The sequence below is a fragment of the Rattus norvegicus genome, chromosome 1, assembly GCF_036323735.1.
Source record: "Rattus norvegicus strain BN/NHsdMcwi chromosome 1, GRCr8, whole genome shotgun sequence".
NCBI lineage: Eukaryota > Metazoa > Chordata > Mammalia > Rodentia > Muridae > Rattus > Rattus norvegicus.
In genome coordinates, this window is record NC_086019.1 from 166,949,415 (window position 1) to 167,021,503 (window position 72,089).

General features: G+C 37.0%; 4 protein-coding genes across 5 annotated transcripts; 2 read left to right on the plus strand and 2 right to left on the minus strand.

The window, feature by feature from the left end:
- Positions 1-23,552: 23,552 nt before the first annotated feature.
- Positions 23,553-24,506, minus strand: Or52e2 (olfactory receptor family 52 subfamily E member 2). Its single transcript, NM_001001270.1, has one exon. The coding sequence runs from the start codon at positions 24,504-24,506 to the stop codon at positions 23,553-23,555; it is 954 nt and encodes a 317-aa protein (NP_001001270.1).
- Positions 24,507-34,487: 9,981 nt separating this feature from the next.
- On the plus strand, positions 34,488-35,426 carry Or52j3b (olfactory receptor family 52 subfamily J member 3B). The gene has a single exon (NM_001001271.1). The coding sequence runs from the start codon at positions 34,488-34,490 to the stop codon at positions 35,424-35,426; it is 939 nt and encodes a 312-aa protein (NP_001001271.1).
- Positions 35,427-49,873: 14,447 nt separating this feature from the next.
- Positions 49,874-51,653, minus strand: Or52s1b (olfactory receptor family 52 subfamily S member 1B). 2 transcript variants are annotated; one of them, XM_006229914.1, is made up of 2 exons: positions 51,626-51,653; positions 49,874-50,823 (listed from the first exon to the last, which is right to left on the minus strand). In XM_006229914.1, exons 1-2 carry the CDS (start codon positions 51,651-51,653, stop codon positions 49,874-49,876), a joined length of 978 nt encoding a protein of 325 aa, XP_006229976.1. The 2 variants fall into 2 exon arrangements, with proteins under 2 accessions (XP_006229976.1, NP_001001282.1); NM_001001282.1 differs by lacking the exon at positions 51,626-51,653 and having other exon boundaries at positions 49,874-50,818.
- A 16,011-nt stretch (positions 51,654-67,664) lies between these two features.
- On the plus strand, positions 67,665-68,603 carry Or52j3 (olfactory receptor family 52 subfamily J member 3). Its single transcript, NM_001000136.1, has one exon. The coding sequence runs from the start codon at positions 67,665-67,667 to the stop codon at positions 68,601-68,603; it is 939 nt and encodes a 312-aa protein (NP_001000136.1).
- The last annotated feature ends 3,486 nt before the right edge of the window (positions 68,604-72,089 follow it).

Consider the following 72,089-nt stretch of genomic DNA (forward strand, 5'->3'; position numbering starts at 1 on the left):
TTTCGATCTGAAAGAAGTGCAGGTATGGAAATGGAGAAGTACCTGAGGAAAAGAAGGTCCAGCAACAGGCCCAAATTGGGATCCAGCTCAAGAGGAGGCCCTAAGACCTGACACCATTACTGAGGCTATGGGGTGATCACAAAAAGGGCCCTATTGATTATAATTTTATTGTATGATATTTTTGTCATTTTTTCACATATTGACTTAACTTCTATTTCTATTGACATTATCCAAATGCTGTGGATACATCCTTAAAACATGTTCTCACCTAAGACTCTGGAAATCTTGTTGAATAGGGGTCATAAAGATTGTAAGGGACAGAAAATCACGGCATATGCTATGATGCTATGTGTTCTAGTACTATCAGAAATTATGCTCATAAATTCTCGCCAAAGTGAGAAGTGTTAGGTATGGGTTCCATCTTGCAGAGTCAAATCAGACATTGACAAAGACTGCCTCCCACTTCCATCCCTCCCTCTTTCCCTCCCTTCTTTCCTTTCTTCCATCCCTCCTTTCTTCTTGCCTTTCTCCCTACTTCCATTCCTCTCACCCTATTTTGCTTTCTTCCTTCCTGCCTTTTGTAATTCTTTAGGTTCATTTTATGCATAACTTTGATTGGTCATGTTATTTGCATTCATTTTTGTCTCCTTTTGTATATTTTGAATCATTCTAACTGTTGAGGATAAATCATGAAAACAATCTCATCCAAGTATTTAGTTCTATGAGCTCAGTATTCTGTCCAAATCTACAATTTTAAATTGAGTTATCTCACAAATATGTAAGAGTCGGTGCAATCACAAGTGGAAACACTCACTGTCAAGGAAGGCCATTTTGTGCTTAAAAGCTTTTACTTGTCACTGATTGACAATGCATTTAGTCCCACTGTATGATCATAAGTGAGGTTTTGTAGTGTAATACAAACAGCCCTTATAACTAGTATATTCTAGTCATTGTCTGTTAATTTTTCCACCCTTTTTTCAATTGATATTCAATAAAAACATTCTATACAAAAACCAAGAACGTTCATTTGGACCTAAAATATAAGGTCAGTTCTTCTATGATTTGTCATATAGAAACGTAAGCTATGATTGTTACTTTTTGAAGCATTTGATAATATATTCTCACACATCAAACAATGCTCTTCTATAACATGATATTTGCATTTTATAATTTTAAATAGATTTAATTATTTGATTTCTCACACTATTTTATAAAAGAATTATAGCTGTAACAAATAATTTTGTTCTAAAATGAACACTCATTAATTTCTGTACTCATTTCAGATCATATGCTCTAAAAATTATATACCACATAGAAGTTAGAATCAAATTGAAAGAAGTATCAAAGTCTCACAATATGTCCCTAAAAATCCACTAACCATGTAGCCACAGTAGTAGTCATTTTCTGCATCCACACATAGACCTTCATGGAGGTGCGACTGACTGGCACATTCATCAAAGTTGAATTAACAGGGATCTCCAAGGAATCCAGGTGCATAGTTAGAGAAGTAAGCCCCAAGAGCATCCTGATTTGTGGCACCCTGTAGACATAGCTGGGATCCACATTCATCAACTTCCAACTCACAGTTCACACCAGAAGTCACAATGCCTGCCTTGGTATCCAGGCACACAGAACAGAAGTAGCCATTAATTTTATCCTGGCACAAAGATCCATGTTGGCAAGGGCTGGAAGCACACTCATGATCTGTCTCATAGAATTTTTTATCATATCCAACAGGGCAGATATAGGTAGGGTGCTCAGGGACTTTATGGCAGGTGCCTACATGTGGTCAGGTATTCCTTCCACAGGAATTGTGGCAGTTTCACTGGTCAGCACACTGTATCCAGGAGAACACTGGCCCTTTTCTCCTAGGGTATTCACCCAAGTGGCAATTTCTAAGTAGGGACTGGAGAATCCAGAGAGTTTTAGATCTTCACGGTCTTTGTCCAAATTATTGGCTGTTTGAATAATAATTGTCTTATGGAAAACCCTTGTGCATAGAATTGTTTTGGCCAGAAACACTGTTGACAGCTATATTTGTCACTGCTGGCCTAGATTCACAGGTATCCTGAGTGAGATGGGCATAAATGAATGCAGTAACAATTCCTGCCAATATGGAGGAACAATGTGCTGTGTTGTCCTTGGGGGTAAATACAGACACATTTTAGGCCTGCCTTCCTCCTTCAACTACCTTGGAGACTCAGGCTATGTTTTAATCTGCCAGTCTGGATTGATAGACAGGAGCCTAACATAACTGTCTTCTGAGAGGCTCTGCATAGCAGCTGACCAAAACAGATGCAGAGACACCAGCCAAGCATTAGACCAAGCTCTGGAGGTTTTGTGGAAGTTCGAGGAAGGATTGAGGAATCAGGAGAGGATAAGGACTCCACAAGAAGTCCAACAGTGTCAAATAACCTGGACCCTTGGGGGTTCCCAGACACTGAACTACCTACCAAAGAGCATTCGAGGGCTGAACCTAGGGTTCCTACACATATGTAACAGTTGTGCAGTTTGGTTTTTATGGGGGTCCCCCAACAACTGGAGCAGGGGTTTACCCAGACTCTGTGGCCTGCCTGTGGATCCTGCTCCCCTGCTTGGGCTACCTTGTCTAGCTTCAGTGGGAGAGGATGTGCCTAGTGGCTTGAGGTACCAGGGAGGGTTGGTACCCTGAGGAAAGCTGTTCCCCCTTTTCAGAGGGAAAAGGGAAGGGTGGTAGAGGAGGGACTGAGAGGAGAAGTAGGCTGCAATCAGAATGTAAAGAAAATAAATAAATAAAAGAATGTAAAAAAATAAAATTAAAATCTATCCAACACAGAATCTGCCTTATTTTTCTAGAAGCAAATGGTGACGTTGTTTCTATGAGATACTGTATTGTTCATTTACATATATTAGAATATTTATGAACTGTTTATAATATTAATTTTATTGATTTATTATTCTATTTTTTTATTATTTTTTAACATCCCAATTACAGTTTTCCATCCCTTCTTTCTTCCCAGTCCCTCCACCCCACCTTCTTTTTATACTTGCCCCCACCCCACTCTTCCTCAATTTCTATTCAGAAAAGGGCAGGCCTCCCATGTATATCAAACAAACTTGGCATATCAAATTGCAGTAATACTAGGTACCTCCCCTCATCTTAAGGCTAGACAAGGCAACCCAGTAAGAGGCAAAGGGTCCCAAAGGAGTCAGAGACAGCGCCTGTGCACACTGTTAGCAGTTCCACTAGAACAAACTACAAAATTGTAATTACATGCGAAGGGCCTACATCAGTCCCATGCAGGCTCTGTGGACATCAGTTCAGTCTTTGTGAGCCCTTATGAGCCACAGTTACTTGAATCTGTGGGTTATCATGTGGTTTCCTTGACTTCTTGGCTCCTACAATCCCTTCTACCCCTGTCCACAGGATTCTCAGAACTTCTCCTACAGTTTGTCTGTGGGTCTCTGCATCTGTTTCCTCCGGTTGCTGAATAAAGCCTCTCTGATGTTTAGGTTAGGCACCAATCTATAAATGTAGCAGAATATCATTAGACATCATTTCATTGACTTTCATTTTAAGGTCATATTCATTTGGTTCAATTCTAGGTTTCTGGTCTATCTAGGCTCTAGATCATGGCCTTTTATGAAGGGTCAGGGCTGGGCTCCCTCTTGTAGTTTCAGGTTGGAACAGTCATTGGTGGGCCACTACCACAATTTTTGGAACAACTTTATCCCAACCCATCTTGAAAGCATGGCAAAATTGTATGTTATGTGACTGTGTTCATGTCACAATTCCTCTACTGGGATTCTTGCCTGACTAAAGGAGATGGCCAGTTCAGGCTCTCCCCATTGCTAGGAATCTTAGCTATGGTCACACTCGTAGATTTCTGGAAATTTCCATTGCACTAAGTTTCTAGCTCAAGTCTGAGATGCCACCCCCAAATTCCAGTTGTCTCTCCTCCATGCTTTCCCAACCTGATAAACCTGATACCTCCTGTTCCTACTGGACTTCCACCCACAATGTATATTTTATTTGTTCTTCCCTGGATGATTGGTATGTTCCTTCTTAAACCTTCTGTGATATTTAGCTTCTCTGGATCTGTGAATTGTAACATTGTTATCCTTTCCTTTATGGCTATATACACTCACAAGTAAGTACATATCATGTTTGGATGTTTTGGGGTCTGGGTTACCTCACTTGAGATGAATTTTTTCTAATTCCACCCATTTGCCTGTAAATTTCATGATGTTGTTTTAAACAGCTGAGTAATATTCCACTGCATAAATGTATGCCATTTTCTTTGTCCATTCTTCAATTGAGGAACCTCTAGGTTGTTCCTATTTTTGGCTATTACACATAAAGCTGCTGTGAACATAAATGAGCAGGTGTCCTTGTAGTAAGATGTTGTGTCTTTTGGTTACATGTCCAGGAATGGTATAATCTTGAGGTAGATCAATGAAAATCAACATATTGATTTCCAGAGTGACAGTACAAGTTTGTACTCCCATCAGCAATGTAGGATTGTTTCCCTTAGTCTACATCCTTGCCAGCATGAGCTGTCACTTGTTTTTTGATCTTAGTCATTTTGACAGGTATAAGAGGGAGTCATTTTAATTTGCATTCCCCTAATGGCTAAGGATGTTGAACATTTCTTTGCATCTCAGTCATTTGAGATTCCTCTGTTGAGAATTCTGCTTAGATCGGTACCACATTTTTAATTAGATTATTAGGGGTATTTTTTTGTATGTCCATTTTCTTGAGTTCTTTATGTAGTTTGGAAATTAGCTCTCTGCCAGATGTGGCATTGGGGAAGATGAAGGCTGATGATTTGCCCTAATGGCAGTGTCATTTTTCTTACAGAAGCTTTTTAGTTTCATAAGGTCTCATTTATTAATTGTCAATCTTAGTGTCTATGCTATTGAGGTTCTGATCAGGAAGTTGTCTTCTGTGCCAATGTGTTCAAGAGTATTCCCCACTTCTGCTTCTGTCAGGTTCAGTGCATCAGGACTTATGTTGAGGTCTTTGATATACTTGGACTTGAGCTTAGTGCATGGTGATAGATATGAATTTATTTGCATTCTTCTACATGTAGACATCCAATTATACCATTGCCAGTCCTTGAAGTTGCCTTTTTTCCCATTGTATAATTTTTACTCCTTTGTCAAAAAAACAGGTGTCCATAGGTGTGTGGATTTATGCTTGGGTCTTCAGTTCAATTTCATTTATCCAATTATCTATTTTTCTGCCAATATCATGTGTATTTTTATTAGTACAGTTCTATAGTAGAGCCTGAAATCAGGGATAGCAATCCTCTGGAAGTTCTTTTATTATACAGGATTTTAAAACTTCCTCAGGTTTTTGGTTTTCCATATGAAGTTGAGTGTTGTCTGTTCAAGGTCTGTAAAGAAATGGACTGGAATTTAGATGGGGATTGGGGAGAACCTGTAGATTTCTTTTGGTAAAGTGGCCATTTTTTAGGTTAATCCTACTGGTCCATGAGCACAGGAGATAAGCTGTGGATTTGCTTTGGTGTTTATATTATGGGTTCTCAAATTGTATGAGAATCCTGTATGTGAGATGCTGAGGGTCACTGCCACCAGGCTGTTCAAATTGGTAAATTAAAGTTGGTGGTGGCCAATCACTGGGCAGGAAGACAGAGGCAGGACATTAAAATTTGTAGGCTCCAGTGGAAAAAAAGACAGCATTTTCATTATGGCAGGTAGTGAGGAACTCTTGCTAACACCACTGGGAGGATTAGAACAGATTAATCAAATTCAGCAACAGAGATCGTTCCATATTCAGGTATCTTCTTCAATTTCTTTCCTCATAATCTTGAAGTCCTTGTCAGATAGATCTTTCACTTGCTTGGTTACAGTTACATCAAGGTATCTTATGTTATTTGTGGCCATTAGGGAGGGTGTTGTTTCCCTGATTTCTTTCTCAGCCTGTTTGTATATAGAAGGCATAATAACCTTTTTTCTTTCTTTCTTCTTTAGTTAATTTTGCACCAGCCACTTCACTGAAGGTGTTTGTCAGCTGCAGGAGTTTCCTGGTAGAATTTTTGACCCCCTTATGTATAATACCATGTCATTTGCAAATAGGGATACTTTGGCCTCTCCCTTTCCTATTTGTAACCACCTGATCTCCCTCAATGGTATTACTGCTTCAGCTAGAACTTCAAGTACGATATTGAATAGATATGGAGAGGGTGAACAACCTTGTCTTGTCCCTGATTTTAGTGAGGTTGCTTAAAGTTTCTCTCTACATAATTTGATGTTGGCATTGGCTGACTGTATGTTCCCTTTATTATTATTCAGGTATAGGCCTTGTATCTTTGACATCTCCAAGTCTCATCATTAAGGAGTGTTGCATATTTTCAGCACCTAATGAGATGATAATGTATTTTCCCTTCAGTTTGTTTTTTATATGGTGGATTGCATTAACAGATATTCATATGTTGAACCATCCTTATATATGATGAATGAATGATGATATGATGATAGAATGAAGCCTACTTGATCATGTTGTATAATCTATTTGCTATGTCCTTGAATTCTGGTTGTGAATATCTTATTGAGTCTTTTGTACCAATGTTCGTAAGGATATTTATCTGTAATTTTCTAATTTTTTGAAGGAATTGAGTGCTATAACTTTCCTTTTAGCACTGCTTTCATGTTGTAGCTTTTTTTTACATTGAATTCTAGAAAGTATTTTATTTCTTTCTTATTTCTGCCTTGACACAGTGGTCATTCAGTAGAATTGTTTAGTTCCCATGAGTATGTAGGCTTTCTGTCATCTCTAATGTTTTTGAAATCTAGTTTAATCTGTAATGGTGATAAGATACAGAAAGTTATTTTGATTTTCTAGATTCTCTTGAGATTTTTTCTTTTTTCTTCTTTTATTACTTTTCTTTAATCTTTTTTTACAGTCCAGCCACTACCCTCCTCCTGGTACACCCCCCCAACTGCTCCTCATCCTATACCTCCTAGGCTGTCTCTAAGAGGATGTCCCCACACCACTAAACCCACCCCACCAGACCTGCCCATTCCCTGGGGCTTCAAATCTCTTGAGGGTCAGGTGATTCTTCTCTCACTGAGGCCAGAGTACGCAGTTCTCTGCTGTATATGTGTCAGGGGACTCATATCAGCTGGTGAATGCTTCATGGTTGGTGACTCAGTGTCTGAGAGATATCAGGGACCCAGGTTAATTGAACTACTGGTCTTCCTGTAGGGTGGCCCTCCTCCTCAGTTCCCTCCAGATTTTCCCTAATTCAACTTCAGGGGTCCCTGGCTTCTGTCCATTGGTTCGGTGTAAGTATCTGAGATTTTCTTTGTGTCCAAGCATGTGCTCAATTTTGGAAAAGGTTCCTTGAGGTGCTGAGAAGAATGTATATTCTTTTGTGTTTGGCTGAAATGTTCTGTAGATATTTGCTATGTCCATTTGAGTTATAACATTGATTAGTTTCATTATCTCTCTGTTTAGTTTCCATCTGGATATCCTGTCATTTGATGAGATTGGGGTGTTGCAGTCTCCCAGTACTACTGTGTGCGATTCAATATGTAATTTAAACTTTAGTAATGTTTCCTTTACAAATATGCGTGCCCTTGTGTTTGAGGCATAGATGTTCAGAATTAAGAGGACTTCTTGGCGGATTTTTCCTTTAAATATGAAGTGTCTTTTCCCATCTCTTTTGATTAATTTTAGTTGGAAGTCTATTTTGTGAGATATTAGAATTGTTACACCAGCTTTCTTCTTAGGTCCATTTCCTTGGAAAGTCTTTTTTCTGACCCTTTACTCTAAAGTAATGTTTATTTTGATGTTGAAGTGTTCTTCTTATATGCAGCAGAAGGATGGATCCTGTTTTTGAATCCATACTGTTGGCCTGTGTTATTTGTTTTAATTGTGGAACTGAGTCCATTGACATTGATATATTAATGGGCAGTGATTGTTACTTCCTATTATGTTGGTGGTGGTTGTGATAGTGGTGGTAGTGTGTTTCCTGTGTGTCCCTTCTTTTGATTTTATGTTGTAAGATTATTATTTTCTGTTTTCATAGATTTAGTTAACCTCCTTAAGTTGTACTTTCCCCACTAGCACTTTCTGTAGAACTGGATTTGAAGATAGATACTGTTTACATTTGACTCTGTAATGGGATATCTTGTTTTCTCCATCTATTGTAATTGAAAGTTTGGCTGTGTACAATAGTATAGGCTGGCATATGAGGTATCTTATAGTTCAGGCCTGTCTGGCTTGTATGGTCTCAGCTGAGAATTCTGTTGAGAATTCAGGTCTGTCTGTGTATGTTACTTAGCCCATTTCCTTTGCAGCTTTAAGTATTTTTTTTCTGTACTGCATGTTTAGTATTTTGATTAGTATTGGAAAGGGGACTTACTTTTTCTGGTTCAATCTATTGGTATTCTGTAAGCTTCTTGTACCTTTATAGGCATCTCCTTTAGGTTAGGAAAATTTTCTTCTATAAATTTGTTGAAAATATTTTCTGGACCTTTAACTGAAAAACTTACTTTTCTTCTATTCATTTGTATTGTTCTTAGATTTGTTCTTTTTATGGTGTCCCTAATTTCCTGGGTATTTTCTGTCAGAAACTTTTTAATGTTAAAATTTTCTTTAACCACTGTATCAATTTCTTCTTTTTTTATCTTCTTTATGGTTGAGATTCTTCCATCTCTTGTATTCTATGGTTGATGCTTAACTAGATTTTGCTTCTCCAGGATTTCCTCAGGGTTTGTTTGGTTTGGTTTTTGGGTGTTTTGTTTTTGCTGTTTTTTTTTTTTCTTGTATTTCCATTTTCGGATCGTGAACAATTTTATTCAGTTCCTCCACTTGTTTTTTGTTTTCCTGGATTTTTAAAAGGAATTTGTTCATTTCTTTTAAAGGGCCTCTAACATCTTCATAAGATTGGATTTATGGTAATTTCCTTGTGCCTCAGCTGTGTTGGAATACCCAGGGCTTACTGTAGAAGGATATGCCATCTAAATTGTCCTGGTTATTATTGATTATGTTCTTACTTTTGATTCTAGTCACTGGATTTATGATTATTTTAACTTTAGTTGCCATTTTCTGCATTTGTCTTTGTTGGATAAATGCTTTTTAGATGTTATTTCCCTTGCTTTCTGTTTTCCTCTCTTGTTTTCTTGTTTGAGTTGCATCATGTTCTGGTGTCCAGCTAGTATTTATGTCCATAATGTGTCCTTACTCAGGTTTTGGTGGACTGAATGACCTCTAAGATTTTGGGAGCTTCTGTTGCCTATGTATTTCTGGGAACTGGTATGGCCCCTGGGATTTTGGATATTGGTGTGGACTTTGAGGTTCCTCAGGTTTCTAATACTGGCATGGCATTTGATAGAGTGACAATTTTCTGCATAGTTGTGGCTTGGATATGGGAAATGGAGTAGAGGAGAGGGGTGCTTTGGGGGACTGTTGTGTGGGGTTTAAGGGATATTAATGGGCAATGGGTCATGTCTTACCTGGTGTTTCTAGTACAAGGGTAGCCTACAATACAGCAGGAACCACCACCTTTTAGGGTTGTAGGCTTTCTCTTGTTGTTGATGTCCAGCTTTAATCCATGGTGATATGACAAGATGTACGGAATTATTTTAATCTTGTATCTATCTGTTAAGGCTTCCTTTGTGATTGGTTATATGGTCAGTTTTGGAGAAGGTTCTGTGAAATGTGAAAGGTTCTACAGATATATGTTAGGTCCATTTGAATCATAACCTCTGTTATTTTCACTATTTCTCTGTTTAATTTCTGTCTCACTTACCTGTCCATTGGTGAGAGGGGCATGCTCAAAGCTTCTACTATTAATGTGTGGTGTTTAATGAATGATTTAAACTTTAGTATTGTTTCCTTTACAAATGTAGGTTCCCTTGCATTTGGAACATATGAATTTAGAGTTGAGAAACCTTCTTGGTGGATTTCTCCTATGATGAGTATGAAGTGTCCTTCCCATCTCTTTGATTACCTTTGGTTGAAAATCTATTTTATTAGACATTGGAATAGCTACTCTGGCTTGATTCTTAAGTCCATTTGCTTGGGAAAACTTTTCCTAGCCCTTTACTCTCTGATAATGTCTCTTTGTCACTGAGATATATTTCTTGTATACGGCAGGAGATGGATTCTATTTACACATCCATTCTAATAGCTTGCATCATATTGGGGAATTGAGTCCATTAAAGTTGAGAGCTATAAATGATCAATGATTGTTAATTCTTGCTATTTTGATGTTGGTAGTTTGGAGGTGGTGGTGGTGGTGTTTTGTGTTTGTGTGTGTGTGTGTGTGTGTGTGTGTGTGTGCATGTGTGTGTGTGTGTTCTTTTGGTTTTAATAGTATGAAAAGTATGAAACTATTTCTTGTGGGTTTTTTTTTAGTGTATTTAGCCTCATTAGGTTGGAGTTTTCCTCCTAGTTTCCTCTGTAGGCCTGGGTTATTGTAAAGATGTTGATTACATTTGGTTTTGTTATGTAATATCTTGGTTTCTCCGTCTATGGTGATTGAAAAATGTTGCTTTGTATAAATAGTCTGGTTTCCTAGGGTCTGCAACATTTGCTCAGGTCCTTCTAGCTTTTAAGTTCTCTGTTGAGAAGTCAGGTGTAATTCGGATATGTCTGCTTTTATATGTTACTTGAACTTGTTCCATTGCAGTTTTTTTCTCCATATTTATTAACTTGGGTATTTCTTATTTACATTTCAATTGTTAATCTCTTTCCCGGTTTCAGGGCCAACATCCCCTTACCCCCTACCCCTCCCCTTATATATGGGTGTTCACATGCCAATCCTACCACCATCAACACCCTCCCCCCAACAATCACGTTCACTGGGGGTTCAGTCTTGGCAGGACCAAGGGCTTTCCCTTCCACTGGTGATCTTACTAGGCTATTCATTGCTACCTATGAGGTTGGAGCCCAGGGTCAGTCCATGTATAGTCTTTGGGTAGTGGCTTAGTCTCTGGAAACTCTGGTTGGTTGGCATTGTTGTTCATATGGGGTCTTGAGCCCCTTCAAGCTCTTTCAGTCCTTTCTCTGATTCCTTCAGCAGGGGTCCCGTTCTCAGTTCAGTGGTTTGCTGCTGGCATTTGCCTATGTATTTGCCATATTCTGGCTGTGTCTCTCAGGAGAGATCTACATCTGGTTCCTGTCAGCCTACACTTCTTTGCTTCATCTATCTTATCGAGTTTGGTGGCTGTATATATATGGGCCACATGTGGGGCAGGCTCTGAATGGGTGTTCCTTCAGATTCTGTTCTAAACTTTGCCTCACTATTCCCTCCCAAGGGTATTCTTGTTTCCCTTTTAAAGAAGGAGTTAAGCATTCACATTTTGGTCATTCTTCTTGAGTTTCATGTGTTCTGTGCATCTAGAGTTATTCAAGCATCCACCTACCAATTAGTGCATACCATGTGTGTTTTTCTGTGATTGGGTTACCTCACTCAGGATGATATTTTTGAATTCCATTCATTTGCCTATGATTTCATAAAGTCAATGTTTTCGATAGCTGAGTAGTATTCCATTTTGTAGATATACCACATTTTCTGTATTCATTCCTCTGTTGAAGGGCATCTGGGTTCTTTCCAGCTTCTGGCTATTATAAATAAGACTGCTATGAACATAGTGGAGCACGCGTCTTTGCTATATGTTGGAGCATCTTTTGGGTATATGCCCAAGAGAGGTATAGATAGCTGGGTCCTCAGATAGTTCAATGTCCAATTTTCTGAGGAACCTCCAGACTGATTTCCAGAATGGTTGTACCAGTCTGCAATCCCACCAACAATGGGAAGAGTGTTGCTGTTTCTTCACATCCAGCATCTGCTGTCACCTGAGTTTTTGATCTTAGCCATTCTGACTGGTGTGAGGTAGAATCTCAGGGTTGTTTTGATTTACATTTCCTTTATGACTAAAGATGTTGAACATTTCTTTAGGTGTTTCTCAGCCATTCGGCATTCCTCAGCTATGAATTCTCTGTTTAGCTCTGAACCCCATTTTTTAATAGGATTATTTGTCTCCCTACAGTCTAACTTCATGAGTTCTTTGTATATTTTTGATATAACCCCTCTATCAGTTGTAGGATTTGTAAAGATCTTTTCCCAATCTGTTGGTTGCCGTTTTGTCCTAACCACAGTGTCCTTTGCCTTACAGAAGCTTTGCAGTTTTCTGAGATCCCATTTTCGATTCTTGATCTTAGAGCACAAGCCATTGGTGTTTTGTTCAGGAAATTTTCTCCAGTGGCAATGTGTTTGAGATTCTTCCCCACTCTTTCTTCTATTAGTTTGAGTGTATCTGGTTTGATGTGGAGGTCCTTGATCCACTTGGACTTAAGCTTTGTACAGGGTGATAAGCATGGATCAATCTGCATTCTTCTACATGCTGACCTCCAGTTGAACCAGCACCATTTGCTGAAAATGCTATCTTTTTTCCATTGGATGGTGTTGGCTCCTTTGTCAAAAATCAAGTGACCATAGGTGTGTGGGTTCATTTCTGGGTCTTCAGTTCTATTCCACTGGTCTATCTGTCTGTCTCTGTACCAATACCATACAGGTTTTATCACTATTGCTCTGTAATACTGCTTGAGTTCAGGGATAATGATTCCCCCTGAAGTCTTTTTATTGTTGAGGACAGTTTTAGCTCTCCTGGGTTTTTTGTTATTCCAGATGAATTTGCACATTGTTCTGTCAAACTCTTTGAAGAATTGGGTTGGAATTTTGATGGGAGATTGCATTGAATCTGTAGATCACTTTTCGTAAAATGGCCATTTTTACTATATTAATCCTGCCAATCCATGAGCATGGGAGATCTTTCCATCTTCTGACATCTTCAATTTCTTTCTTCAAGTTCTTTCTTGAAGTTCTTATCGTACAGATCTTTCACTTGCTTGGTTAAAGTTCCCTTGTAGTTTTTAATTTTCTTTCTTTCTTTCTTTCTTTCTTTCTTTCTTCCTTCCTTCCTTCCTTCCTTCCTTCCTTCCTTCCTTTCTTTCTTTCTTTCTTTCTTCCTTCCTTCCTTCCTTCCTTCCTTTCTATCTTTCTTTCTTTCTTTCTTTCTTTCTTTCTTTCTTTCTTTCTTTCTTTCTTTCTTTCTTTCTTTCTCTCTTTCTTTCTGATGCCAGCAGGGCTCCTCAGAAAGGCAAAAGGAGCCCTGACCTCCGCAATGGAGGTCATGGGACCTGACTTCTGCTACCAAGGGGATTGGTAGCAGCAGTGCTCCAAGGTGGGTGGTTGTTCTTTGAGGGCCCTTTAGGCTTCCATGGGGAAGTATGATTCTCTTGGTTTTCCCATAAGGCTCTGCAGGACATTAGGGCAAGCCTACAGCTGAACAGTGGAAGTCAAGGAACCATAAACAACTCCAAAAGTTGTCTGTTTTAAAGTATGCCATGAGAAATCCTTTAGAGTATCACCCTGTTTCAAAAGTGTATTCCTTGTTATATGTATATAAAACTCTTGGCATGATCATGTCATTCGTGTGTGTGTGCGTGTGTGTGTGTGTGTGTGTGTGTGTGTGTGTGTGTGTATGTGTGTTATTATGTAGTCCACACTGGTACTGATCTTACATTGTAGGGGCAGTGATGATCCTCAGCTTTCAAATTTTCCTGCCTCTCCTTAATTTTGGAATTTTAAGCATATGCCAACAGGGTTAGTTTTATACAGTGGTTAGGACTATATCAAGACTTTTAATATCCTCAACAAGCATTGTACCAACTGAAGTACATTCCAAATACTGTGAGATAAAATATTTTGTTTAGATTTGATGGCTGAATTCCTGATATTTATTTTATAATATTGTGAATATGATTAACAAGAATGTACTACAAACTTGAAAATGACCAAACTTGTGCTTATATGTTTTTACAATGAAAATAATAAAAATAGAAAAAATATGTTTTTAGCTTTAGTTAACCTTTTCACAATTTATTCTTTTATCAACATTACATTATATAATATATATATACACATTTATATATACAAATAGTCAATTATATTTTAATAATGAGAAGAATTAAGTCACATTATTGTAGGAAAGCAAGTGAAACTGGAAGAAATCCTATTAAGCACAAACATACAAAATTCACAAGTTTCGTTTCTAGTATAACATAACAAGTAAAATACTCCATAATGAAAATTCCATGCTTCAAAGACAAAATATAGTTGCAACAAAGGAAAGCAGAATGTCAAATTAAAATAGAAATGCTAAGACATACAAGTTGTTATCCTAATTGATATGTAGAGGAAGAATAGAATAAAGTAATTTTCCAAAGATTTGAAAGAAAATCTATATTTGGAATTTTAAATCAGCATAATAATGCTTGAATGAACAGAATTTTAATGATTTTAAGTAAATACAAAAGTACCACATATGATATTATATCAAAGAAAGCATTATCTTGGGGTATAGAGAACAAGAAATATTAAAATATTACATATTTTGAAACAACTAAGTGAATATTGAACATATATGACATAAGCTAATGAATATAGAATTGAATATAGAGTGATAAAGCTCTACAATAAATATAGAGTTGTATAAACAATTATAAAAAGGAATGTCCATAAATCAGCAAGTAAGTAGGTTGAAACCCAGTCCTGAGGAGCAACTTCAGGCCTGAGACCAGAGGTAAGACCACATTTTCTGCTGCAAGTGTCCTGCATGGTGGACTCAGGACAAATGCCCACAGGAACAGCTGAAAGCCAGAAGATAGGAATGACTACACAGCTGAAAGCAGAACACTCTGTACCCATAACTGGCTGAAAGAAACAGGAAAACAGGTCTACAACACTCCTGACACACAAGCCTATAGGACGGTCAAGCCACCTTCAGAAATAGCAGAACAAGGTAACACCAGGGACAACCTGATGGCAAGAGGCAAGCACAGGCACCCAAGCAACAGAAACCAAGAATACATGGCATCATCAGAGCCCAATTCTCCCACCAAAGCAAACACCGAATATTCAAACACACCATAAAAGCAAGATCTAGATTTAAAATCACATTTGATCATGATAGAGGACTTCAAGAAAGACATAAAGAACTCCCATAGACAAATACAGGAAAACACAAGTAAACAAGTAGAAATCCTTAGAGAGGAAACACAAAAACCCCTGAAAGAATTCCAGGAAAACATAATCAAACAGATGAAGGAATTGAAAATGGAAATAGAAACAATAAAGAAAGCACAAAGGGAGACAACCCTGGATATAGAAAACCAAAGGAAGAGATAAGGAGCTGTAGATACAAGCATCACCAACAGAATACAAGAGATAGAAGAGAGAATATCAGGAGCAGAAGATTCCATAGAAATCATCGACACAACTGTCAAAGATAATATAAAATGGAAAAAAGCTACTGGCCCAAAACATACAGGAAATCAGGACACAATAAGAAGATCAAACGTAAGGATAATAGGTATAGAAGAGAGTAAAGACTCCCAACTCAAAGGGCCAGTAAATATTTTAAACAAAATCATAGAAGAAAACATCCCTAATCTAAAGAAAGAGATGCCCATAAACATACAAGAAGCCTACAGAACTCCAAATAGATTGGACCAGAAAAGAAACTCCTCCCATCACATAATAGTCAAAAAACCAAATGCACAAAACAAAGAAAGAATATTAAAAGATGTAAGGGAAAAAGGTCAAGTAACATATAAAGGTAGACCTATCAGAATTACATCAGACCCGAAACAGATAAGGCTGTTATTTTATACTTTCTCTTTGCATAAATACCACCAGGACAATGGCTATTGTTATGGTCCTGCATTCTGCTGCCTACAGGAAACACACCTCAGAGACAAGGACAGACATTACCTCAGAGTGAAAGGCTGGAAAACAATTTTCCAAGCAAATGGTCAGAAGAAGCAAGCTGGAGTAGCCATTCTAATATCAAATAAAATCAATTTTCAACTAAAAGTCATCAAAAAAGATAAGGAAGGACACTTCATATTCATCAAAGGAAAAATCCACCCAGATGAACTCCCAATCCTAAATATCTATGCCCCAAATACAAGGGCACCTACATATGTAAAAGAAACCTTACTAAAGCTCAAAACACACATTGCACCTCACACAATAATAGTGGGAGATTTCAACACCCCACTCTCATCAATGGACAGATCATGGAAACAGAAATTAAACAGAGATGTAGACAGACTAAGAGAAGTCATGAGCCAAATGGACTTAACGGATATTTATAGAACATTCTATCCTAAAGCAAAAGGATATACCTTCTTCTCAGCTCCTCATGGTACTTTCTCCAAAATTGACCATATAATTGGTCAAAAAAACGGGCCTCAACAGGTACAGAAAGATAGAAATAATCCCATGCCTGCTATCGGACCACCACGGCCTAAAACTGGTCTTCAATAACAATCAAGGAAGAATGCCCACATATACGTGGAAATTGAACAATGCTCTACTCAATGATAACCTGGTCAAGGAAGAAATAAAGAAAGAAATTAAAAACTTTTTAGAATTTAATGAAAATGAAGGTACAACATACCCAAACTTATGGGACACAATGAAAGCTGTGCTAAGAGGAAAGCTCATACCGCTGAGTGCCTGCAGAAAGAAACAGGAAAGAGCATATGTCAGCAGCTTGACAGCACACCTAAAAGCTCTAGAACAAAAAGAAGCAAATACACCCAGGAGGAGTAGAAGGCAGGAAATACTCAAACTCAGAGCTGAAATTAACCAAATAGAAACAAAAAGGACCATAGAAAGAATCAACAGAACCAAAAGTTGGTTCTTTGAGAAAATCAACAAGATAGATAAACCCTTAGCCTGACTAACAAGAGGACACAGAGAGTGCGTCCAAATTAACAAAATCAGAAATGAAAAGGGAGACATAACCACAGATTCAGAGGAAATTCAAAAAATCATCAGATCTTACTATAAAAACCTATATTCAACAAAACTTGAAAATCTTCAGGAAATGGACAATATCCTAGACAGATACCAGGTACCAAAGTTAAATCAGGAACAGAAAAACCATTTAAACAACCCCATAACTCCTAATGAAATAGAAGCAGTCATTAAAGTTCTCCCAACTAAAAAGAGCCCAGGTCCAGACGGGTTTAGTGCAGAATTCTATCAGACCTTCATAGAAGACCTCATACCAATACTATCCAAACTATTCCTCAAAATTGAAACAGATGGAGCACTACCGAATTCCTTCTCTGAAGCCACAATTACTCTTATACCAAAACCACACAAAGACCCAACAAAGAAAGAGAACTTCAGACCAATTTCCCTTATGAATATAAACGCAAAAATACTCAACAAAATTCTGGCAAACCGAATCCAAGAGCACATCAAAACAATCATCCACCATGACCAAGTAGGCTTCATCCCAGGCACGCAGGGATGGTTTAATATACGGAAAACCATCAACGTGATCCATTATATAAACAAACTGAAAGAACAAAACCACATGATCATTTCATTAGATGCTGAGAAAGCATTTGACAAAATTCAACACCCCTTCATGATGAAAGTCCTGGAAAGAATAGGAATTCAAGGCCCATACCTGAACATAGTAAAAGCCATATACAGCAAACCAGTTGCTAACATTAAACTAAATGGAGAGAAACTTGAAGCAATCCCACTAAAATCAGGGACTAGACAAGGCTGCCCACTCTCTCCCTACTTATTCAATATAGTTCTTGAAGTTCTAGCCAGAGCAATCAGACAACAAAAGGAGATCAAGGAGATACAGATCGGAAAAGAAGAGGTCAAAATATCACTATTTGCAGATGACATGATATTATATTTAAGTGATCCCAAAAGTTCCACCAGAGTACTACTAAAGCTGATAAACAATTTCAGCAAAGTGGCTGGGTATAAAATTAACTCAAATAAATCAGTTGCCTTCCTCTATACAAAAGAGAAACAAGCCGAGAAAGAAATTAGGGAAACGACACCCTTCATAATAGACCCAAATAATATAAAGTACCGTGGTGTGACTTTAACCAAGCAAGTAAAAGATCTGTACAATAAGAACTTCAAGACACTGAGGAAAGAAATTGAAGAAGACCTCAGAAGATGGAAAGATCTCCCATGCTCATGGATTGGCAGGATTAATATAGTAAAAATGGCCATTTTACCAAAAGCAATCTACAGATTCAATGCAATCCCCATCAAAATACCAATCCAATTCTTCAAAGAGTTAGACAGAACAATTTGCAAATTCATCTGGAATAACAAAAAACCCAGGATAGCTAAAGCTATCCTCAACAATAAAAGGACTTCAGGGGGAATCACTATCCCTGAACTCAAGCAGTACTACAGAGCAATAGTGATAAAAACTGCATGGTATTGGTACAGAGACAGACAGATAGACCAGTGGAATAGAATTGAAGACCCAGAAATGAACCCACACACCTATGGTCACTTGATTTTTGACAAAGGAGCCAAAACCATCAAATGGAAAAAAGATAGCATTTTCAGCAAATGGTGCTGGTTCAACTGGAGGGCAACATGTACAAGAATGTAGATCGATCCATGCTTATCACCCTGTACAAAGCTTAAGTCCAAGTGGATCAAGGACCTCCACATCAAACCAGACACACTCAAACTAATAGAAGAAAAACTAGGGAAGCATCTGGAACACATAGGCACTGGAAAAAATTTCCTGAACAAAACACCAATGGCTTACGCTCTAAGATCTAGAATCGACAAATGGGATCTCATAAAACTGCAAAGCTTCTGTAAGGCAAAGGACACTGTGGTTAGGACAAAACCGCAACCAACAGATTGGGAAAAGATCTTTACCAATCCTACAACAGATAGAGGCCTTATATCCAAAATATACAAAGAACTCAAGAAGTTAGACCGCAGGGAAACAAATAACCCTATTAAAAAATGGGGTTCAGAGCTAAACAAAGAATTCACAGCTGAGGAATGCCGAATGGCTGAGAAACACCTAAAGAAATGTTCAACATCTTTAGTCATAAGGGAAATGCAAATCAAAACAACCCTGAGATTTCACCTCACACCAGTGAGAATGGCTAAGATCAAAAACTCAGGTGACAGCAGATGCTGGCGAGGATGTGGAGAAAGAGGAACACTCCTCCATTGTTGGTGGGATTGCAGACTGGTAAAACCATTCTGGAAATCAGTCTGGAGGTTCCTCAGAAAATTGGACATTGAACTGCCTGAGGATCCAGCTATACCTCTCTTGGGCATATACCCAAAAGATGCCTTAACATATAAAAGGACACGTGCTCCACTATGTTCATCGCAGCCTTATTTATAATAGCCAGAAGCTGGAAAGAACCCAGATGCCCTTCAACAGAGGAATGGATACAGAAAATGTGGTACATCTACACAATGGAATATTACTCAGCTATCAAAAACAACGACTTTATGAAATTCATAGGCAAATGGTGGGAACTGGAAAATATCATCCTGAGTGAGCTAACCCAATCACAGAAAGACATACATGGTATGCACTCATTGATAAGTGGCTATTAGCCCAAATGCTTGAATTACCCTAGATCCCTAGAACAAACGAAACTCAAGACGGATGATCAAAATGTGAATGCTTCACTCCTTCTTTAAATGAGGAAAAAGAATACCCTCGGCAGGGAAGAGAGAGGCAAAGATTAAAACAGAGACTGAAGGAACACCCATTCAGAGCCTGCCCCACATGTGGCCCATACATATACAGCCACCCAATTAGACAAGATGGATGAAGCAAAGAAGTGCAGACCGACAGGAGCCGGATGTAGATCGCTCCTGAGAGACACAGCCAGAATACAGCAAATACAGAGGCGAATGCCAGCAGCAAACCACTGAACCGAGAATAGGACCCCCGTTGAAGGAATCAGAGAAAGAACTGGAAGAGCTTGAAGGGGCTCGAGACCCCATATGTACAACAATGCCAAGCAACCAGAGCTTCCAGGGACTAAGCCACTACCTAAAGACTATACATGGACTGACCCTGGACTCTGACCTCATAGGTAGCAATGAATATCCTAGTAAGAGCACCAGTGGAAGGGGAAGCCCTGGGTCCTGCTAAGACTGAACCCCCAGTGAACTAGACTGGGGGGGAGGGCGGCAATGGGGGGAGGGTTGGGACGGGAACACCCATAAGGAAGGGGAGGGGGGAGGGGGATGTTTGCCCGGAAATCGGGAAAGGGAATAACACTCGAAATGTATATAAGAAATACTCAAGTTAATAAAAAAAAAAAGCCATATACAGCAAACCAGTTGCTAACATTAAACTAAATGGAGAGAAACTTGAAGCAATCCCACTAAAATCAGGGACTAGACAAGGCTGCCCACTCTCTCCCTACTTATTCAATATAGTTCTTGAAGTTCTAGCCAGAGCAATCAGACAACAAAAGGAGGTCAAGGGGATACAGATCGGAAAATAAGAAGTCAAAATATCACTATTTGCAGATGATATGATAGTATATTTAAGTGATCCCAAAAGTTCCACCAGAGAACTACTAAAGCTGATAAACAATTTCAGCAAAGTGGCTGGGTATAAAATTAACTCAAATAAATCAGTTGCCTTCCTCTATACAAAAAAGAAACAAGCCGAGAAAGAAATTAGGGAAACGACACCCTTCATAATAGACCCAAGTAATATAAAGTACCTCGGTGTGACTTTAACAAAGCAAGTAAAAGATCTGTACAATAAGAACTTCAAGACACTGAAGAAGGAAATTGAAGAAGACCTCAGAAGATGGAAAGATCTCCCATGCTCATGGATTGGCAGGATTAATATAGTAAAAATGGCCATTTTACCAAAAGCAATCTACAGATTCAATGCAATCCCCATCAAAATACCAATCCAATTCTTCAAAGAGTTAGACAGAACAATTTGCAAATTCATCTGGAATAACAAAAAACCCAGGATAGCTAAAGCTATCCTCAACAATAAAAGGACTTCAGGGGGAATCACTATCCCTGAACTCAAGCAGTATTACAGAGCAATAGTGATAAAAACTGCATGGTATTGGTACAGAGACAGACAGATAGACCAATGGAATAGAATTGAAGACCCAGAAATGAACCCACACACCTATGGTCACTTGATTTTTGACAAAGGAGCCAAAACCATCCAATGGAAAAAAGATAGCATTTTCAGCAAATGGTGCTGGTTCAACTGGAGGGCAACATGTAGAAGAATGCAGATCGATCCATGCATATCACCTTGTACAAAGCTTAAGTCCAAGTGGATCAAGGACCTCCACATCAAACCAGACACACTCAAACTAATAGAAGAAAAACTAGGGAAGCATCTGGAACACATGGGCTCTGGAAAAAATTTCCTAAACAAAACACCAATGGCTTACGCTCTAAGATCAAGAAACGACAAATGGGATCTCATAAAACTGCAAAGCTTCTCTAAGGCAAAGGACACTGTGTTAGGACAAAACGGCAACCAACAGATTGGGAAAAGTTCTTTACCAATCCTATAACAGATAGAGGCCTTATATACAAAATATACAAAGAACTCAAGAAGTTAAACCGCAGGGAAACAAATAACCCTATTAAAAATGGGGTTCAGAGCTAAACAAAGAATTCACAGCTGAGGAATGCCGAATGGCTGAGAAACACCTAAAGAAATGTTCAACATTTTTAGTCATAAGGGAAATGCAAATCAAAACAACCCTGAGATTTCACCTCACACCAGTGAGAATGGCTAAGATCAAAAACTCAGGGGACAGCAGATGCTGGCGAGGATGTGGAAAAAGAGGAATACTCCTCCATTGTTGGTGGGATTGCAGACTGGTAAAACCATTCTGGAAATCAGTCTGGAGGATCCTCAGAAAATTGGACATTGAACTGCCTGAGGATCCAGCTATACCTCTCTTGGGCATATACCCAAAAGATGCCCCAACATATAAAAAAGACACGTGCTCCACTATGTTCATTGCAGCCTTATTTATAATAGCCAGAAGCTGGAAAGAACCCAGATGCCCTTCAACAGAGGAATGGATACAGAAAATGTGGTACATCTACACAATGGAATATTACTCAGCTATCAAAAACAACGACTTTATGAAATTCATAGGCAAATGGTGGGAACTGGAAAATATCATCCTGAGTGAGCTAACCCAATCACAGAAAGACATACATGGTATGCACTCATTGATAAGTGGCTATTAGCCCAAATGCTTGAATTACCCTAGAGGCCTAGAACAAATGAAACTCAAGACGGATGATCAAAATGTGAATGCTTCACTCCTTCTTTAAAAGGGGAACAAGAATACCCTTGGCAGGGAAGAGAGAGGCAAAGATTAAAACAGAGACTGACGGAACACCCATTCAGAGCCTGCCCCACATGTGGCCCATACATATACAGCCACCCAATTAGACAAGATGGATGAAGCAAAGAAGTGCAGACCGACAGGAGCCGGATGTAGATTGCTCCTGAGAGACACAGCCAGAATACAGCAAATACAGAGGCGAATGCCAGCAGCAAACCACTGAACCGAGAATAGGACCCCCGTTGAAGGAATCAGAGAAAGAACTGGAAGAGCTTGAAGGGGCTCGAGACCCCATATGTACAACAATGCCAAGCAACCACAGCTTCCAGGGACTAAGCCACTACCTAAAGACTATACATGGACTGACCCTGGACTCTGACCTCATAGGTAGCAATGAATATCCTAGTAAGAGCACCAGTGGAAGGGGAAGCCCTGGGTCCTGCTAAGACTGAACCCCCAGTGAACTAGACTTGGGGGCGAGGGCGGCAATGGGGGGAGGGTTGGGAGGGGAACACCCATAAGGAAGGGGAGGCGGGAGGGGGATGTTTGCCCGGATACCGGGAAAGGGAATAACACTCGAAATGTATATAAGAAATATTCAAGTTAATAAAAAAAAAAAAAACAACGTATGTTTCTGGCTAAAAAAACCCATATAATTGCAAACCAGAAAATTATTCTGAAGGACCAAAAGCTTAAGTTGAATTAAAAAACATGTGTGTATTCTGATATGTATATATATATATATATATATATATATATATATATATATATATATATTATAGTGGGCCGAATGAAAGGATAAGCATAAATGTAGTAGTGTACTAAAACTGGTACATTGTTGTGATAGAAATTTGTTTTCTTTGGGAGAGCATAGTGACGTAAATTAATATGATATACATGGCTCTAAAGGAAATTATGTCACTTTCTAAGCCGAGTGTGCTAGTAGATTTAAAACTTTGTAAATTTCAAAATGAGAGAAGGTTTTGTAGTCACAATTTTATCTTCAAAATCCCATTGTCATAAAATCAGCACAATCAGAAAATTAGCACAGTCTCACCAAGAAAAGAAAGTCCAGGAAGTATCAGGTTTTGTAACAACAATGGTTACATCTAAATATTTTGTAAAAATAACCACCAGGTCTCTGATGAAAGAGGAAAAATTATAAAGAAATTGAAGCATCAGAATAAAACACCAATTTTATCTTTTATGAAGTAGCATGCAAGTCCACTATTTAAAACACTTACAGCAGATTGTTGACTTAGCTTCCTCTTGGAAAGTGACTGTTCCTGTCGCACATGTTCCTGGCTGAGTTGTGGTAGTAGTCTGTGGTGTCTCATATAATTATGTGCTAGTCCTTTTCTTTTCCTTGGACTTGTAATAACATTTTCTTCACACGGTCATAGATTTGTTTGGTTCTCACCCCGTATATGACAGGATTGAGCATTGGTGGCACTACAACATAAAGGTTGGCCAGAAGTATGTGTATATAGCGAGGCACATTCCTACCAAAGCGGTGAGTCATGAAGGAAAAGAGGGCTGGTGTGTAGAAGGCAAGGATGACACAGACATGAGAACCACAAGTGCTGAGGGACTTAAGCCGGGCTTCCAGAGAAGGGAGATGAAACACAATACGTAATATTTGTATGTAAGATAGAGCAATTGCTACTATGTCAAACAGTAGATTGCATATGGCACACAAGCCATAAATTACATTAGCTTTGACACTGGCACAAGACAGTCGTGCAAGACCCATGTGCTCACAGTATGTATGGGGAATGATGTGATGCCCACAGAAAGGCAGTCTCAAAATTAGAAATATAAATGGAATAACAAAGATAATTGCCCTCACTAGCACAACAATGCCGATTATAGAAACCACCTTGTTGGTGAGAATGGTGCTGTACCGAAGTGGGATACAGATGGCCACATAGCGGTCATAAGCCATTGCCAAGAGGACTGATGACTCCATAAGTGTGAATTTGTGGATGAAAAACATCTGTATAAGGCAGTCTTCAAAGAGTATCTCTCTGAGATTAAGCCAGAAGATCCCAAGCATCTTGGGGATGGTTGCTGTTGAGAGACCCAAATCAATGGCAGCCAACATAGCCAGAAAGTAGAACATGGGCTGGTGGAGGCTGCTCTCAGTTTTGATCACAGACAATATGGTTAAGTTTCCTAAGAGAGCAATCATGTATACAACACAGAAAGGAAATCCAATCCAGATGTGAATAGACTCTAGTCCTGGGATTCCCAGCAACAAGAAAGTGGAAGGGTGAAACTGAGTGTCGTTGGGAAGGGTCATCCTATAGGAGAATCCTTGAATCAGTCCAGAATTGCATGTTCATTTAAGTGGCAGATCTCTGGGTAAATTTTTGAAACTGGAGACCTGGTACTAATTAAAGTGATGAGATATAGTGTACACATGTTCTTCTGGAAGCCATCATATCAATTTCAAATGCATCGCATACCACAAGGCATAGTCTTGGAGGCCACTACACATGATACAGTAAATAAAAGTAAAACATTGTGTTAAATCTATTGCACAATCATCCTTTCAGACGTCAGTAACCTTATAACTAATCTTTAGAAATTATTTTACACTAATACTGCCTTTTGTGAGTATTTTTTATTTTGACCATCTTTAATAAGAGAGTATTCTTGTGTATTGATGCGTTTAGGTTTCAACTAGCACCCTGAACATAGTACTGGAAATTAGTTCAGTTGACCAAATGATAGTACTGTGATGGTAGGTCAAGATTGTCAGATTGACTGTGTTAAAAAACACCCAAGAGGGGGTTGGGGATTTAGCCCAGTGGTAGAGCGCTTGCCTAGCAAGCGCAAGGCCCTGGGTTCGGTCCCCAGCTCCGAAAAAAAGAAAAGAAAAAAAAAACACCCAAGAGATTACTAAACTCACTTCTGGGTGACTTTATGTTAATCTCCAGACACTATTAAATCAAAACAAGTGAATTAGTAAAAGTTATAATCTATTGGTACATTACAATTATTTTTTAATTAATTTTTATACAATATAGTCGATCATGTTTTTCACCTCATCTTTCTCCTCCTAGATCAGTCCTACCACATAACCCAGCCTACTTTTGTTCTTTCTCCCCAATTCTATCTGTCTGTCTGTCTGTCTGTCTGTGTATTTACCTACTTACCTAGGATATATATGTATTTTTTTACTTGTCTAGTTTACATACTAATCACTCAACTCATCTCTCCAGCCGAACTACTATTTCTTGAGACTAGAAGAGTATGATGATATTAAGTGCTTCGGAGTATGAAGTCTGCATCAGAATGAGTTTCATAAAATAGAATTCTGAGTAATTCAATCTATTTTTTGAAAGTGATACGAGCAAGTATTGTTACTTTCCACAATTTAAAGTCTCTATGTGTCTCTTGATATGGACAATAGAGAGTAATTAAGGCAAATAAACTTTTAAACTATTATTTTTAGAATAGGTAATGCTTTCAAAATCAGCTTAAACAATATTCCGATGATATGCTATCATTCACTAGACATCAAGCAGAATTACCTTTCTAAAATGCTATGGCTAGCACCTTCTGGTAGTGTTACATAGTTTTCATTATCCATGCCACTATTCCTTTCCAAAGCTTCATCTTCAGTTTCTACCTCTGGAATGCCCCATGTTTCTTCACCTTTTTCCCTTTAATTGTCTGCAAGCTGAAAAATTAGAGACTCACCACGCTGAGCTCCAGGATGGAATCTTGCCTTGGTTATATGTTATTCTGGCCTGCTTTTATCAGAGCTTTACAATTTTCCAGGAAGAACCTTTCATTACTGCCATTTCCCCTAGAGCCAGTGTTGTATAAAAAGAAACAAGGAAAAAAAACCAGGTCCCTGTGGAGTTTAGCTCTTCTTCTTGCTTGATCTTTGAAGATTATTGTAGCTTTGGAGCAAACCAAAAAGAAATTAAGTTTTGGTGTGAGTGCCTTTCAAATGTCTGTGAATCTCTTCTCTCCTACACTAGTGGCTTTCTTGGAACTCATTTCTATAATTCCATACTGTTGTTTCCATCCTGTATCAAAGAGAAGATTTTCCATTCTAGAAATTCACATTCATGAAAGAGGTTGCTTTTTCTTATTAACTTAGAAAAAAGTGTAATGAAAAAATGGCAAAGTAAGATTATGAGATATATAACATGGACGAGCAGTATATGTAAACAATCTAATATTTACCTGGTAGTTTTGCAATGCCTTACAAATTGTCTATTTGTACGTTTGTGTATTTGTATAAAACTCTGTGTTTCTTTCTTAATAGCCTCAGTGGGAAGATACTGAGAGACAAGAAATCCTGTCACTAGGGCACCATTGAAGAGGGTTCTGCACATTTCCTTGTAAGCAGACTCAGAAAAGAATATTTTATGAAATAAACTTTGCTGTTGCTTATAAATTGTGTTTCACGGAAGCATGTCTCTCTCTGGTATGAGTACCAAGAAAGGAGAGGCTAGATGATAACTAGAGTATGAGAAATAGTTTGAAGGACTTGATCAGTCAAAATACACACACACATATACACACAAACACATCTTATAAAGTCCTAGTTTGTTGCATTAAGTACATTGTTTCTCAGCTCAGGAAAGTATTTCTTATATAGCTTTAAAACTTTTGTCCAGCTGAAACATCTCTATTTTTGTCCACAATGTAATTAATCATAAAAAGCAACACTTCTATAAAATGTTTTTTTAATTTCATCAAACTTCATTTCATTAATCTAAATTGATGACTTCTGTGATGTCAATCACTACCTGTATATGGCACAGGAATAAACATTCTCCATCTAGTCTTTTGCAGTCAGTCTTTGCTTAGACTCTGAAAAGCTTATTTTGTGCACTCTAAAAGAAGTCTAGAATTTAATTGAAGCTGTGATGAGCATGTAGACATATTGGGACAATGTTTTTCTTTACCAATTTTAGAAATTTTGTTTTTGAGTCCTCTCCCTCTCCCTCCCCTCCTCTCTCTGTATGTGTATGTGTGTGTGTGTGTGTGTGTGTTTGTGTGCGTGCGTGTGTGTGTTTATCAGAGTGCAATGTGTACAGAGGCTCTAGAAAAAGATGTTAGAACCCTTACAACTGGAGTTTCAGGTGGTTGTGAGCTGCCTGTTGGATGCTTGCAACTAAGGGCTAGCATCTGAACATCTATCATCATCATCACCCACTTTTAAATTATAAAGTAGAGTGAGAGAAAACTGTAATAAGGATATGCTGTATGAAAAATGATCTATTTTCAATAAAAGAGGAAAAGAAGAAAAATAAAATAAAATACATAAAAGCAACTTCTATTTGCGGGGTGTAATTTTTGTGTTAGTGGCTTACAGCTGAATAAATACACCCTTTCACCTTCTTTCTGAACTCTGGCTGACTGGTTCAATCCAGCTGTTCCGGCTCAAACTCCTCTCCAAGCTGACTGATTAAATCTGGCTTTTCAGCTTGTGACTGAATTTTTATTCTTGGCTTCAAAGTAACTCTGCCAATTTGTTATACTCTTTTGGCTCCTTCTCATTCTCTGGCTTCAACTGCCTCTGCTGACCTGCATTGAATTGCATGAGTTCAGGAATTAACTCAACTCCATTGCGTTGTACTCAGTGCACTGACCCCCAACTTATTCATTCTCTCTCCCAGAGCTGCTCTTACAAAAACTCTTTTCCTCGTGCTATTTTCGTGAAAGTTGAGCATAGTCCTAGCTCTGACTCATTGTGTCAAACTTTTCTCTGATCCATTACTTTGTCCCTTAATTAGATATCAGTTTCAAACATGAGTGTGTCCTTCTACAAACTAATTTTACCTTAAAGGTATATACTAATGGCATGTCTGTATCCTAGTCAGAGATATTAGAGGTGTGTGGCATGTCTAAATTCCAGCCAGATCACACAGATCTAGGTATTTGGATGCATTCCCTTGCCAGAGCAACCAAGTGGCTGGGTTTAATATCCTCCAGAAATATATTTATTTTTAGTTAAATATTAGACATATTGTACTTTCAAACTTCTATGACCAAAAAACCTGGAAAATTGTGAAAGAAGTTTCTCTGATGTAGTCTCTGGTTTCTTTTGATTACAGAAGAATGTTGTTTTATTACAGTGAATGGGATGTACTGGCCTATGCTGTTCTTTGGTATAACAATCATGGAACGATGACTTCACATAACACTACTCTATTTCATTAGAAGACCTCATACAAATAATCTCCAAACTATTCCACAAAATAGAAGAATCACTACCAAATTCCTTCTTATACCTAAACCACACAAAGACCCAACAAAGAAAGAGAACTTCAGAACAATTTCCCTTATGAACATTGACCCAAAAATACTCAATAAAATTCTCGCAAACTGAATCCAAGAGCACATGAAAATGAACATCCATCCTGATCAAGTAGAGTTCATCCCAGGGATCCGGGGATGGTTCAAAATACTGAAGTCAATGTAATCCACTACATAACAAACTCAAAGGAAAAAAAAAAGAATGATTGTCTCATTAAATGCTGAGAAAGCATTTGAGAAAATCAACACCCTTTCATGTTAAAAGTCTTAGAAAGATCAGGAATTCAAGGCCCATACCTAAAGATAGTAAAACCAATATATAGCAAACCAGTAGGCAACATCAAACTAAATGGAGAAGAACTTGAAGCAATCCCACTAAAAAGAGGGACTAGACAAGACTGCCCACTCTTTCCCTACTTATTCAATATAGTACTAGAAGTCCTAGCCAGAGAAATTAGACAACAAAAGAAGGTCAAAGGGATACAAATTGGAAAGAAAGAAGTCAAAATATCAATATTTGCCGATGATATCATAGTGTACTTAAGTGACCCCAAAAAGTTCTACCAAAGAACTACTAAGCCTAATAAACAACTTTAGCAAAGTAGATGAGTATAAATTTCAAACAAGTCAGTAGCCTTCTTCTACTCAAAGGATAAACATGCTGAAAAAGAAATTAGGGAAATGATACCCTTCAAAATAGTCACAAATAAAATGTCTCAGTGCGACTTTAACCAAGCAAATGAAAAATCTGTATGACAAGAATTTCAAGTCTCTGACAAAAGAAATTGAAGTTCTCAGTAGATGGATAGATCTCTCATGCTCATGGATTGGCAGGATTAAGATTTTGTAAAAAGGCCTTCTTGCCACAAGCAATCTATAGATTCAATGCAATCTCCATCAAAATTTCGACTCTATTCTTCATAGAGTTAGAAAGAGCAATTTGCAAATTCATTTGGAATAACAAAAAACCTAGGATAGGGCAAACTATCCTCAACCATAAAAGAACTTCTGTGGAAATCGCCATCCCTGACCTCAAGCTGTATTACAGAGCAATAGTAATTAAAAACTGTATGGTACTGGTACAGAGACAGACAGAATAATGGAATAAAATTGAAGACCCAGAAATTAACCCACACACCTATGGTCACCTGGTCTTTGACAAAGGAGCTAAAACCATACTGTGGAAAAAAAGAGCATTTTCAACATATGGAGCTTGTTCAATTGGTAGTCAACATGTAGAAGAATGCAAATTGATCCATTCTTGTAGCCCTGTACAAAACACAAGGCTAAGTGGATCAGTGATCTCCATATCAAACCTGATACACTCAAACTAACAGAAGAAAAAGTAGGGAAGAGCCTCGAACATATGGGCACTGGGGAAAATGTCCTAAACAGAACATCAGTGGCTTATGCTCTAAGATCAAGAATCAACAAATGCAACTTCATAAAATTACAAAGCTTCTGTAAGGCAAAGGACACTGTCATTAGGAAAAAATGGCAACCAACAGATTGGGAAAAGATCTTTACCAATCCTACATCAGATAGAGGGCTTATATCCAAAATATGCAAAGAACTCAAGAAGTTAGACTCCAGAGAGCTAAATAATCCTATTAAAGATGGGGTACAGAGCTAAATGGAGAATTCTCAGCTGAGGAATATCAAATGGCTAAGAAGTACCAAAAGAAATGATCAACATCCCTAGTCATCAGGGAATTGCAAATCAAAACAACCCTGAGATTCCACCTCACACCAGTCAGAATGGCTAAGACCAAAAACTCAGGTGACAACAGATGCTGATGAGGATGTGGAGAAAGAGGAACACTCTTCCATTGTTGGTGGGATTGCAAGCTGGTATAAACACTCTGGAAATCGGTCTGGAGGTTCCTCAGAAAATTGGACATTGTACTCCCTGAGGACTCAGCTATACCACTCCTGGGCATATACCCAAAAGATGCTCCAACACACAACAAGGACTCATGCTCCACTATATTCACAGCATCCTTATTTATAATAACCAGAAAGTGCAAAGAACCCAGATGCCGTTCAACAGAGGAATGGATACAGAAAACATGGTTTAACTACAAAATGGAGTACTACTCAGCTATCAAAAACAATGGCATCATGAAATTAATAGGCAAATGGATGGAACTAGAAAATATCATCCTAAGTGATGTAACTCAATCATAAAAAAAACCAAACAACAACAACAACAACAACAACAACAACAAACGCACATGGTCTGCACTCCCTGATAAGTGGATATTAGCCCAAAAGCTCAGATTACCTCATGATACAATCCACAGACCACATGAAGCTCAAGAAGAAGGATGACCAAAGTTCAGATCCTTCAGTCCTTCTTAGAAGGGGGAACAAAAATATTAATTGGAGAAAATAAGGAGACAAAGTTTGGAGCATAGACTGAACCAAAGACCGTTCAGAGACTGCCCCAGCTAGTGATTCAGCCCATACATATACAGCCAACAAACCAGACAATATTGTTGATGCCAAGAATTTGCATGCTGACAGGAACCTGATAGAGCTGTCTTTTGAGAGGCTCTGCCAGAGCAAGACAAATACAAAGGCAGATGCTCACAGCCAACCATTGAACTGAGATTGGGATCCTCATTAGAGGAGTTAGAGAAAGGATTGAAGGAACTGAAGGGGCTTGCAACACCATAAGAACAACAATACCAACCAAGCAGAGCTTCCAGGGACTAAACCACTAACCAAAGACTACACATGGACAGATCCATGACCCCAGCTGCTTATGTAGCAGATCACGGCCCTGTTGGGAGCCAGTGGGAGAAGAAGGCCTTGGTCCTGCCAAGGGTGGACTCTCCCCGTGTAAAGGAAGGTCATGGTGGTGAGGAAGGAAGGGGTGGGTGGATGACTGGGGGAACCCACTCATAGAAGAAGGGGTAGGGAGATGTGATAGGGAATTTATGGATGGGAATCTGGGAAAGGGGATACCATTTGAAATTTAAATTAAAAATATCCAATTAAAAAAGAATATAGTGATTTAAATAAAGCATACAAATCCTCTCTGATAATGATATCTTCTAAGAAGTTACAAAATCCTTTATCCTCTATGCAACAAAATTTCCAAGGTTTACTGGAATATACCTAATTTTAGTGACTTTAAATTTATCAATGTCTCTTGATAAAAACACAAACCTCTGTAATAATTTTTATTAGTAAGAAAGACTGTGCTTTAGACTCACATAGTTTTTATTTTCTCTCATCCTTTAAAAATTATATAGGATGCAATGTTCCTGTCCAAAGGAAAGAAACAGACAAAATGTGAAACAGAGGCTGAAGGAAAGACCATCCAGACACTGACCCACCTAGATACATCCTGTCTGCAGATGCCAAACCCTTATACTATTTCTGTTGCCAAGAAGCTCTTGCTAACAGGAACCTGGTGTAGCTTTCTCTGAGAGATTTTTACCAGCACCTGACCAATACAGGTGCAGATACTCACAGTTAACCATTGGATTGTGCTTGTGGACCCCAGTGGCAGAGCTAGGGGAAAGAGCAATGGAGATGAAGAGGATTGCAACCTCATAGGAAGAACAATACCAACTAACCAAACCACCTAGAACTCCCAGAGACTAAATTACCAACCAAAGATTATAGACAGAGGTATCCATGGCTCTGGATACATATGTATGAGAGGATGGCCTTACCTGACATCAATGGGAGGGGAGGCCCTTGGTCCTGTGGAGTTCTGATGGCCCAGTGTAGGGGGATGATAGAGTGGTAAAGAAGGAGTTGATAAGTGGATGGAGAAGCACCTTCACAAAGGAAAAGGGGGAAGAGGGGAGAAAATGTCATGAGGCTTTTGGAAGGATGGCAGAGAATGGAAAAACAAAATGGCATATCTATAAAAAATTGTAGAAAATGGGACAAATAATAAAACATTTGGAAGGGATTTTAACACACACACACACACACACACACACACACACACACACACACAGCCATTAAGCAAATACTAAGATATGTAATTGTGTAATGTAGTAAACAACAAGAAACTTGTTAATATGATTACTATAAATAACAAACCACAGATGCCACATGTCATTACCATTTTAAGATCCCTCTATTCTCATTCTCACTTAAATTTGTATCACATCCTATAAATTTGATGAATGATTTCAGTTGTGGAAATAAGTATATTGATATTTAATTCTACTTGAGATTGCAGCAATCCCATAACTCTTTACTGTAATTAATGATGTTATTAAGAAAAGTGTGCACTTGGTACATAATACGTGATGACATGTAAGATATATAAATATATTTCCTGGGTAACACTCTTATGGAGACAAATGCACACAGCATGCTACAAATGTTAAAAAACAACGTCAACACTAACATTATGATATGGATATGAAAACTAGTCTAGATCTTGCAAGTTGTGGAGAGTGAATGGATATGGAGGGCTAGGCATATTCAGTGTATATAAGATGTTGAATAACAAAAGCCTGTGTAGAGACAGTATTTTTATGGAGTTGAATGCCACGGAATTTCAACTGTAGTCATCTGGAATCGATGAGATATCCAAGTCCTGAAATGTTTATACTCTTTTGGAATAAAACAGTAATATTTTATAATATCTGGTAAATTCTCAACTTCATAGCCAAGTCTATAAATTATATGCACTGGCACACACACAATCAATATGAATTTCACAACTATTAATTATCATTTTAGCTTCATAGCTGCTGTTATAGTTATCCCTGGCATTTTATGGTAGAGAATCCTAGTTATGATACAGATAAGAAAATGAGCTTCAATAACTCTTGGGTTGTGGGTTTGGAGGGGGTTATTTGTTTCTTTTGTTTTGTTGTCCTCCTGCTTCCCGAGCAGGATCTAGGACTACATAAGCAGTCTCTGGGGATTTAGCCCCAGAGCTGAGTCTAAATCTGATAATTAAATCTAAATCCTTATAGTACTTGAAACACATATAAATGTGTCTTTTGTGGACTGCTCAGAATGGAGTTTGAGTGTTATATGGTTCAACGTTCATCGGAAGAGCCAGTGGACCGCCTGCTGATTTGTGGTCAGGTAATAAGACAGGACGTGGAGACGCATATGAGAAGTATAGGGTTTTCCATACATGTGTCTCTATTCCTTTGACAAGTCAGGTTTTATATTGAGTTTGAACTTTCCTATAAATATGAATTCATGATTCATTTTCACTATAAGTTTCTTACTGTATTTGTACCTCCTCTATAGTGTATTCCCTTTTTCCTATACTGAATCTTACAACAGAGGGGATTCCCAGAACCAAATCACATTCTGTTTTTCTTTTCCAAAGGAAGAAGAAAGGTCTAGGTATTACATATCTGACTTGAGTTTACTGCAGTATTTATGCTCAAGCTAAATGAAAATTTGAAATATGAATGTGGTCAGAATTTTTCAAATGGATAAGCAAATGAATGAGCATACAATCTGCTGCAACAGGCTGTGCTTTACAGTAAAAGTGAGTTCAACTCTATTCATGTTGTTAGCGATTCATATATAAGCCCTTCATCCCCCACTGCTTCACCATTTTGTTTTCTCTCTCTCCTTTCTCTCTCTCTCTCCCTACTGTGTTTGTCTATCTCCTGTATGTCTTCTGCATCTCTTGTGTGTGTATGTGTGTGTATGTGTGTGTTTGTGTATGTGTGTGGTGTGTGTGTGTGTATTTGTGTGTTTGTGTGGTGTGTGTGTATGTGTGTGTGTGTGTTTGTGTGGTGTGTATGTGTGTTGTCTGTGTGGTGTATGTGTGTCTGTGTGGTATGTGTGTGTATGTGTGTGTGTGTTTGTGTGGTATGTGTGTATGTGTGTGTTTGTGTGATGTGTGTGTTTTTGTGTGATGTGTGTGTGTTTGTGTGGTGTGTGTGTATTTGTGTGGTGTGTGTGTGTGTGTGTGTGCGCGCGCGCGCACGCGCGTGTGTGTCTCATTTTTCCCGACAGGAGGAAGAACTTCTGATCTTCTGACCAGTGTAGGATGACAATTCAGAGTAACAGGAGTGTTTTTCACCCAGCTACATTTTTCCTCATTGGGATTCCAGGTTTGGAGGAAATCCATGCTTGGATCTCTCTGCCTTTCTGCTGTATTTATCTTGTGGCCCTAGTGGGAAATACCATGATCCTGGTAGTTATCAAGACAGGGCGTTCTCTCCGAGAGCCCATGTTCTACTTCCTGGCCATCCTTTCTTCAGTCGACTTGGCTCTTTCTACAACTTCTGTGCCCCGTATGCTTGGCATATTTTGGTTTGATGCCCATGAAATAAACTTTGGTGGCTGTGTGGCTCAGATGTTTTTGATCCATGCCCTCACTGGCATGGAGGCTGAGGTTCTCATGGCCATGGCTTTTGACCGTTATGTAGCCATCTGTGTTCCACTCCACTACACAACCATCTTGACATCTCATGTCCTGATGGGCATCAGTATATGTGTGGTAGTTCGTCCAACCTTGTTTATATGCCCAATGATCTATCTCATTTACCGCTTACCCTTTTGTCAAGCTCATGTAATAGCACATTCCTATTGTGAACACATGAGCATTGCCAAACTGTCCTGTGGAAACATCCATATCAATGCTGTGTATGGCCTCTTTGTGGTCTCTTTCTTTCTTTTGAACTTGGTACTTATTGGCATCTCATATGGATACATTCTTCATGCTGTGTTCCGCCTCCCATCTCATGATGCACGGTTAAAAGCCCTCAGCACATGTGGTTCCCATGTGGCTGTTCTCTGTGTTTTCTACATCCCATCAGTCTTCTCTTTCCTCACTCATCGGTTTGGACACAACATTCCACATTACATTCACATTCTTGTTGCCAACCTCTATTTGGTCATTCCTCCCTTTCTCAATCCCATCATTTATGGTGTGAGAACAAAGCAGATAAGAGAGCGTGTTCTCCACATATTCACTAAAAGGTAAGAGTTTGTCATATTCTTTGATTCACCTAGGAAGACTCGTGTTCTTATCTTAGTAAATAGTTCTTATCCTGTCCTGTGGGCTACCAGTTTGCAAGACTAGTTGGTTTGTCTCAGCCTGTGGATTAATAAAACAGTTCTTTATAGACATCATCATATCCCAAAGTTGAAAGATTCTTAGACTAGACTGGAAAGGCTACTCTTGGAGAAGGTCATGGGGAAATTTCTTACATACCCTCACAAATGTCTCTGGCTTGCATGTTTACATTTATTTGATTGATGTGTACTAGTATTGTGTCTGTTATATATCTGGAAATGTTCTAATTTTGGAAGATAAACCAAGAGCCCAATATACTCAAACTATTTGACTCTGTAAACATTATGTTCCTGTATACTCCTCTAAAGCTACAGTCCTGAGTTTAGAACAACCACTGCCAAATTGTTGCTTAACCTTGAATAGTCTGCCAAATATATGAGACTCAGTGGAGGAATAGCCAAAGCAAACACCCATTTTCAACCACATTTTCTACAGAGCCACAAGCATTGTATCATTGACTGTCCTGCATTGACTCCACAGCCTAATGGAACCCAGCTACAAAAAATATTCACACCAGGTAACATGTTTGTAGTTGCTTGACATTGGAGCCAGTTTTCACTTTTCAAAACACGTTTTGATTTTAAAATACTCCTATTTTTTAACATCCAAGATGTCTTTTTTATGAATCTGTGGCATCTCACTTTCTTTTAAAAGGTAAAGGGCCACTTGAGAAGAAAATAAACACGTTTTACCCGAGCCTAAAAGAATGACTCACTAAAAACAAAATTAAAGCCTAGCAATGACATTTGTGAGGTCAAAGAAATCTGTAAACATTTTCACACATTTATATTTTTGAAACTAAAAAGTGGAAGTAACAAATGAAACCTATGGAATATCTGCTACTGTGGGCAAAAGCGAATAACTCTCCAGTTCACTCATTTCCCAGAGGGTTTACTCCACAGAAGAGGTTTCATGCTGAAAGTGCCTATCTGCCCAATTTGCATCTTCCTCTTTCTTATTTTGTTTGTAAAGCCCATCAAAGTCTCAGGTAGAGCAATGAGAAAAGTGAAGGAGATAAAAGGAGATACAGGTAAAAAAGGGTGAAGTCAAGATATCCTGGTTTGCAGTAGATATGATTCTATCCTTAAAAGCTCTTAAAGACTCCACCAGACATCTGCTACACTGATAAACACAGCAAAGTAGCAAGATCCAAAATTAACCCACGCATCAGGAGTCATCTTTTTCTACCATTAACCATTGCAAGAAAGAAATAATCTTATTTAATCAGCCTAAAAAATAAGTCATGAAATAAATTTAAGCAAGGAAGTAAGACTTGAATAATAGATTAGATTTTTCTGTGTTTATAATACTAATTCTATTTAAATATTCATCTGCTTATTTGTTTTATTTTAATTACAAAACATGTTGCATATCTTTGCAGCATATTTTTATGCAAGTTTAATTAATTCTGCTTTTCTTTCTTGAATAAAATTATTAGTTGACAGGGATATCATGTAGAGAATGTCTTTATACAGTTTGCTTATATTTTTTTTGAGTCAGTAATTTTTTAAAAACTTTATATTTTCCAATAATTTCATTTTATCATAAATCTTGAATTATTTAATTTATCTGTCTTTACTTAAACTGCCTTCCTGATTACGTCTTAGAAATTATAAAATTTATAACTCTTGTTTTGTTGGCTATTATTAAAAGTTTCAGACTTCATTTTTTATTTTATGTTTAAAACCAATTTATAACTATTCTTGTGAAATAAAATAAACCTATGTGTTATTTTGTTTTTGCTTTTATCTTTAAAAGTTTTTTCTTGTGCATCTCTTTACTTCATGTTATAAACTGGAATTATAATTTCATATTGAAGAACAAAACGATGACTAAAGATTTTTATTTCTTGAGACACTTAATTTTACAAAACAATATTCATAATTACCTTCTTCCTCTGGGAGTCCCAAGTTTCCATGGGCTAACCTCATATTCCAAATCATTTCATTGTAGCTGATGAGTTTCCCTTCAGCTTGCTTTTTTTTTAAATTTTGTCTTTATGTTCATATTTGCCCCATTTGCCTTTGTATGTGAATCACAAAATTGGAAATTAATAGAAATTTGATCATTCTATTCTACAGTTTTCCTCCTTGTTTTTAATTTCCTATGAAAATAGGATTTTCATAATATTAATCATAGGATTTTCATAATATTAATCAAAATAATATTGTTAAGGAAATTCGTTTATACAAATACAAATTCAGTTCTTTAGAAACATTTGTCCCTGTTCTTTCGATGACATGCTTACTTTTGATGTAACATTTACCAATATATTGATTATATATATATATATGTATATTTTTGACTAATTGTATATTTCATTTACAATTACTGATTTTGGGGTGTGTGTGTGTGTGTGTGTGTGTGTGTGTAGGTCAGGGAAGACATGTAGAAGAGAAAGGACAAATTTATGATGTGTGTTCCCTCTGTTGACTTTTATGTAGCTATCAGTGACTGACCTCAGGCCTCTGCCTTACACACACACACACATACACACACACACACACACGTGCGTGTACATATGTGTATATATGTATTTATGTTCAGTATTCAGTAAGTTGTTATTGTATGAGGTTTTATTTATTTATCCTTATAAGAGTTTTTATGGTTTGTTTATGTTTATTATAGCCTATCTTTCATTATATTCTTGTGAATATTGAAAAATAAAATTCTTTTGTTCATGAATTTTAGCATTCATCTTTAAGAATTGCATGTTTTGTCCCTTGCTCTGTCTCTGTCTCTGACTCTTGCTGTTGCCTTCTTGATCCTGCCCCCTCTCCCCATTCCCTTCCCCCTCACCGATGTGGCCCATGGCCAGTCTCTACTTGTCTACTCTTTCTCTTGCCTTTTTTTGCCTCTATTTTCCTCTTGACCCCTCCCCATGTCCTGAATAAATTCTCTTCTATACTAAAATAAAAATTGCTTGTTTTCTCCTTAGCAATTTTTCCCTTTTCAATATAAATATTTTCATATATGAAAAGTTTTTGTAATTACTCATGATTACAATTTTCTGTCTTTCTCACAAACACACACCCACACACATCTTTTAAAGATTCTAACTGCACATCTTTAAAATGTTTATAATATTTCATGTACTTTTTATCATATTGTTAACATTTTAAAAGCTGTCAGCAATCTATGAAAGCATGATTTTTTTTTTGTCTTTTTGATTCCCTGTTTAACTCTCAAATCATTCCGACTAAGCACTTTCAAAGTAGAATTTCAAAAAAGAGTATTCTGAAGTAGAAGTAAGAAAGTAGGAAACTCACTTGGGAGTGATAGAATAATTAAACACATTAATTTTTGCTTCAAAAAGGATTAAGGTCAAACACAGTATGATTGCTGTCAATCAGTTAACTTCAAGGTAAGAAAAATTTCCTGATTATCTAGTAAACCCAATATAATAACATGGATCATTAAAAGTGGAAAAGAGAAAGATAAGATTGAGAGGAGATGCAATGACAAAAGATGGCTACAGTCAAGTCATAATAGGAAGAATATTACTCCTGAAGCTTATCTTAAAACCCTTGAGCCAAGACTATGAGCAGACTATAGAAGATTGCAAAACAACATCTAGAAACATATTTTTTTAACAAACAGAACAAGAAATGCTGAATCTGTATTAAGTCATTAAAATTTTGGTTAATTGTACTCTATCAATATGTCAACGACGCTGCTGAGGGTACCTGGAAGAGAATGGGGGACAAGAAACGCGAAGAAGGACGCCAAAACAAGAGTCTGATCAAGGCAACAATTTTATTTTTTCCCAAGGCTGAATTTATACCATAACATGGGTAACAGAGGGAGGGGGGAAAGTAAGAAACATTTACGCAGGCCAAGGACACAGCATTCATGTGGTCAGGGAAACGGCTGATGTTGACAGGATGTTAGAAAGGTCACAGGTTTGTCATATCTATTGGTCAGCAGGATGTTGGTTTTCAGAAAGTTTACAGGTCATCACACTGGGCAACTTGACGTCAGATGTATTTCTCAGCAAGGCCACAACTTTATCATATCATTATTCATCTTGACCACCAGATTTGTATTAGTCTTCTGCAGCTGGCTGGGGATTTTCCATGAATCCAGTTATACTTAATTCTAACCATAATAATAACATCAATAATGGAGGGCATCAAGGGCATCGCTCCCAACATCAATAGAATACAGACATACCTGTTCTCTCAAAATCAACATTATAGCAAGTTGGGTGAAGGAAGAAGTAGGGAGAGATTTGTGATGTCTTGAGGTAAAACCTTTGCACTCAGAGCACTGAGCTGCAATGTTCCTTCATTTTGCTCTTGGTTTATAAGTCATGGATCATGAATTCTGAAGGGTGAGTGTCCCACATCCCTGTGTTTCATGGGCAAGCCCTCTAAGATGGAAACATGAATACCCAGGTGTGTAGCATCATCTTATATCCACTAAACTTATGCACTTTCCTCTGTATGATCAATGGCATTAGGTGAAAAGGTAATTATACTTACTTGAGAGACATAGTCACTCTGCAGGGAACTTTCAAAACTGAGACTAGTGAAATATGGACATTGTTTTATACTAATAGTTGGTAGACAGACAATAACAATAATAATAGTATGCATCTGCTAGATTTTTATCTTATTTCAATTACTGATAGAAATATCAATGAACAACCATGACATGGCTCAATGTAATAAAAATTTCTGTGAGTTTATGTTTTTTGGGATAATGCTAAAACTTTCATAATCTTGACATCATGGTAAACCACATAATATTGTATTGTTGGAATTTAAGAAATTGGTAGTGTGTTGATATACAGTTTGACACTATTGCTGACATGTATATTATGGTTATGTAGACAGCCTTTGAGAATTTCAGGCCAAAGAACTCAGAATAAATTTAAGTTCTCTATCATCCTGAGTGAGGTAACCCAATCACAGAAAAACACACATGTTATGCACTCACTAATAAGTGGATATTAGCTCAAAAGTTTGAACTACGCAAGATGCAATCCATGGACCACATGAAGTCAAGAAGAAGGATGACCAAAATGTGGATATTTCACTCCTTGTCAAAAATGGGGAAAAAATAACCATAGGAGGGGATAGGGAGGCAAAGCTTAGAGCAGAGACTGAAGGAACGGCCATTCAGAGCCTGCCCCACATGTGGTCCATATACATATACAGCAACCAAAAGTAGACAAGATTGATGAAGCTAAAAAGTGCATGCTGACAGGAACCGGATATAGATCTCTCCTGAGAGACACAGACAGGACATGTCAAATCAGAGGCAAATGCTAGCCCTCTTGGAGGAATTAGAGAAAGGATTGAAAGATCTGAAGGGCTTGCAACCTCATAAGAACAACAATGCCAGCCATCCAGAGCTTCCAGAGACTAAGCCACTACCCAAAGACTATACATGGACTGACCCATATCGCCAACTGCATATGTAGCAAAGGATGGCTTTTCTTGGCACCAATGGAAGAAGATGTCCTTGGCCCTGCCAAGGATGGCCCCCAGTGTAGGGGATTGTTGTGGGAGGGTGGTAAAGGGGAGTGGATGGGGAGGGGAACACTCTTAAAGACGGGGAAATGGAGGGGTTAGGAGGCTTATGGACAGGAAACCTGGAAATGGAATAACATTTGAAATGTAAATAAGAAACACACAATTAAGAAAAGAGAGAGAAAAAAGATTAAAAAATGTATAAGGTTAAACAGTTGAAGAAAACAAGATAGTTTTAACCTTGTATGTGTGACCCTACATCAGATCACAGGTTAATATTGTGTGTCAATAATTTAATGAGAAATATTTAATGAGGAAAGATTAATAGTTTTCTGGCCTTTTTGTTTTTAATTATTATTATCACTAGGTACTTCTAACGACCTGTTTTGGAGGTTATAGTTGAAGTACCAAGAACTATTCAACTAAGCAAATGGAATTCAGAAAAATGCAAACAGAAATTTTCTAATTTTGCTGTCCTTTAGACTCTGGATCTTTCTTTTGAGAGTATGAGTACAAAGAAAAGAGAAATGAGTGCTCTAATAGGGAAAGACAGGATACCTTCTGATTGTGGGAATGGGATGGAGATTTGGCTGTAAGGATATATTGGCTTAATGTGTATACATTTGAGAAACAGGTGGTCATTTTATTTTATAGTCTTATACAATATCCTGTGTATGTCCTCCATTGTTTGACACCTTGACACTCATCCTTTATATTACTCATTTTCACTGATGTGGAAGCTCTCTAATTAGTCATTGTTCAATGTCCATTCTCTTCATGTTTTCCGAATCTTGTGGTATCTATATATATTAATGCACTCCAAATTTTAGTATTGGATAAATGGCCCCAAATGAACACTGTATTTCACACAGCAGAATATTAAAAATAACTTTAAATCATTTAAATTGGTTGTTCCCCATAAACTGATGGCATGCCCTTGTTGTTGGAGTCAACATTTACATAAATCATTGAATATAGAGATATTGATCTGGTGACTACCTAGAGCCTTTACCCTATGAACTAGTGTTCATGGCACTGGAAGATACTTTGCATAGTATAAAAAGGAAGGGTAAGCACCAAACCAGCCACAAACCCTTTGATCTACAATGATGACCTGTTTACAAGATGTGCTAGTGTAATAGTGGCATAAAACTTGTGGAAGCATCGAACCTCCATCTGATTGGATTTGCGGTCCATTCCTTGAGATTGAATCCATCCTTGTATGCAGCTTGTACAGCTAAGAATTTGATACTGAATTGACCAGGGAAAAGGGGCAAACAGATTACTACTGTTCTGCTAAAGTAATAAAATGACACCTACAAACATTATACTATATAGATTAGTATACTTCATAGATTAGTTCCTTGCTCAGATATCATTAGAAACACTTCCTTTTGCAGTAGATGGATGCAAATACAGAGACGAACAGCCAGACAATGCAGGGAGTGTTGAGAGACCTTGGAACGCTAAGTCCTAAATCAGATATCTCTATCAGATTCCTTCCCTCAGGGCTCATGATACTTTGAGGGTGAGGAGGTAGAAAGACTGTAAGAGCTGGACAGGATGGAAACAAGAAACAGTCCTTCTAAACGTAGCAGGATCAAGACACATATAAACTCACAGACACTGTGGTAGCATGTCCAGGGCTTGCATGGGTCTGAAACAGAAGGAGTCCTAGTATTGACAGAAGAAGAGGACACAAACTTCCATAACAAACCCAGAAACTATCTCCAATTAATAACCACTTGCAAATGAAAATTAGTTTTCTCCAACAGAGTTTTAGTGGGCATACAAACTACTTTCTTTTAAAATATCAGCTATATATTTTTATTTTTTCTTTTTTATTTATTATTCTGTCATACAATAATATATCCCAACAGCAGTGTCCCTCCTTCCATTCTTCCCAGCTCCCCCTCATTTCTCTTCTCCCCCAGATTCACTTCTTTGTTTCCCTTCAGAAAAGAACAGGCCTCCCAGGGATATCAACTGAACATGGCATAGCAATGTAAGATAAGATTAGGCACAAACCCTCTATTCAAGACTGAATGAGGCATCCTGGTAGGAGGAAAAGGGTCCAAAACAACTTCCTCTTAAGAGTGGGCCTGACACAAAAAGCAAAACCAATGACATTTTTGGAGGATTTTGTGTCATAATGATTAGTCAGAGCATCTATCTATTCATTTTCCATTTCACTTTTCCTTTCTTTACATTTTATTATTATTGTTGTTACTATTATTATTTTACTATTGAGGTCTTTTGTGCATGTTGTATGGTTTCCCATGTTGTGTTTTTATGGAATTCAAATGTGTACTGATCTCCCCACACCTGGCTTTTGCTCTCTCTACATTAGATGGTGTCCCTTTTTGCTTTTTTTAATAAAGAATTTTTGATAAAGTATTTGCCTTGGAGTCATATCTGTTTGAAGATTATGGCTGTCACCAAATGTGTAACCAGTTTGCTTTCTTTGTGTTTCTATCATGAAACACTTTGCATCCTCTGGCCACAAACAATTTTTGTTTGTATAGTCAACAGGGTTTTTGCCCAAACAAACCAATATGAGTAAAAATCTAGGGAAAAATGCTTCTGAATTCATTTTGTGATGTCCAACTTCTGCAGGTGAACATCATGTAGTTAATATTCAGTGAGAATCCAATGGAAAAAATTAACTTTTCCTTTGTAAGCAGATGCCAATTGGAGGTAGCTGCTTAGTTAGGGATGGGAGCTCATGTCGACTTCCCCTTCTCAGTGCTGGGAGCCTGTCTGGCTTGAACTTGTGCAGATCATGTCTCAGTGAGCTCATATATGCATAAGTTGTACCTGGAAGACATCATTTTCTTGATGGCATCCATCATTCCTGACTCTTATAAATCTTCCTGCCTTCTCTTCCTCATAGCTTCCTAAGCCCTGAAGGGAAGGGTTTGATGAAAACAACCCATTTAGCACTGAATGTTCCAAAGTCACTCTTCACACACTGTCCCATTGTGGCTTTGTGTGTTAGTTCCTATCTACTGAAAGGAGTTTCCTGATTATGATTTAGTGAGGAACTGATCTACGGGTCTAGCAGAATATTCTTCCGAGTCATTTTATTGTTGTATTCCTTTAGCAGAAAAGTGGTATTTAGTTTTTACTAGACCCACAGTCTATCTAGTCCCTTCTGTTACAATAGAAGGCTTCTATAAAGATGGAGGAGGGGTGCACTAATTATAGGTATAATGACAATATTTAGAAAGAAGTTTGATACTATTTTTATTCTGTAAAATAGCAGTAATAGATGTTCCTCTAGGGTATAATGAACACTCCTGCCATGGATTCTTGGTCAGGTTTGCAAATATGAATTTCTGCCTGTAGAGTGGGAATTTATAAACCACAAAGCTTTGGTTATCCACCACATTTGTGTCACCATTGCACTAATGGATGCACATTGCCAGGCAGTAGTTAGCAGAGATCATAACCCGGTAAAAAATCATGATCCCACCTCAAGGCCTGTATATTACCTTCTGGCACAATGTAAGCTAGCCAGGATAAAGGAAGTTGTTACGTCAGTCTCTGCTTGATTTCTTCACATTCTATGACTAAAATATGTGGTGTCTCCATCAATAGACCTTTATAATCAACTTCTAGTAGAAGAACAAAAGAAATGGTACTAGTTCATTTTAATTAATTTATTATGTGTTATTTTATTTATTTTATTTTTAAATCTCTGGGATCCTCCATTCATAATCACCAACTTGTAAGAAATGATCTAACAAGTAACACTTTAAGTTCAGTTTGGTAACTTAAGCCTGACTCATTAGAGAATTTTCTCTGCAGAGCTTCAATTTGATCATACTAGAAGTCACCCCATTCTATCTTGGAAAGTTACCCCATAAATTTTGTGGAGAACTTTCTGTCCATGCATTCGTCACACACTCTAGATTGGTAGAAAGATTTCCAGACACACATCATGTGCACAGAAGCAAATGTCTCTTTCTTTTGGAACATGTACTGAAGTTTTAACTCACATCCCAAAGCACTGTTACTCCTTAAGTAAGAAGCTTGTCTAATGAAGTTATTTTTACCAAGAATGTGACAAGATTCTGGCTCTCGGGAACACTTTTCATCATCTGTGCATCATATTGATGAACCATTTTACTGGGAAAGGTAGGATGCAGAAGAAGAAGGCTGAACAGCAATGTACAAAAGATTTTGTGTATGTTATGAACTTTAAAGGCAGTGAAATCAGAATTTAAGAATGATACCTAGCCCACCTTCCTCTGAGAACATGTATATTGGACATTCAACAATTTTGGCAGATTTTTACATATTCTTATTACCTTGAGCCAGCTATTATAGTCATTTGGAGTTTAAATTATTATAAAATGGAATATCTGAATCACTATATAAATATATATGCATATATATAGTGCAATAAAAATAAAACAAAATACAATAATAAATTTTTATTATTCCAAAGTTTTACATCTAACAGAACTAGCAAGGTTGTCCTTTGTTATGGGTAAGAACTAATTGTCAACTTGATCGAAGGGTTATGGGGACATGATAGGGAGTTTGTGGCTGGGAAACTGGGAAAGGGGATAACATTTGAAATGTAAATTTAAAAATATCCAATTAAAAAAAAGAGAATACAGTGATTTAAATAAAACATCCACACTCTCCCTGATAATGGTATCTTCTAAGAAGTTATGAATTCCTTCATCCACTATGCCACAAAATTTCCAGGGTTTACTGGGAAAATAATATCTAATTTTAGTGACTTTAAGATTATCAATGTCTCCTAATAAAAACACAAACCTCCATAATAATTTTTTTAGTAAGAAAAACTGTGCTTTAAACTCACATATTTTCTCTCATCCTTTAAAAATTATATAGGATGCAATGTTCCCATCCAAAGGAAAGAAACAGACTAAATGTGAAACAGAGGCTGAAGAAAAGACCATCCAGAGACTGGCCCACTTAGGGATCCATCCCGTCTGCAGATGCCAAACCCTTATATTACTTCTGTTGCCAAGAAGCTCTTGCTAACAGGGACCTGGTATAGCTTTCCTTGAGAGGTTCTACCAGCACCTGACCAATACAAATGCAGATACTCACAGCTAACCGTCAGACTGCCCTTGTGGACCTCAATGACAGAGCTAGGGGAAGGACTGAAGGAGCTGAAGGGGATTGCAACATCATAGGAAGAACAAGGTCAACTAACCAGACCACTCAGAGATCCCAGAGACTAAACCACCAACCAAAGAGTATAGGCAGAGGTATCCATGGCTCTGGATACATATGTAGGAGAGGATGGCCTTATCTGACATCAATGGGAGGGGAGGCTCTTGGTCCTGTAGAGTTTTGATGGCCCAGTGTAGGAGGATGATAGAGTAGTGAAGCAGGAGTAGATAAGTGGGTGGAGAAGCAGGCTCACAGAGGCAAAGGGGGAGGAGGAGAGGGAAAATGTCATGAGGGTTATGGAGGGAGAGCAGAGAAGGGGGTATCATTTGAAACGTAAATGAATAAAATGATTAATAAAAATAATAAAAATATATAAGAGATGAAAATGTGTATTAAATAATGTGTTGTTACAGGACACAGATGTAATAATAATAATCTTTGACAGCCATGTCTATAAGAAAGTGTATTTCTGAGAACTTTGTTGAAATTTAGTTGTAGATAAAATTAAGATTATAATAAAATTAGGATATCGAAACAACATAGACTTAGATTGCTGTTTGTCTACTCATTGGCCAATAGAATACACAAATGTACAACCACTGACCATTTCCTATTTGTGAACATTATGTTAAATGAAGTTGTATAAGTTAAGTGATGAAACACACAAAACACGTGTAAAAACTTAAATCCAGTAAACAATTGTCAAATTTTCTCATTATTTTATTTTGAGAGATGAAGCTCTTGCCTTATATTTTCATCTAGTCAATAGAAAATTTATGTGTTTCTCCATTCACATAGTGAAAAAGGCAGAAAACTTAAAAATCATGGAAATCAGAATGGAATTTCCATTGTAGTGTTTCCTTCTCTGTAGTTACATTTGAGCACATACATGCTATGGGTAGTCTTTTTAATATGATTTTTATAATTTCTGCATAATTATGGTAAGATTCACTCATGAGAAACAATAAACCCTAGTAACAAAACCAAACGATACAGTAACAGTCGAAGAGTAAAGTGTTTTACCAGCAAATTCACAAAAATGTGTCCAGGAACAGACTTCTTCCAAATCATAATATAATCCTGAAATGTATAATAACGACCTCAAAAGAGTAGCATAATATGATGAATGGAAAAACAAAATGGCATATCTATACAAAATGTACAAAATGGGACAAATTTTGGGACATTATTATTTATTTTTATTAATAAAAATCATTTTATTAAACATTTAAAAGGGATTTTAACACACATATATTGCCATTAAGCAAATATTAAAATATGTAATTGTGTAATGTAGTGAACAATAAGAAACTTGTTAATATGATTTGTTAATATGTGGTTAATAGCCAACCACAGATGTCACATGTCATTACCATTTTTAAGATCCCCCTATTCTCATTCTCGCTCTGATTTATATCACGTCCTATAAATGTTGATGTATGATTTCAGTTGTGGAAATAAGTATTTTCATAGTTAATTCTATTTGAGATTGCAGCAATCCCATAACTCTTTACTGTAATTAATGATGTTATTAAGAAAAGTATGCACTTATTACATAATATGTGATGACATGTAATATATATAAATATATTTCCTGGGTATTACTCTTATGGAGACAAATGTACACAGAACACTATGCATGTTAAAAACAATATCAACCCAAACATTTTGAAGATATAAAATAAACAATGCCAGGTAATTCTAATAGTAAAATGTTAGTATCAGAAGTCAGAACTTATACTCTTATATAAAAAACAAACTACATGGACATGTTTATACCTGGAAAACCAACTACATTGGCAGAGCTATGCCCACTGGAAACAGTGAAAATCCTGAAGCCAGCACAGCTGCTTGACCAGGTTCCAGCAAAGTTGAGCTGTATGTTACAATCACTGTCATTCTCTCTCTTGCTTTTGGGTTTTGGACTCTGCAAGTTGGATTCTTGGGGAAATTCTACATAATTAATTTTATATCTTTTCCAGAGAAAAGAATGTCTGAGTCTTTCTTAAGACATGTCTAAACATAATTTTATCGGGTCACTATTTGGAGGTCTTTCTTCTGATCTGTAGATTGTTATACACAGATAAGTGCTAGTGAGCTGGGAATCCCTAGATGGGCTATTATTGCAGAGATCTTGTGGTATCTGCCCATGAGCAAACTCAAACAGTATAATTGGTGCGGAGTAAACAGAAACTCTGTTTGGATAGGGGGAAAGGTTACAGATACAAGACTTTCCTTTAGAATGCACTTAGAGCTCTGAAATTGTAGTTTAAAGAAAAGGGTCACATATGGCACACTTCTGGAGGAATAGAACACTGTAAGTGAGATTCTTTTCCTACTTTATAGCATAGATGATGAAACATATAGTAAAAGAAGTTAGGAATTAGTATTTGCTATTCATAGGAAGGTCTCTTCAGATATTTCTGTTCGTCTGCACTGCTTTTAAAATGCAAACCCCTACAGCCTACGAGCAGGCTGTCATACAATAAATGTTTGCTTTGGAGGAGACATTCTTTAGATACTTTAAATTTGAGTTATAGGGCTGATAATAAAAATAAAACCTGGTTTGTATGTATTTTCAAATTATGGCTAAACTTGTAAACCTGGACATGTAAGGAAAAATCAATCCCGTAATCTGTATTTCTTGGATAATCATTAGTCTGTCTCGGTTCTGTGAAGCCTGTATAAATAAAGCAGTGCAAATTGATAGTCAGAGCTGCAAGATTCCTGGGCCTCTTAAACCCTACCCCTCCCTCACCTCCCTGACTCCTTATTTACTCTGCAGGCCTCCCTGTTAGCAATGTGCCAGCTGGGGAAGGTTCCTGGTACTAAATGCTCTCAACATTGTCATAATTTAAAATCTTTAAATGTGGATATTTAGCTCCAATCATCACTTGGACATTTTCCTTGTCCTCTGATAGATAGGGCACAATTTTAAGTGTACCGATTTTTAGATTAGTTGATAAAGATCCCCTGAAAAACAAAGGATGGACATTAAGGTAGGTACAAGCAGGAAATAATCACACCTTCTAGAGAGGACTGTAAAGTGCTGTCTAAATGTCCAAGTGAAGGTAAGTAAAATCTATCCTTCTGCAATGCTTCTTGCTTGTTTTATAAACCTGGTTTTTAAACATATCTAGATTCATGTTTCTCAGAGTGTAACGCGCAGGCACTTACGTTAACTCAAATATTTAAATAAACTTCATAATAATCTGACTGATTAGATTTAAATGATCATGTGAAACCAGAAAAATGAGGCTCTCTGGGCTGGACTGATGGCTCAGTGGTTAAGACTGTTCATTCAGGAAGCAGGCTTAGGTGTGATTCCTAGTAATAACATGGTGGCTAACATCTATCCACATATTCAATTCCAAAAGATAGGATGTCCTCTTTGAACTGTGCGGGCACTGTGCATGCAAAGAGTGCACATAGATTGACATGCAAGAAAATTATCCATAAACAAAAATTCTAGAAAATAATAAAGTGAGGCCACATTTTGAAATAAAACAATTAAGACCTCCAAATTGGATTAGTTATATTTTGTGTTGAAAGTGTTCTTGAAATTCTAAGAAAATCATTAAGTAGAAATGACATTTGGATCAGTAACTTTTTCAGAAAACAACACAATCACTTGATTCTAGAAAACAAAGGATCTTAATAAAGACAAGTAAAATCAAAAGCATAATATTTCTTTTGCTGTTACTCAACAGCAAAATAAGTTCAAAGTCTTTGGAAATGAAACAATTTAAGGAACCTGTCTCTTATCTTCTTTGTTCTTACACCATAAATAATGGGGTCTAACATGGGTGGTACGAGAAGATACATATTGGCCACAAGTATGTGTACATGTGCATCCACTTTGTGCCCAAACCTATGGGTGAGGAAGGAGAAGAAGGCTGGGGTATAGAACACTAAGATAACACAGACATGTGAGCCACAGGTGCCCAGAGTTTTGAGTCTGGCATCCTTGGAAGGAAGATGGAAGACTGTGTTGAGTATGAGAACATAAGAGCAAATGATCAGTATGAAGTCCACCCCACCAGTGAGGAAGGCCACAATGAGGCTGTAAGCTCTGCGGATGCTCGTCTCAGCACAGGCGATCTTGATGAGGGCCATGAACTCACAGTAGGTATGGGAAATTATATTAGTCTTGCAATAGGGAAGCCAACGTAGCAAGAAAGGGTGAGGACTGAGAAAGGCTGCTCCACGAAGTACAATAGCCAGACCCATTGCCCCAGTTACAGTGCGTGTCAGAATAGCTGAGTGTCTTAATGGGTTACAAATGGCTACATAACGGTCAAAGGCCATTCCTACAAGGAAACCAGACTCCATGGTCGAGCAAGAGTGAATTAGGAAGATCTGAGTGAGGCAAGCTTCAAAGCGAATCTCTCCATCATGAAACCAGAAGAGACTGAGAAGTTTGGGAACAGCTGTGGTGCACACCACAAGGTCGGCCACTGCCAACATGCAGAGAAAAAGGTACATTGGCTCATGGAGGCTGGAGTCTGTCTTGATGATGAACAGAAGTGAGCTGTTTCCCACTAATGCCAAAATATAGCCCATGCAAAAAGGGATGGAGATCCATATGTGTGCTGCCTCCAACCCAGGAATACCAATGAGGATGAAGGTTGAGGGATGGATATTAGTTTCATTGTATGTTAACATGATGAGTATCAAAAGTTTGTGGATGTTACCTTGAAAGAAATAATAATAATTTATAAAATATTTAAGAGGAAGTCAATATAGGTGACTATATTCCACAGAACTACTGGAATTCTTGTAAATGTATACGTACAAATTATTTCATCTTATATGGAATCAACTAAAGTTGTAGTTATTCTGTTTTTAAAACAGCATCACCAAACTTCAGATTTAGATTTTTTAACCGTGAAGTCTTTGAAAATCATGTTACTTCTTTAATGAAATAAATTTAATTCTTATATCTTCCATGCAGTGAAGAACCTTAATGCCTTTTATCTATATGTCATCATCTATATTTTTATTGCTATATTATTTTGCATTACTTTTGCTTTTTAAAAAGTGAACTAGAAATTAGTGTGTGAGAATCATGATTATAGAAGAATAAACATTAGTCATAGAAGACATATGAGAGATAAAAGGAGATATCCTGTGCAGAATTTACGACTTTTAGATCTCAGCAAATGTTTTAGTAAATGCCAGTTGATATGTTACTTAGAATTTTGACACAGGACAATAAATACTTAGGAAAATGTGTCAATGCTATGAAATGATTGGAAGAAGACATGTGTACATCTGCCTGATTATTATTAATGTGATATCAAAACTAGGATGAGGACAGAGGAAGAAGATGATCAAGGCAGAACATTTTTCTTGACCCTTCACTGGCTGCAGAATTGATATTCACTCTTTAGCTTATGTGATTTATTTATTGCATAAATTTGATTGTAATAGGTGGTCTCTCCTCCCATAATTTCCTTTTATGTATCAGATTAGTCAGGTGATTTGCTCTCCTGTACATTGATTCTACAGTATTCTATTCCATCCATACTATTCTGATTTTCCCATTGTTCTGAATTTTTTGCTGGTATCCTTTGATACTTTTATCAGCTTCATATTGGCATGTACTTATTATACTAATTTTATTTACAGATCATGAGGATATTATTTAAGTTGCTGTGTAAAATTACTTCTTTTGTTTTAATAAAGACAATATCATTGGTCCTAATTTTTTAATACTCATTATAATGGATATCTATGCATTACAGAGTCCCTAATTGTAGAAATCATCCCTTAAGCCATTACTCAACACTGTCTGAACTGGAGTGTTCAATAATGAATTGAAATGATAGTATTTTAGATGTTTACCCTGTTTTTGAAGCTTCACATCCAAATACTTTGTTTAACTTCATGATTTTACTTACAGTGTCAGCAGGGATGTATATTCTTTTGAGTTTGAGACAGCTGGACACATGCATCTAAGAAGCCTTAGAAAGTCTCAGGGCATGGCTTATGTGAATCACAGCAAATGCTGAGCAGAAGATAGCATTGAGTCAGATTTTTTCTGTGAACAATCCATATATTATGAAATGTAAATTTTATTTATGTATTTAGCTGAGTATAGATTAAGTCAGTTACATACATTTAAAGAGTTTATAGAAAACAAGTCCTATTTATAGCCCAGGTAAGGATTTTAAAATCCTTGTGCCATATCCAACTGCTAAATTACCCTGATTCTGTGACACCGTATGGATGGTGCTATTGAGAGAAATGATGGATATCACTCTATGTTCAGCATGAGGATGAGTCCTCGCCACGGCTTTTGTTGAATAATTACTGACATTCCTACTTTTGAATTCCACAAAGAAGCAACTCTAACACTTAGACCTTCTTTCAATAAAACCTTTTCCAATGTACCCACTCAAACAATCATGATCATTTACTACAACTAACAGGCACAATATAATTAATGATATTCTTAGTTTTACTGGTACTCTGCTCTGTGATTGACTTCATGTGTGTACATCTAGAGTAGTGTATTTTTATTTATTTTCCTCATATTTATTAAAATTAGGTCTTGTATATTCTATTCTACATTTTACTGCTTTTAATATTTTTTTATTGAGAAGTTTCTGATCTTTTTTCTGATCAAGGTTTTCACTCCCTCAACTTCTCTCAGATTCTTCTCACCTCCGCAACTTTACTATCTGCCCTTTCTTTCTCTTCCTTCCTTCCTTCCTTCCTTCCTTCCTTCCTTCCTTCCTTTCTTTCTTTCTTTCTTCCTTTCATCTTCTTTCTTTCTTTCTTTCTTTCTTTCTTTCTTTCTTTCTTTCTTTCCTTCTCTCTCTAGAAATAAAACAGATAAACTAATAAAAACCTAAACAAGCCATACTAAAGAAAAAGAAAAAGAAAAAAGAAAGATACTTGAAACACAGACACACACAGATATTTTTAAATTTTCTACTTTGCTATTTCTTACCTTTATTCATGTAAAAACATTTTTCTCAGTAAAAAGTAAGGGTGATCTATGAAGGAAAAAATCCACATGAAGTGATTAGCAAGTGTGCAATACGATAATTAAAGAGAGTTCAAACCTAACTTCAATCATGAAATTAAAAATTAAAATAATATAAATCACAGAATGTGAAGACTAATGTTAAATATAATTAACAAAATATAGAATTTTATAATAAATATGAGGCTTAGATTGAAATAATCAATGCTTTAGAAAAAAATGATACTACTTTTAAAACATTAATTAATAATCACTATTAAAATAATATTTTGTTAGAGTAACCAAATGAATTGGAACTCTATGAGTTTTATATGTATACATAAAACTATGTGCAGTGAGTCCTTACTATAACACTGTGTATAATAAATGTTATTGAATTATTCCAAACATTCAGTGATAAATTTATTAGATATAATTATGCTTTTTTGTTATCTAGTTAGCATAATTTAATAGTGCATGTTTTTATAAACTAATATAAAACAAACAATATATACACAAGCACATTTATACTGAGCACTTTAAAAACAAAGAAACATAATTTAAATGGATATGCATCCAACTAAGGAGTCTGTAATGAGTGCTGAATTAAAAGGAATGTGGACTAGATATAATTTACCTTTATTACGATGCTTGTTTTTTAAACAGCAAGAACATAGTCATTGCTTTCTTGTTTCCGGAAAGTGTTACAATAAGTAAAGAAACAATGAATACTTATGTTTGTAGTCATCAGAAAGAAATAAAAAACCAAGCTGATACACATATTTCAAAATATTAAGAAACAGTAATCATTTGCAATATACTTCTTTATACATTTTTGAATAGATAATTGGCTAGTTTTCTCTCTATGAAATCAATGATTACATGCAGTTGTTCTTGGGATTACCCACACAGGAAATTTTAGTAACTTCTGAGCAGAGTTGGAGATTCTATTCACATATCACCTTTGCATTATTTTACACCCTTCTTGGTCTATCAATGCCACTTGTCCCTGGTACCCTTGTGATAAGGCACTTACCTGCTTCCTCCCTTTCATTGTATTGTGTTTTATGTTTGGTCTAATTAGTTTTCCTCCAGCCAGAAATTCACCTAAGTCATAGCATAATGAGTGCTACTATGAAGTCCTTACCTCACTAGGTGTCTTGTGTGGACCAAGATGAGTCCTTGAGCAAGTCCTGTTCTCTCATGACTTATAGTTTTCCATTTAAACTTATTATGGACAGCTTCCAGGTACTTCTGATTCTCACTGGCAGGGAAGGAGAATGACTTCTCCATGGGATCAGAAAGAGAAACCATAGGGAGTTTAAAATTTGGCATCAAAAGGCTCCATATAGATACTGTATCTCAATTACAGCAGAATCCAAAAGGCCTATTGCCCTGGGAGACGTCAACTCTCTGCAGCCTGGATTCCCAGCAGGATTATTTAAGTCTCAGAAGAATTCTTTAAAGTATTCATACATGTATGTATGTATTGAACATAGCTCCCTGATATTTCTGTGTCCTCATCCTTCCCTTCCCTTTCTATTATTTGCCTCCTAGATGGTTCTGCTTCTACTTTGGAGAATTGTATTGCATCTATGTCTGTGTCTGTGTCTTTGTCTATGTCTATGTGTATTTATCTATTTGATTTATATACATGTTACATATAGACATATATACTTACGTATATTACTTTATGTATATAAAACCTTATAAACTACCAATGAAAGAAAACATTTGATATTTATCTTTCTGGAATGGACTTGATTATATGGTTATTTCCAGATGATTTTATTTTCTTGCAACGACATATTCTCAGGAAGATTGTTCCCAAGTCATATGGAAGTTATATATACCTAAGTTATTATTTAAAGGTTTCTGATAAAAATACTATTGACGTTCATAGTGCATTGACTAGTTTATACTCTCACCAGAAGTATACTGGGCTTCCTTTCATCCACGTCCTTGCCACCAATTTTTGTTTGTGTCTTAAAGTCTGCAATTATGATTGACATCAGAAGGAATCACAAGGTGGTTTTATTTTCATTTCTCTGATGTCTAGATTCAAATTATAATATTTCATGTATTGCTTTCATAATTTATCATAACCAATTGCATAGAAAGTTGAGACATATGAAATAGTAAATTGATGAGAATTGTACTACATCTAAACATTAATGTGAAAATGTGTTCTGTTTAGTAAAGCAGCCCCATTTGCTCTGCCAGCTTATGCTTTTACCCCATCCTCAGACTCTTTGGGGATTTTTAAATATATATTCTTGAAAAATCTTAGTGCCAATATCAGATTTTTGTAAACTGAAATTTTGAAATTTCACAACTTGCTTATGATACTTGTAGTCTTCTTATATAAGAGAATATTCTATATTAATAGAACACATCTATGGCATTGTTGTCTTTGTACTAAAATTGTTGCTATTCCCTAAAATGTATTTATAACTCCAAATCTATATTGATGGCATATTTTTATATTTATTATACTCTAGGTGTGAGCTATGTTGTTGGTGCATGTGCACCTGGACATTGAGGCAGTATGTGGTGTTCAATAGACAGCTCTTGGGAATCTGTTCTCTCTCTCCACTATTGAGGTCCTTAGGGAAGTCTGGCAGTCAAGCTTGGCAAACACCTTTTCCTACTGAGCCATCTCTGTCTCTTGATGGCCTATGCAAAATAATTAGAATCACACAGAGAGCTCAATAACCTGATATGATTATTCCCAGAAGCTTAACGAAGTAAGACTCTGAGTTTGGTTTTAGATTTTAACTTAAATATAATGCCTTTTGACACTTTATTTGGTTAGCTTCTCTTTTCTGTTTCCCTCTGCATACATCCCACTGCCAAAAATGCTGTGGTACATTTCCAGAAGTGTTCTTAAAGATTTTCATGTGCCTAGGAAAGAAGTTTGTTAGACAAAGCACGCTGTACAGAGTGAGTTAAGGTGCTTCTGGTTATGAATTGGCTTGTGACTATAATTCCAGCACTTGGCAGCTTGAGGTTGAAAAAGTTTGGAAAGAAGGAAAAGTAATAAGTGAATAAAGTTTTCCCTGGGAATACAAAAGGAAGTTTATCTGTGTTGGTGTAGTACCTGTCTGGGATGTGCTGAAGTAACCTCTGACCTCTGTAGTAAGAGACAAAGACACAACATGGAGAGTGATGTTTTCCTAATAAACTGTTTCCTTGATTAAAATGGTGTGATCGTCTTTCTCTTTTCTGAGTAGTTATAGTTTGAATATAATCTTGTCAGATATTAATATAGTGAAGCTTGTTTGCTCCTTGGTCCTATTTGATTGGGTCTCTTTTGTTCATACTTTTACTCTACGATGGTGCTTTTAATGCTAAGAAAGTGTGTGGAATTGAGTGGGTAGGGGTCTGGGAAGATCTTGTGAGAGTTGGCGAAGGAAAAGCTATAATCAGAATACATTATATGAGGACATTTTTTACAAAAAATTAAGAAAAAACAACCAAACCAATCAAATGAATGAAAAATCCCTCAAACAAAACCAAATAAACAAGCAAAAGAAACAGATGAACACCAGTAGGCATTACCTGCGAAAACACAGGGTAAGCAGGACAGGTCAACAGGTGAACTAAGTGAAGACCTAAACCACTTCCTCATCTTCTCCAATCCAACACCCTAGACTCACCCCTAGATCTGCAGCAGAATACCTGTAGCCTTCCTTCTATAATCCACACAACCCACATCTTTAGTGAATCCCACAGAGTTTCTTCTCCTAACCTCACGCCCCACCCCTATCCCCACTCATTGCTTTATGCCAAAGCACAACTTCAGCACTCTAGCTGCCACTTCCTGCTAACCCACAAACCAGGGAATCAAGCAGCCTGAATGCCAACTTTCACCTCCTACCCTGCATCCTGGACCCAATCATTCAGTCTCACCCCGAGCTCTGCAACAGAACAGCAGCTACAGCCCTCCAGATCCCCTTTCCCCCATCTGCTGGTGATTCAAGAGATCACCTCCTAACCTCCCTTCTCCCTACTTTCTGCTTTATTAATGGCAACCAGCCACTCCAGCAGGAACTCCTGCAAACCCAAGGGCCACTCCTGCTAGAGAAACAAATAGGAAGCTCTCAGATCTGATCTTCTCCTTTCCTTTTGTTTATCCAATTCCAATCTCCCAGTCTCATCCCCAGTGCACTTCAGCAGACCTCCTGGAGTGACCCCTTTTAACTCTCTCCCTTTATAAGGAGATAACAGGTCAATATTGTTTGAATAGTTGGTTTTCCTGCTGCCTGTGAAACTCTTCAGACTCCTAGCCTATCCCCTTTCCTAAGTGTCAGTTCCTAATACCATCTACACATATTATCTGGATTCCCTCATTGGTGACACAGAAAATCAAGTACACAGAAAATTTCCCACCAGAGAACAGAAAACCACCACACTCTCCTAAAAATCAGAGAGGAAACAGAAACCAGGAACAAAATACCCATCCCACAAACACAAAACCAGAAATTATAACCTAGGCCTGTAATAATCATAATCCTAGTTGCCTAGACACTAGCCCCAAAATACAATTAATAACAGCCAGGATGATATGTCTCCAACAGAGCCCAGCTGGCTCTGAGTATTCCAACAATTGAGGCACATGAAAAAGACCTTAAAAGAGTCTATATGAAAATGATAGAGGTCCTTAAAGAGTAAATGAAAATTCTATTATGAAATGCAGGAAAACACAAAGAGATGGAGGGAATGAATAAATCTCTTAAGGAAATTAAAAAAAACAAACAGTAGAAGAAAATGAATAAAACTTTTCAAGACCTAAAAATAGAAAGAGAATCAAGAAAGAGCACTAAAACTGAGGGAATATGGGAAATAAAAGACAAAAGTTTTCATTTGACAGGAACTACAGAGGTAAGCTTTACAAACAGAATACAGAAATAGAAGACAGAATGTCAAGAATTGAAGATACAATACAAGAAATAGGTAAATCATTTGAAAAATCATTAACTTTATTATTTGTCAAATAAAATGTTAAATCTAAAAAAACTCCTTAGACAAAACATCCAAGATATCAGGGACATGATGAAAAGACCAAATCTAAAAACAAGGAACAGAGAAAGGTGAAGAAACCTAGCTCATAGGACCAGAAAATATTTTCAACAAAACCACAGAAGAAAATGTCTCTAACCTGAAGATGGAAATTCCAATTGTTGGCATTTAGTCTGCCCCACAGTTACCTGGCAATAGCCAAGTGTGCCTGACTCACTATAAAAAGAACTACTTGCCTCCTCCTCTCTCTATTGTTCTCCTGCTCTTGCTCCCTTACCCTGCTCCCCCTTTCTCCCCATTATACTCCCCCTCTTTCTCCTTGTACTCATGGCCAGTCTCTATTCCTCTACCCCCTCTACCTCTCTCTGTCTCTACTTTCCCAACAATCCTTCCCATGCCCTGAATAAGCCCTATTCTACACTACACCAAGTCATTGCTGATCCCATAGGGTGAAGGGATGCCTCAGCATGGGTCCATATAGGCACCTCCTTCCCTCACACCTGACTGCATATCCACCAAACATATTCATTCTCTCTATATATTTTTATAAAACACAGCACCTATCAAAGTACAGGAAGCACACAGAACACCAAGTAGACTAGACCAGAAAAAAATGTTCCCTTTGAACATAATAACCAACATTAAACATACAGAATAGAGAAGGAATATTCAAAGCTGAAAAAGAAAAAAAAATATAAAGGCAGTCCTATTAGAATTACACCTGACTTTTCAATGGCGATTTTAAAGACTAGAGGGTATGGACAAGTGTGCTGCAGACTGTGTAAGAGATCAAAGATGCCAGTCCAGTCTACTATATACAACAAAACTTTCAATCACCCATAGATTAAAAAAATAAGGTATTCATAATAAAGCCAAATATAAACATTTTATATATACATAAATCTAGCTCCACAAAATATGTTAGAAGGAAAACTCCAAGATAAAAATTTTAACATATAGGAAGCACAGGGAATAATCTTAGATCATCAAAAATCAAAAGAAGAAACACACACATACACACAGGCACACATACAAATACACACGTGTGCCTCCCCCCCCACACACAAGCACACTCACTACCACCACTGACAAAATAACTAGAACCAACAATCCTAGTCATTAGTGTCTCTCAATATTAATGGTCTCAATTCCCCAGTAAAAAGACACAAAATAACAAAATTGATGCAAAAACCAGTTTCTATCCTTGTGCTGCATCCAAGAAACATACCTCAACCCCAAGGACAGACTTTACTTCAGGGTAAAGCATTAGACAAAAGTATTCTGAGCAAATGGACAGAAGAAGCAAGTTGGTGAATTTATTTTAATATCTAACAAAATAGACCTCAAACAGAAACTAATCAGAAGAGATAGGGAAGGATATTACATACTCACAAAAGGAAAAAAAAATCTACCAAGATGACATTTAAAATCTTTACATCTATGTCCAAAAACAAGGTCACCCAAGTTTGTAAAAGAAATACTACTACAGTTTAAGTCACATACTGACCGTCACATACCAGAGTGAGAGATCTAAAAACCTTGCTCTCACCAGGTGATCCAGAAACGCCAGAGCTAACGGACATTTTAAAGCAAATGGATCTAAAAGATATTTATAGAACATTTCATCCAAACACAAAATATTATACCTTGCTCTTTCCATGAAACTTTCTCTAAAATTGAACACATGGTCAGACATAAAACAAGTATCAACAGATAGAAGAAGATTGAAATAACTCTTTATATTCTATCAGATCATCTCATTAATAACAGAAACAATAGAACATGGAAACTGAACAACCCCCTACTGAATGAAGAGTGGGTCAGGAGAAAAATAAATCAAATACTTTCTAGAATTGAATGCAAATGAATACACAGCACATGTAAATTTATGGAACACAATGAAAGCATTGTTAATAAATAAATTTATAGCAGTAAGTGCCTCCATTTAAAAGAACTGGAGAGATCTCATACTAGCAACTTATCAGTACACCTGAAACCTCTAAAACAAAAAGGAGAAATTACACACGAAAGGAGTTGATGGCAAGAAAAGAAATAAAACTAGGCTAAAATAAAAAAAAATGAAACAAAGGGAATAATACAAAGAATTGATGAAACAAAGATTTGTTTTTTTGACAAAAATCAATAATATTAGTAATCAGTTATCAAAATTAACTAAAAATGCTGAGAAAGAATATCCAAATTAACAAAATCTGAAATGAAATGGGGGACATAACAATAGACATGAAGAAAAACCAGAAAACCAGAAGGATATACTTTAAAAATCTGTACTCCCATGTATTGGAAAATCTAAAAAAATGAATAATTTTCCCTATAGTACAACATACCTAGTTAAATTAAGTTCAGGTAAGGATTTTAAATAGGTCCATAACTCCCCTAGGAAGATAGATTCAGTCATTAAATGTCTCCCAACCCAAACAGTCCAGGGTAAGATAGTTTTACTACAGATCTACCAAACTTTTAAAGAAGACTCAACTCCAATACTTCTCAAATTTGTCCAAAAATAGAAACAGAAGGAAGTTTTCTCAATTCATTTTATGAGGTCATAGTTACTCTGATACGTAAACCACATAAAAACCCAACAATGGAAGAATATTACAGATTAAATTTCCTTATGAACATTGCTATAAAATAATAGAATTCTTGCAAACTAAATTAAAGAACACATTAAAATTATCATTCACTATGTTCAAGTAACTTTCAACAATCTGAAGGCCCCGGGGATTGGGGTAGTCTGGTGAGGTGGGAGGGTGTGAGGAGGGGACATCCTTGTGGAGATGGAGTGGGGCTGGTATGGGATGTGGAACAGTCAGAGGGTAGACTGAGAGGAGGATATAATCTGGACTTAAAAAAAACCTAGATGATTAAATTAAAAAAAGAAAAAAAATGAAACCCAATGTATAAACAAACTAAAAGGCAAAACTACTTTATCGTCTCATTAGGTGACTTTGACAAAGTCAATACCCCTTCATCATAACAATCCTACAAGTAAAACAACAATATCAATCAGCCAGACCCCACAACTCCTCCAGGAACTAAACCACCAGCCAAAGAGTACATATAGAGGGACACATGGCTACAGCTGCTTAAGTAGCAAAGAATTACTTTATCTGGAATCAATGAGAGGGGTTCCTTGGTCCTGTGGAGGCTTGTTGACTCAGCATATGGCAATGCTAGGGTGCTGAGGTAGGAGGGAGTCGGTGGGTGGGAAAGCATACTCATAGAAGAAGGGAATGGGGAGAGGCATAGGGGATCTAACTGGGAAGGGGAATAACATTTGAAATGTAAATAAATAAAATAACCAATAATATTTTTTTAAAAGCCAACAGTCCTGGAATGATTAGGAATATAAGGAATCTGTCAAAAACCTCATAAATGCAGTTTATAGTAAACTTGTATTGAAAGGAAAATTATACAGATTTAAGGTTTAAAAATATGAAGTTAAAAGAGTAAGTTTCAAAATTCACAAACTCAGGACTAAACACTGTGAAAAGCAAGTCCAGGCAGCCCCGCCCTGCCACTAGAACTATCAGACCATAAAAGGAAAGGAATGCAGAACAGACCAGGAGTACCGGATCTGACTCACAGGCCACCTGGCAGGAAGAGATAAGCCTCCAGCCCCCGACATTCAGGACGCCCCAAACCTGCCAATGTGTGTAGCTATACCTTATTACCTCATCCTGTGAAATAGCCAATCATATGTGAACATGTCTATGTGCCTTGTTTGAATCCACCAATCTCCGTAACTATGCATCTGCTTCTGTACGCCTGCTTCTGCTTCCCCAAACCCTATAAAATCCCCATGCTGGAGCTGCTGGGCGCGCAAGTCCTCTGAAGAGACTGTGTGCCCGCAGGTACCGGTGTTTTCCAATAAATCCTCTTGCTGATTGCATCCGAGTGGACTTGGCTCGGTCATTGGGCACTTGGATCTCCTCCTGAGGGAAAGGTCCTCTCCGGAGGTCTTTCAGTATCTCACACTAACTTAAATATAGAAAAACTCAAAGCAATTCTACTAAAATCAGGAACAAGTCAAGGCTGTTCTCTCTCTCCATTCCTATTCTCCATTCCTATTCAATACAATATGAAGTCTTAGCTAGAGCAGTGAGACAACTGATGACAATGAAGGAAATACAGATTGGTAAGGAAGATGTTAAAGTATTCTTATTTGCACATGATAAGACAGTATATATAAGTGACCTAAAAAAAATTCCACTGAGGAACTCCTACACTAGATAAACACATTCTGCAAAGTAGCTGGATTTAAATTGCAAAAATCAGTAGCCTTCCTTTATATGAATGACACATGGACTGAGCAAGAAATCAGGAACCTTTTACAATAGCTTCAAATAATGTAAAATATCTTGGTGTGACTCTAACCAATCGAGTAAAGGCTTTAAAGTCTTGATTGATAAATAAAACAAACAAATGAGCAAACAAAACAAAACCAAGGAAAATGAAACCACTGTTTTTGAAGAAAAAATTTAAAAAGATATCAGAAGATGGAAAGATATCCCATTCTCACTTATTGGTAGGAGTGATACGGTAGAAATGCCACCCTACAAAAAGCAATCTACAGACTCAATGAAACCCTCATTAAAATTTCAACACAATCCTTCACAGATCTTGAAAGGTCAATTTTTAAATTCATATAGAAATCCAAAACCCCATGGTAGCTAAAACAATCCTAAGAACTGCTACGGAGATATAGTAACAAAAACTTGTTATTTGCACAAACCCAACATGTTGACAATACATTCAAATTTAAGACTCATACATAAATCCACCCACCTATGCACCTTAGAACACGTAATTCTAAATGAGAAGTCTTCATCAAATTCTTTTTCTTAGCTCAGAGAACCCACTGGACAAGGAGCAGAAAGTGTGTAAGATCCATTAGGAATGAAGGACAACAGAAAATAAGACCATCTAAATTAACTGAGCAATGATCATATGGCTGCACAGAGTCTAAAACAGCATGCACAAGTCGTGCGTAGGTCTGCTCCAGGTCATATATGTGTGTGTGTGTGTGTGTGTGTGTGTGTGTGTATATATATATATATATATATATATATATATAAAGTTTAGTGTTTTCAAAGCATTCCCAAGTATGTGAACTAGAGGGTATCTGATTCATGTGCCTTAATTTGTAGGGTTTTTTTTTCTTTCTGCTCATCGGCATTGCCCAACTTTTATGTGATAGCTCTTGTTTTATAACATTATATTTTAACATTCTTTCTACCTCTTTAACATTTTTTTCACTTTTTCTAAGGAGTGGATTCATAATGGCTCCTGCATAGTCATGATTGCAAGAACCAGGTGTAGGCCTGTGGGATTTAAGAAAAACAAAAACAAAAACAAAAACAAAACAAAACAAACAAACAAACAAAAAAACCTCACATACTTGGGTCATTCATGTTACGAGAATGCCAAAGCTCTACTGACGTTAACAGAATGTATACCCCAAGTCCACAGAGTAGAAAATTCCAGGAAGCACAGTTGGAAAACAGGTTTATACCCTCAGGAGAAAAACAGGAACAAAAAACAGGAATTGACTCAAAGATGTTACTGCCCAGGTGTTACTGCCCAAGTGCTAAACAGAAAGGTCAGCATTTCCTCTGTTAGGAAGCAAAGCTTCCAGATGCATCAGCAAGGCTCAGTAGGGGGCAAACACTCAAGGGGGCCGGGAGTGTCCCACAGATTCAAAAGAAAGGAGAGATAGGCAGTGCCAAGTCCTGTATGTTGTATGGCCACATGAAAGGGATGCCATGACAGAACTTCTGCCCCTGAAACAGAGCCAGCAAGGTATGGGCCTCCATGATTGTTGAAAGTTGCTAAGTGTTGTAAGGCTTCTTTGTTTATTTTACTTTATGTTCCTCCTTTGGAGGAACATTCTTTCTGCCACGGTTAATGACCAGAAGATAATTAGAGACAGTAGGAGTCCAGGAGGCAAGGGCATGTCTAATGCCCTTAGCAAAATGGTAAACCCTGTGATCTTCAGGACAGGCCTTAAGGCTGAGGGAAAGACATTAGAAAACATGAGTTTAAGAATATATAATATCTCAACTATAAAAATATAAGGAAGCAATTTAATCTATGAGGGGCTTCATGGACCTAAATGAACAGAGGCAGCTACACTATAAGCTAGTTTCTCAAAAAAGATTTTAAGGAAGAACATAAAGATATTTAGGGAATGGTGATCATTGGGCAAGATCCCACCCAGCCTAGTTTATTGTTTGTGCTTATAAAAGCAATCAGATTCCTGAGTTTAAGGTCAGCCTGGAAAAGAGCTAGTTTATGCCCAGGAGTGATGGGAATGGTGATCTCAGAACTGGGTCACACCTAGTTAACTTATTGTCTGTGGTTACAAAGGTAGGCAGAGCTCTGAGTTCATTGCTATGTTAAAAAAATGTACCTACTGTTCTTTTGCTGATAACCAAAAGAGAACCTTGGGTGGGCAATTGACTTTGGTCTGAGAGAGCTAAGCTATCTTGCTGAGCTGTAGAACTCTGGAGAGCTCTCTCAAGTAGAACAAAAGGCTGTTAGCTTGTACCCATGATTTGACTGAATACTTCTTTCTACCTCTTCCAAGCTCCCCTTTTTCAGAACCCATCTCCAAGCCAACACTGGTTCTTGGAAGGAAGGAGGAGGAAATTATAAGAACTTATTGTATGAAAAATCATTTTAAATAAAAGCAGGGAGGTGAGAAACTTGAAGAAAACAGAACAAAATGCAAAATTATTAGAAAAGTGTCTGGCTAGAAAATTTGTTTTCTAATGTTGGTCCTTGAAAAAGACATTGTAGTTAGGTAGTTTTTTAAAGTCTGGAATAGTCATTGCTTCAGTTTGATATTTCTACCAGTTGTTTCAGGGAATTTCAGAAAACCTTGTTCTACTATGTCAATTATTTTCTAGCATACAAAAGAAATTTTATTTATGTACATTGAACTCAGTGGTATTTCTTGGATATTGGTTTTGCTTTTTAAAAAATTTGTCTTATAATTTGTCTAAATTAAATATCTTTTTTTTCAAATTTGCTTCTGCTTTTCATTTCTTTTCTGTTTGTGTTTGATTGTATTTATTTTTGAAATAATATTTTAACCAGTTCAAAGGTGATGGTTCCTTTCTTTGATTTCCTTGCACTTTTTGTTTTGATAGAATATCTTAGCATTAGTTTCTTTTTAAATTTTCATTTATTCTTTTCTCATACAATACATCCTGAGTTCAGTTTCTGCTCCCCTACTAGTCCACAGCACTGGATATGAAAACTAATCTAGATCTTGCAAGTTGTGGAGAGTGAATGGATATGGAGGGCTAGGCATATACAGTGTGTATAAGATGTTGAATAACAAAAGCCAGTGATGAGACAGTATTTTTATGGGGGCGAATGCCATGGAATTTCTTTTTTTTTTTTTTTTTGGTTCTTTTTTTTTTTTTTTTTTTTTCGGAGCTGGGGACCGAACCCAGGGCCTTGCGCTTCCTAGGTAAGCGCTCTACCACTGAGCTAAATCCCCAGCCCCGCCATGGAATTTCAACTGTAGTCATCTGGAATCAATGAGATATCCAAGTCCCTGAAACTTTTATAATCTTTTGGAGTAAAACAGTAATATGTTATAATATCTGATAAATTCTCAACTTCATAGCCATGTCTATAAATATATGCACTGGCACACACATACATACAATCAATATAAGTTTCATATCTATTAATTATCATTTTAGTTTCTTAGCTGGTGTTACTTTTATCTCTGGCATTTTATGGTAGGGCATCTTAGTTATGATACAGATAAGAAAATGAGCTTCCCGTGTTACAGGGGGAAATGGCAAGGTCAATTTAATATAAAAAATAATTAAAAATCAAGACTACATCATATTTTCCATCATATTTTCTGTAATCTTGTTAATTTAAAATGATTAATTATTATTAATCATTATTATTATTTGGTTTAATTGATTTTAAATACTGTAATTAACATACCTCTGATATTTGTGATCCTTCAACAAACTTGTTAAAAAGAAGAACAAAACCAACATGCGTTACAGTAGTTTAAGAGACTGTTTACCTACAATCTCCCCAAATTTGACTATTTCATTATAGGACTTCTGATTCCAATCAAAATTATTCTATTGGTTTGATTTTTATCTACAAAATCAACTGTTAAACTTTGTAAAACTTGTATTACCTTATAGTTTGCGTCCAACTACAATTACTATTCCTACAAATGTTTTCAACTACTAAAATTAACAGAGTATTTTCTAAGATATTCGGTTTGGCCAAATCTCAACTCATCTGACTCCTAATTCACATAAATCTGTTGTCATAACAACAAACTGCTGTGTTTATATTACCTGTAAGACCAAGCTTGAATAATGTTTGTCTTTGTTACCAAGTAACAATTTTTCTGTTACCATGCATGCAAAACACCTTTTAAAACTCTTAAAAAAAAAAAAAAAAAAAAAAAAAAAAAAAAAAGAAAATGAGCTTCAATAACTCTTGCGTTGTGGGTTTGGCAAGGGCGTTGTTTGTTTCTTCTGTTTTGTTTTGTTTTATTTTGTTTTGTTTTGTTTTGTTGTGCTTCTGCTTCCTGAACAGGATTTAGGACTACATAAGCAGTCTCCTGGGATTTAGCCCCAGAGCTGAGTCTAAATCTGATAATGAAATCTAAGTCCTTATAGTACTTGAAACACATATAAATGTGTCTTTTGTGGACTGCTCAGAATGGAGTTTAAGTATTGTGCTGTTCAAGGTTCTGTAGAAGAGCCTGTGGATCTCCTGCTGATTTCTGGTCAGTTACTAAGACAGAACTTGGAGACACATATAAGAAGAAATACAGGGTAAGAGGCATTTTCATACATGTGTCTCTATAATGCTCAATAACTTTGACAAGTCAGATTTTATATTCTGAGTTTGAACTTTCCTAAAAGTCTGAATTCATAACTCATTTTCACTATAAGTTTCTTACTGTATTTGTACCTCCTCTATATTGTATTCCCTTTTTCCTATACTGAATCCTATAACAGAGGAGATTCCCAGAACCAAAACACATTCTGTTTTTTTCCCATAGGAAGAAGAGATCTAGGTATTATACATCTGCCTTGAATTTACTGCAGTATCTATGCTCAGAGCTAAAGAAAATTTGAAATTTTACTGTGGTCAGAATTTTTCAAATGGATAAGCAAATGAGTGAGCATACAATCTGCTGCAATAGGCTGTGCTTCATAGTAAAAGTGAGTTCAACTCTATTCTATTCATGTTGTTAACGATTCATATAGGAGCCCTTCATCCCCCACTGCTTCACCATCTTGTGTTTTCTCTCTCTCCTTTCTCTCTCTCTCCCTACTGTGTTTGTCTATCTCCTGTATGTCTTCTGCATCTCTTGTGTGTGTATGTGTTTGTGTGATGTGTGTGTGTTTCTGTGGTGTGTGTGTGTGTGTGTGTGTGTGTGTGTGTGTGATTTTTCCCAACAGGAGGAAGAACTTCAGCTCTTCTGACCAGTGTAGGATGACAATCCAGAGTAACAGGAGTGTTTTTCACCCAGCTACATTTTTCCTCATTGGGATCCCAGGTCTGGAGGAAATCCATGCTTGGATCTCTCTGCCTTTCTGCTGTATTTATCTTGTGGCCCTAGTGGGAAATACCATGATCCTGGTAGTTATCAAGACAGGGCGTTCTCTCCGAGAGCCCATGTTCTACTTCCTGGCCATCCTTTCTTCAGTCGACTTGGCTCTTTCTACAACTTCTGTGCCCCGTATGCTTGGCATATTTTGGTTTGATGCCCATGAAATAAACTTTGGTGGCTGTGTGGCTCAGATGTTTTTGATCCATGCCCTCACTGGCATGGAGGCTGAGGTTCTCATGGCCATGGCTTTTGACCGTTATTTAGCCATCTGTGTTCCACTCCACTACACAACCATCTTGACATCTCGTGTCCTGATGGGCATCAGTATATGTGTGGTAGTTCGTCCAGCCTTGTTTATATGTCCAATGATTTATCTCATTTACCGCTTACCCTTTTGTCAAGCTCATGTAATAGCACATTCCTATTGTGAACACATGGGTATTGCCAAACTGTCCTGTGGGAACATCCATATCAATGCTGTGTATGGCCTCTTTGTGGTCTCTCTCTTTCTTTTGAACTTGGTACTTATTGGCATCTCATATGGGTACATTCTTCGTGCTGTGTTCCGCCTTCCATCTCATGATGCACGGTTAAAAGCCCTCAGCACATGTGGTTCCCATGTGGCTGTTCTCTGTGTTTTCTACATCCCATCAGTCTTCTCTTTCCTCACTCATCGGTTTGGACACAACATTCCACATTACATTCACATTCTTGTTGCCAACCTCTATGTGGTCATTCCTCCCTTTCTCAATCCCATCATTTATGGTGTGAGAACAAAGCAGATAAGAGAGCGTGTTCTCCACATATTCACTAAAAGGTAAGAGTTTGTCATATTCTTTGATTCACCTAGGAAGACTCGTGTTCTTATCTTAGTAAATAGTTCTTATCCTGTCCTGTGGGCTACCAGTTTGCAAGACCAGTTGGTGTGTCTCTTCCTTCAAGTTAATAAAACAGTTCTTTAGACACTTCATCATATTCCAAAGTTGAAAGATTGTTATACTAGACTGGAAAGGCTACTCTGGGAGAAGGTCATGGGGAAATTTCTTACATACACTCACAAATGTCTCTGGCTTGCATGTTTGCATTCATTTGATTGATTTGTACTAATATTGTATCTGTTTTATATCTTGAAACATTCTAATTTTGGAAGATAAACCAAGAGCCAAATATACTCAAACTATTTGACTCTGTATACATTATGTTCCTGTATACTCCTCTAAAGTCACAGTCCTAAGTTTAGAATAACCACTGCCAAATCAGTAGCTTAACCTTGAATAGTCTGCCAAATATATGAGACTCAGTAGAGTGATAACCAAAGCAAACACCCATTTTCAATGACATTTTCTAGTCATGAACAATGTATCATTGACTATCCTGTGTTGACTCCACAGCCTAACGAAACCCAGTTACAAAGAATATTCACACCAAGTGACAGGTTTGTAGATGCCTGACACTAGAGCTAGTTTTGCCTTTCAATACACATTTTGATTTTAAAATACTCTTTTCTTAATCATCCAAGATGTCTTTTTATGAATCTTTGGCCTAAGTCTCACTTCCTTTAAAAAGAAAAAGGGCCATGAGAGAGGAAAATAACCATGTTTCACCCGAGCCTGAAAGAGTGACTTACTAAGAACAAAGTTGAAGCCTAGTAATGACATTTGTGTGGTCAAAAAAACCAGTTTACATTTTCACACATTTATATTTTTGAAAATAAAAAGTGGAAGTAAAAAGTGAAACATAAGGAATGGCTGCTACTGTGAGCAAAAGTGACTAACTCTCCAGTTCACTCATTTTCCCGAGGGCTTACTCCCACAGAAGCTCTTTCATGCTCAAAGTGCCTATCCGCCCAATTTGCATCTTCCTCTTTCTTATTTGTCTTTAAGCCTATGAAAGTCTCAGCTAGAGCAATAAAAAAAGTGAAGGAGATTAAAGCATACAGGTAGAAGAATGTGAAGGTACCCTGGTTTACTGCTGATATGATTCTATACATAAAAGCTATTAAATACTCCTCCAGACATCTGCTACACTAATAAACAGAGTTAGCAAAGTAACAAGATACAAAATTAACACACATTAGCAGTCATATTTATTCTACCATCAACCATAGCAAGAGACAAATTTATCTCATTTAATCAGTCTAAAAATTAATCACGAAATAAATTTAAGCAAGGAAGTAAAAGACTTGAATAATGGGTTAGATTTTTCTCTGTGTTTATAATATTAATTCTATTTAAATATTCATCTGCTTATTTGTTTTATTTTAATTACAAAATATGTTGCATATCTTTGCAGCATGTTTTTATGGAAGTGTAATTAATTCTGCTTTTCTTTCTTAAATAAAATGATTAGATGACAGAGGAGAATGTCCTTATGCAGTTTGTTAATCTTTGTTTTTGAATCAGTATTTTTTTAAAAACTTAATCTTTTCCAATAATTTCATTTTATCATAAATCTTGAATTATTTAATTTCTCTGTCTTTATTTCAACTGCTTTCTTGATTACATCTTAGAAATTATAAAATTTATCTCTTGTTTTGTTGGCTATTATTAAAAGTTTCAGACTTCATTTATTATTTTCTGTTAAAAACCATTTTATACCTATTATCTGTGAAACAAAACAAACCTATGTGTTATTTTGTTTTTGCTTATATCTTTAAAAGTTTTTTCTTGTGCATCTGTTTACTTCATGTTATAATCTGGAATTATAAATTCCAATTGAAGTAAACATGATAACTGAAGATTTTTATTTCTTGAGACACTTAATTTTCCAAAAAATAAGTCATAATTACCTTCTTTCTCTGGGAGTCACAAGTTTCCATGGGCCAACCACATATTCCAAATCATTTCACTGATTTGGCTTGCTTTTTTTAAAAATTTTTTCTTTATGTTCATATTTGCCTCATTTGGCTTTGTATGTGAATCACAAAATAGAAAATGAATAGAACTCTGATCATTCTATTCTACTGTTCTCCTCCTTGTTTTTAATTTCCTATTAAATGATATTGTTAAGGAAATTCATTTATACAAATAGAAATTCAGTTCTTTAAAACTATTTTCCCTGCTCTTTAGGTGACATGCTTATTTTTGATATTGTAACATTTATGAATATATTGATTATATAAATATGCATATTTTGACTAATTGTATACTTCATTTACAATTACTGGTTTTGTGTGTATGTTTGTGCGTGCATGCATGTGCGTGTGTGTGTGTGTGTGTGTGTGTATGTGTGTGTGTGTGTGTGTGTCAGGGTAGGTCAGGGCAGACATGTAGAGGAGAGAGGACAAATTTGTGTGGTGTGTTCCCTCTGTTGACCTTTATGTAGCTATCAGTGACTGCCCTCAGGCCCCTGTCTTATACACACACACACACACACACACACACACACACACACACACTCACACACATACACAAACACATACACACATATTTTGTGTGCATGTATGTATGTGTATACATGTATTCATGTTCAGTGTTCAGTAAGTTGTTATTGTATGAGGTACTATTTGTTTACCGTTATGAGAGCTTTTTATGGTTTGTTTGTGTTTGTTACAGCCTATCCTTCAGTACAGTCCTGTGAATATTGAAAAATAAAATTTAAATTATTTTGTTCATGAATTTTAGCATTCATCTTTAAGAATTGCATGTTTTGTACCTTTCTCTACCTCTTGATCTTGCTTTTACCTTCTTCCTCCTGCTGCCCCTCACCCCTTACCCTCTTTCCCCATTCCCTTCCTCCCCTCTCTATGTGCTCATGGCAGGCCTCTAATTCTCTACTCGCTCTCTTTGCATTTCTCTGCTTCTATTACCCTCTTGACCCCCACTCCCTATGCCCTGAATAAATTCTATTCTATACTAAAAACATTGCATGTTTTATCTTTAGCATTTTTTCTCCCTTCTCAATATAAATGTTTTCAGATACTAAAATTTTTTGTAATTACTCATAATTATACTTTTCTGTCTTTCCTACAAACACACACCAACACACATCTTTTAAAGATTCTAACTGTACATCTTTAAAATATGTATAATATTTCATACACTTTTCATCATATTGTTAACAGTTTAAAAGCTGTCACCAATCTCTGAAAGCATGGTCTTTCTTTTGCCTTTTTGATTCAAAGTTTAACTCTCAAATCATCCTGAATAAGCACTTTCAAAGTAGAATTTAAAAAATGAGTATTCTGAAGTAGAAGTAAGAAAGTAGGAAACTCACTTGGGAATGGTAGAATAATTAAACACATTAATTTTTGCTTCAAAAAGGATTAAGGTCAAACACAGTATGATTGCTGTCAATCAGTTAACTTC

What these genes read in the sequence shown, in the direction of transcription:
- Or52j3 (NM_001000136.1), top strand. Translation starts at nt 67,665, where the DNA reads ATGACAATCCAGAGTAACAGGAGTGTTTTTCACCCAGCTACATTTTTC.
- Or52j3b (NM_001001271.1), top strand. Translation starts at nt 34,488, where the DNA reads ATGACAATTCAGAGTAACAGGAGTGTTTTTCACCCAGCTACATTTTTC.
- Or52s1b (XM_006229914.1), bottom strand. Translation starts at nt 51,653, where the DNA reads ATGTACAGGAGAGCAAATCACCTGACTA. An exon ending in GAGAGCAAATCACCTGACTA is followed by an intron (nt 50,824 to 51,625) that starts ATCTGATACATA and finishes AACTTTTGATAC; the next exon opens with TCATCATGTTAACATACAAT.
- Or52e2 (NM_001001270.1), bottom strand. Translation starts at nt 24,506, where the DNA reads ATGACCCTTCCCAACGACACTCAGTTTCACCCTTCCACTTTCTTGTTG.